We start from the raw sequence: 71,908 nt of genomic DNA on the forward strand, positions 1-71,908 counted from the left end.
TCGGCCCGCCGAGAATCGCCGCCCCCGCCCAAATGCCGCCCCCACAGCCCCAGCCGACGACCCGCCACAATGGCCAAACCTTCGGCAAAACTGGCGCACCGTCGCCGCGCCAGCCCGGCCAGCGCGGCCGCCGCCACAGCCACACAAGCGGAGGCGTGCGGCGATGACGGCCGTGCAAACGCACCTCCGCCGCCCCATCGCCCTCCCACCGTTTCCCGATCGGCCCGCGGCCGTCGGGCCACCTCGCCCGCCAACATTCGCGCCCGTTTCTCACAAAATTGCCCGCCGCAAAACAAAAACGAGCGCCGCCTGCGCAACATGGGCACCGGCCAACCGAGGGAGGCGCCGCCGCCCCTCGCCGCTTTAAGCGAGGGTGGCTAACCGCCATCCGCAACTACAGACGCACCGAATCTGCCTTCAAAAGCACACACCGACAGCCGACCTCTAACATTTAGACTCCGCAAGCCACCCAACGGTGTGTGGCGGAGGGCACTTCACGTGCCACTGTCATTTACCTCCCTTTGCTGTCCCAGTCGCGTATGGTTCGCGGGACGAACTGACAGTCTGCAAAAAAAAAACGCCTCCGTGCGCGCTCGAATCTCTCTAACCACATCCATTCGTGATCTCCTCGGGAGGTATACGCAATATATTCGATACCCCATCCAGAAACGCAATATCTCGAAACCTGGCGAGCAAGCTACACCGCGATGCAGAGCGCCTCTATTGCAGAGTCTGCCGCTTGGGTTTGTTAAACATCTCCGTAACGCTATCACGGTTACCAAATGACCCTGCGACGAAACGTTGGATCGTCTCCGTCGCCTCCGTCAACGCGACCTGGTACGGATCCCACACTGATGGGCAACACTCACGTATAGGTCGAACGAACGGGTGTTTTGTAAGCCACCTCCTCCTTTGTTGATGGACTACATTTGCTACGCATTCTCCCAATGAATCGCAACCTGGTACCCGCCTCACCAACAATTACTTTTTTGTTTTGTTTTTTATGATGATCATCCCACTCCCAATCACTCCGCACGCATACTCCCAGATATTTTACAGACGTAACTGCTACCAGTGTTTGTCCCGCTATCATCATATAATCAATCATACAATAAAGGGTCCTTCTTTCTATATTATTCGCAATACATTACATTTGTCTATGTTAAGGGACAGTTGCCACTCCCTGCACCACGTGCCTATCCGCTGCAGATCGCCCTTCATTTTTCGCTGCAACTTCTCTGTATACTACAGCATCATCCGCGAAAAGACGCATGCAACGTCCGACACTATCTACTAGGTCATTTCTATACATTGTGTGTGAAGAGCAATGGGTCCCATAACACTCCCCTGTGGCACGCCAGAGGTTACTTTAACGTCTGTAGACGTCACTCCATTGATAACAACATGCTGTGTTCTGTTTGCTACAATCTCTTCAGTCCAGCCACACAGTTGGTCCGACATTCTGCAGACTCTTACTTTGTTTATCAGGCGACAGTGCGGAACTGTATCGAACGCCCTCCTCCCGGATGTCAACCAAAATGGCATCCACCTGGGAGCCTGTATCTAATATTTTCTGGGTCCCATGAACAAATAAAGCGAGTTGGGTCTCACACGATCGCTGTTTCCGGAATCCATGTTGATTCCTACATAGTAGACACTGGGTTTCCAAACAACGACATGCTACTCGAGCATAAAACATGTTCTCAAATTCTACAACCGATCGACGTCACAGATATAGGGCCTATAGTTTTGCGCATCTGCTCGACGACCCTTCTTCAAGCCCGGGACTACCTGTGCTCTTTTCCAATCATTTGGAACCCTCCGTTCCTCTAGAGACTTGCGGTACACGGCTGTTAGGAGGTTCTGTCGCGTACTCTGTGTCGAATCGAATTCGTATCCCGTCAGGTCCAGTGGACTTTCCTCTGTTGCTTTTCTATTCCTCCTTGGACACTTATTTCGATGTCGGCCATTTTTTCGTTTGTGCGAGAAGGAACTGCAGTGCGGTCGTCCTCCGTGAAACAGCTTTGGAAACAGGTGTTTAGTATTTCACAGCTTTACGCGTGTCATCCTCTGTTTCAATGCCATCATCATCCCGGAGTGTCTGGATATGCCGTTTCGAGCCGCTTACTACTGATTCAACGTACGACCACAACGTCCTAGGATTTGATTTCCTGTCACGTCGGTACATGGAATTTTACTTTCGCATTCACCGGACGCTTCACGCATAGCCCTCCTTACGCTAACTTTGGACATCGTTTAGCGTCTGTTTGTCTGAGAGGTTTTGGCTGCGTTTCAACTTTGAGTGAAGCTCTCTTTGCTTTCGCTATACTTTCCTAAACTTTGGTTGTTGTACCGCGGTGGGTTTTTCCCATCCCTCACAGTTTTACTCGGCACGTACCTGTCTAAGACGCATGTTACGATTGCCTTGCACTTTCTCCATAAACACTCAACATTGTCAGTGTCGGAGCAGACATTAGCGTTTTCATCTGTCTGGTAGTCTCAAATCTGCCTTCTATTACTCTTGCTAAACAGATAAACCTTCCTCCCTTTTTTTTTTTTTTTTTTTTTTTTGTATATTCCTATTAACGTCCATATTCAGCGATGCTGCAACGGCCTCTTGATCACTGGGTCCCTGTTCTGCACATACAGAGTCGACAAGTTCGGGGTCTGTTTGTCATCGGTAGGTCCACAGATGTTATCTCCACGAGTCGGTTCTCACTCTGTTTAATTGCTCGCGGTAATTTTCGTTCGGATAGTGCACTCAGTATAATGTCACTCGATGCTCTGTCCCTACCACCCGTCCTGAACATTTGGCACATTGAAATCTCCACCTAAGACTGTAACACGCTGAGGAAAGGAAAATGTATGTCCACATTTTCTCTCACTTGTTCGGCCACTAATGCTGCTGAGTCGCGAGGTCGGTAAAAGGAGCCAATTATTAACCTAGCTCGGCTGTTGAGTGTACCCTCCACCCACAATAGTTCACAGGAACCGTCCACCACTTCTACTTCACTACACAGGATAAACTACTACTAACAGCGACGAACCACTCCACCACCGGTTGCATGCACGCTATCCTTTCTAAAGCACCGTCTGTACCTATAACGATTGCAGCTTCGGTGCTTTCTATCAGCGCTTGACGTTCCGGTACTTTACCAACGCAGAGCTTCGACAGTTGACAGTTGCAATACCGATTGCCGCTTGGTCCCCGCATGTCCTGACCTTGCCCCCGCGCCCGTTCAGGCTGTTGCCCTTTCCGTACTTGCCCAAGGGCCATCCAACCTAAACAGAACCGCCCAGCCCACGCCACACAACCCCTGCTACCCGTATAGCCGCTTGTTGCGTATAGTGGACTCCACCTAAGACTATAACATGCCTTAGACATTCGCGGTGTACACCACCCTAAGGTGAGGTGAGGTTAGGTTAGGTGGACGTGGGTTAGGTTAAGGGTTAAAGTTAGGTTAAGCGTCAAAGTTAGGTTAAGCGTTCGGACGTGAGGCGTCAGCTGGCCGCACCTACCTTACGGCCGGACATCTTAGGTTAGAGGTTAGGTTAGGTTAGGTTAGGTTAAGGCGCCGAGAGGTCCGCGGTCAGGTTACGTTCACCTTCGGGCGCCACACGTAGGTTTCAAAGGTGTGTCGGTCGGTCGGTCGGTCGGTCGTCGGCAAGCCGCAAAAACTACAGACGACGTCGACCAAACCGCCGCAAGACCGAGCAGGAGGCAGATATATATATATATACACACACACACACACACACACACACACACACACACACACACACACACAAAATTAAACACCACCCACCGGCCAAAGGGCACCAAAAACCACAAACCCGAGCACCACGTCGACCAGAGGCAACCCGCCGCTCACGCGACATGGCTGGCAACTAAGGGGCAAACGGCAACGGCGCTTTCCGCACCGGGCCGGATGCACGTACGACAACACCGCTACCCGTACGCAGGCCTCCCATTGCACACAGCCGCTCTGTGTTTGAACATCATCAATGGCGCGCCCGCGGCTCGTCGCGGTCGCAGCCATAACGCCGCCACTTTTGCACCAACACATTCACGCACCGCAAAACAGCTCGCCGACACAGCACAGCCGACAAACAAAAACAACCCGCGACACGGGGGCGGCAACGACAACGACAACAGCAAACAACTCGCACCAAGCGTCCAACAGGTAACAAACGGACAAGCACAGCCTCTGCTAACGGCCACGACGCCAGCGGCACACTGCTCCTTTCCCGCCACACTCGATTCACAACGCACGCACGCGACCCCGTCAACGACACGACACGGCACGACACACGACGGGCTCCCTTCCCCGCAAACCTACACCTTTCCGCCACTACGCACAGCTCCACCCGACGCGCCCGTCGCAACGACACTACTGCACGCACTATCCACCCGCCTCCTCCTCTCTCCCCCCCCCCCTCTTCCCGTACACAACACAACACAGCCAAAAACAACACTCACGACCCAAACATAATAACGACATGGCACGTGCATCGGCGCACACCCCAACCAGTCACCGTCGACAACCACACGCAAGGCACGAAACCGGCGTCCTTCCACGTTGCCATCAAAGCTGCACAAACAACCACAGGAGGAACCACCAACAACGGCCGGCCCGCCCGCCCCAATATTCTCCCACCCTCACCTCACGCCGCAACCACCAAACGCACATTCCCGCTCGCTACCACACACCTCTCGGCAGCCGCTTCGCAAAAACATGACATGACATGACATGACATGACGTGACGTGACGTGACATCATCACATCACGGGCTACGCACGCACACCGACCCACTTTCCTGCCCTTCGCCCTCTTCTTTCCGACGCCTGCCTTCGGCCGAGCACACGTACGTGGCACAACGCCCAACACAGGTCACACACAGTCGACAGGCGCACGCCCAGGCACGCAACGACGCAGCGCCAGCAAAGGCGCCCGCAACACACACCTCCTCTCTCTTCTCGCCGCCGACCGCCAGCCAGCCAGCCAGCCAGCCAGCCACTCGCAATGTGCACTGCCAACCAGCCACACGTCCACCGCGCCGCCTCCGACCACCCGCCAGGGGGCGCTCACGTCCGCGACAACAGCGCGGCCCGCCGCCGGGCGGGCCCAGCCGAACCCAGCCCAGCCGGCGCGCGCTGCTCTGCACTCGGCGCGCCACACATCCTGCTGCAGACCGGGCTCGTCTCTCTGTACGCGTCTGCCCGCATCTCGTCTTCCTGCGCATCAACACAACAAACCCCCGTCACAACGCCACATCACGCACTGCCTAGTCTACCGCCTAAATGCACTCACCAGCCATCCGCTTCGTCTTCGTCTTCGTCTTGTTTACTCGTTGTTGTTGCAGCGGCGCACACAGCCCCGGCCGGCCGCATCCGAGGGTGGCCCGCCGCCAGCGTCTCCTCCTTGGGCACAGGTGCGGTGCCGTGCCGTGCCGTGCCGTGCCGTGCCGTGCCGTGCCGTGGCGTGGCCGCCCATCCATCCAACCTCACGCATTTGCTGGCCGCCTCTGCTGCAGAAGAAGACAAAAAACGAAACGTACAAACATACACGCACCCACAGCGTGGCCACACACGGACGGGACCGACAGGCTCCAAGGCGACCAAAGGATAAAAACAAAATAAAAAACAAAAAGACGCAAGCAAGCAACAAGCAGGCTGTCGCCTCGCGCCTCTGTCCTTCCGCCCCCGCCCTTCTCTCCCACCACATGCCCACAAACACCACCGCCTCCCCCTACCCGCACCTCCACATTCGCCCCCTCCATTTGTTCCTTTCTCGTTCTTCCTTTCTGTGTGTCTGCGTGCGTGCGCGGGCGGCGCCTCTCAACATCCGCCGGCCGTCCGTCCCGTTTTCGCCGTACCACACACGCCACCGCCTCGCCTCCTCCCCGTCCACCACCGCCGCCCCTGTCCGCCCCGCACAACACCATACACCGCTGCTTGTCCTGGCCGTTGCCACCAAAGGCGCCAGCCGCAAACCGCGCCAACGCCGCAGCGCGCGTGCGTCCTTCCTTCTTGCGCTTCCTTCTCCGTGCCGACGCGGCCTCTATTCCCGCACCCATTCGGCCGACGACACAGCCGTTGGGCTCCGCACTGCGCGTACCGGCGTTACGCACGCACACCCACCCCCCCCTCGCGAACGCACGACTCGTTGTCTTTGTTGTTTCTCCTCTTTCTTAACGTCTTTGTTTGTTGTTTGTTTTTTTTTTTTTCGTTTTTCCCCACCGCCACATGTGACACAATGCCTCCCTCCACCTTTCGTTCGTGGTTGCTTGCTTTGTTTCTCTTTCTCATTGGTACAACGTCCGACGCGCTCCATTTCCACCACGCCACGGCCATCAGCCTCCTCAACGGGCAGGCGCAGTGTGCCATTCTCCGGCGCACAGGCACACCGCGCGGTACTGGCGCGGCTCGCTCTCCTCGCCCCCGCGCCACCACGCCACGCCACCGGTGCGCAGCAGCACATATGATGTCACGCAACACGACACGCGCGGTGCGCACACCCCGACCACGCGGCTCTAAAGAGGCATGGCACCGGCGACATGCGCCGCCCCAGCCACGCATCCGTCGTCTCACGTTGTTCACTGCCAGCCGCGTCTGAGGCTACAACCGCACCACCACAACAACGGTCCCCCCTCCCGGCAACACATTTGTTGCACAAACAAACACAACCGCCGAGCGCAGCGCGAACCACCCACACGCGCCCTCCGCGTCTCCTTTCTCCTTTCGCCCCCTCCCATCTCCCGAATATGCCAGCAGCGCAGCGTTACGCGTGCCCCTCACCCGTCCACACTACCGCGAAACGAACACGCCTTCCGGGCCACATGCAAGGGCGCCGTTCGCAACACGCAACGCACTCTCCACCTACCTTCTTTCTCTCGTCCCTTCTCTTTAAAATCAAAACAAACACACAAACCGACCACGGCTAACACACTTTTTCGCGACACCTTTGACTGCGTTATCTTGACCGTGACGGCAGCTATCGACCATCCATTCCCCACCACACACACACACACACACACACACACACACACACACACACATCATTCGCTACACCGCACACGAAACGGCAAGGGCAAGGCACTCTCTCATAGATTCTTCCTCCGAGCCATATCGGGCGAACGTTGCATCCGGGAAGGCAATGCAATTCAGCCGTCACCACGGCCGACACTTGCAGCCGCGCCGTAAACGCATTTCCGTGCGGCTGCAATGCACGGGAACGTTCCGTTGCTCTAGACAGCGCCTCTCCGTTTTTCCCCTGTTTCGTTTTCCGGTGATTGCTTCTCCTTCTTCTTTTTCTTCGTTTCGTTTCATTATTTTCGTTCCCCTCCTCCACCATTGTTTCCGTCCCCACAGTTTTTTTTGTTGTTTTTTTTTTGGCTCATTCCACACGTTCTGCCCAGACAAGACATGACATTCGACCGATCACAGTCAGCCTTTCGTCACCGTTCGCAGCGCCGACGGTGCCACAGTGAGACGGGTGTTCAGACCGACACGTTGCCATGATGCCGATAGACAGCTACTCAGAGCCGCCGGATCGGATCACATCACCGACAAACCGGCCATTTCACCGGGGGACACACAGACAACCGCGTGTACGCCCATAACAACAAACAACGACCGTCGTCGTCTACCGTCACTGAACCGAACACACGTGCACCTTGAATGACGACACCGGCGGGCGTGCGTGCGTGCGTGCGTGCGTGCGTGCGCACAACAATCAATCATTCAATCAACTGCAGAAACGGCTATCAAAATCAAGGGCCAAATAAATATGTACACCACCGTGCGTGTCGCCTACCCCACCCGCCCGTACAATTCTTGCGTCTTCTTAATGACTAGTAAAGACACGTCCATTTTAAAACGTCACCAACACACCTCCACGCCGTACAGCAAAGGGAATAGTAGACGGCAACACAACATTTCACCCTCGCCATCATGTATGTATGATGTGACAACAAACAAACCCGCAGACGGCCCTAACGGTGACATCCAACAATCGCGAGGGGTTTCAATTGCAGTCACGTGACTAACCGGGCAGACAGAGACAAAGAAAGAAGGAAAGGAATCAGCGACACAGACAACACCTCCTGTCTATGTGTCGACAACCAACCAACCAACCAACCAACCAACCACGCCAAGACTCGTGCACGCATAACCACATTCGAGACCACGGCACAACACCACCACCACCACCACCAGCTGCTTCGCAACCAACCAAACCGGGTAGCTATGCGCCGCCTCACACAAACAACAATTCCGCTCTTCCCGCAAAGGCAATTTGGTGGCCCTGAAAAGGGCCGTTTTGCCGCTCTCGCAACGGAGGGGAGCTCCCTACAGCCTTAACCCCCTCACTTGGAGCTCGTGTACTTGGTCACCGCCTTCGTGCCCTCGCTCACGGCGTGCTTGGCCAGCTCGCCAGGCAGCAAGAGCCGCACAGCCGTCTGGATCTCGCGGGACGTGATGGTCGAGCGCTTGTTGTAGTGCGCCAGGCGAGACGCCTCGGCCGCAATGCGCTCGAAAATGTCGTTCACGAAGCTGTTCATGATGCTCATCGCCTTCGACGAGATGCCCGTGTCGGGGTGCACCTGCTTCAGCACCTTGTAGATGTAGATGGCATAGCTCTCCTTCCTCTTGCGCTTCTTCTTCTTGTCGCCCTTCGAAATGTTCTTCTGCGCCTTGCCAGCCTTCTTGGCGGCCTTCCCGCTAGTCTTGGGCGGCATCTCGAACGTACAGCAAGCAGCAAGCGCTCCGCTCTAGTCAGCGTCTCCCCACACAGTGGCACCCGCCGTTGTTGCTCATGTCTGGGCATCTGCCCATGTAGTTTCAAAGGTCCTGTGGCTTTTGCCTTAATGCCTTCTGTCTCAACTTGGGTTTCCTAGTGCATGGCTTTGTTGGGTTTTAACATGTTTTATAGAGTTGTTGTTTTCTTTGTGTAGTGTTTTAGTGTGTCTTAGTACCTAAAGTGTCTGGTTAGTGTATTCTTGGGATGCTTGTAGTTAACATGTAGTGGGTCAGCTCCCAAGCTAGTGATGGTCTCGTATGGTGAGTGTTCTGCTTTAGAGTAGAAAGATTGTGTTCTTTGTTGGATGACTGTGGTGATTGTGGGTGTGTTTGTGTCTATGTGTATGAGTGTATTTGGTACGAACCAGGGAGCGTCTGTGATTATCCTGAGGGCCTTGTTTTGTACTATTTGTACTTTCCTTAGGTGAGTGTCTGCGGCCATGCCCCAGACCTCACAGCCATAAAGAATTGCAGGAAGGACCACCATCTTCCAGATTTTTAGCTTAACTTCGGTGGTCAGTCCATTGCCCTTGAGCAATGGGTATAACTGGTACAGCCTGGCCGAACCCCGATTACATGCGTCGGCTATGTGTGCATTCCATAACAGCTTGCTGTCAATTTTTAATCCAAGGTACTTTACTGTGTCACACCAGGGGAGGTCCCTTCCATCAATGGAGAGTTGACGGTTGGGCGGCCTTCTCCTGGTTGTGAACATAATTGCATTGCACTTGCTTGGATTAAGTCTGATCTTCCAGAAATTGCACCATTGCGTGATCTGGTCGAGGTGCCTCTGTATGTTCAGGACGATGTAATTGGGGTTCGGGTGGCTAGCGTAAATAGCTGTGTCGTCTGCAAAGAGGGCTAGATGGGTGCTGTCCCGCTTCGGTATGTCGTTTGTGTATACACTATACAGGATAGGCCCCAGAACTGAACCTTGGGGCACTCCTGCTTCGATTGTCTTAATACTACTCTTAAATCTATCCATATTAACAAAGAATTTCCTATTGCTTAAGAACGAATGGAGGATCTTCAGCAAATGCTGGGGACAGTCATACTGGTGGAGCTTGTAGATCAGGCCGTCGTGCCAGACGCGGTCAAAGGCCTTTTCAATGTCTAAGAAGACTGCCCCCGTGCTGTGCCTGTTTGCCCTAGCCTTGCAGATCTGCTCCACCACACGGGTGGCCTGGGAGATGGTGCTGTGTCCGGCACGAAAACCAAACTGCTCAGGGATGGTAATGTTCCTTTCGGTGAGGAAGTTTTGGAGTGGTTTTAGGATTAGTTGTTCCAGGACTTTGCCTAGTATGCATAGGAGGGATATGGGTCTGTAGTTCTGGGGAAAGAGGGGATTTTTATCAGGTTTGGGAAGTGTGATGACTTTGGCTATCTTCCATGCCGATGGGAAGTGGTTGTGTTTCAGGCAGGCATTAGGGATGTTGGTTAGGAAAAGGAAGGCTGAGTTGGGGAGGTGTTTAAGCTGTAGTGGCTTTATGCCGTCGGGGCCTGGGGATTTGGAGTTACCGATCCCGTTTATGGTTGAGCAGACTGTTTGGCAGGACACAGGCTCAAATACGGTGTCAGGGCGTCTTCTCAGGATTCCTGGGACTGTACGAATGACTGTCTCTTCGTGCTCGTCGGCGTCTTCGTCGTCGATAATGTTTTCGCGAAACTGTAGCTCTAGCGAGTTGGCCATAGCTTCTGCTTTCTCAGGAGGATCGTAGACAAGTCCATTTTCGCCGTGGAGTGGTTTGATGGATTTTGTCGTCTCCTTGCGCGACTTAACGATTCGCCAAAATTTCTGTGGGTTGTCTTGTGTTTCCTGAAGTGTCTGCTCCCAGCGTGCACTTCTGTACTCTTGCAGGTGGACCCTCACTTCCTGAACTAAGCTGCTCGCTATGCGCCTGTCGATGGGGTCTCTGTAGGCCTGCCATCGTTTTCTGAAGCGGCGTTTAGTGCGTAGCAGCTCTTGTATTTCCTCTGGCAGGTCTTGGCGCCTGTTCAGGTGTCTAGTCCTAGTGGTTGTTTGCCTGCTGCAGACTTTTAGAATGTCAGTAAAGTGCTCCACGGCATTTTCTATGTCCCTTCGGTTGTTGAGCCTAGGGGGTTCTGTGGTGTGAAGGTCAACGAGCGTCCTGTATTCGTTCCAGTCAGTTTCGTACGTGTAGTAGGCCTTGTCTGCTCCTTTGTGCCTGGCACCGGCTAGCTCTAGGCCTACGGGGTTGTGGTCAGAGTCGAGTTCGTTGAGCACTATTGGGTTGAGTGCCCAGTGGAAGTTCTTGATCACAAATATATCCAAGATGTCCGGACGGACAGTTTCGTTTGTGTGGAAATGGGTCGGTTCGTCAGGGGCGACGATGCTGACCTCATTATGGTTTAGGATGTAGTTGTGCAGTGCCCTACCACAGGAGTTGCTGACCCTGCAACCCCAGGCTCGGTTTTTGGCATTCAAGTCTCCACCAAGTATGACTTTGGGGCCTAAGTTTAAAAGTAAATCTATGTCGTTAGTGGGGATGTTCCTACCAGGGGGGTTATAAACTGCAACTAATATTACAAGGCCTTGTTCTGTTTTGATTTCAATTGCACTTGCCTCGACTCTCTCGAGTTGGGGCAAGTCGACTAACCTATGGGCTAACCTATTTTTAACTAGTACTAGTGTGCCTCCTCCAGGGCGGTTTACTCTATCATTCCTATATATACTGAAATTTCTTATAGCTAAGGTCTGTTCAGGGCGCAGGTGCGTCTCTGATATGAGCGCTATATCGACACCATTGTCATCGAGAAAGTGCTCCAGCGTTTGCTTCTGATTCGAAATGCCGTTGGCATTCCAGTTTATTATGAAGAGTGATCTTCTTTGATTACGGTCCATCAAAGAAAGACAAGATAGATGATGCTATTATTAACAGCTTTGACAGCTTGTCTGGGACTGCTTGAACTTGCTCCACCGTTGATTTGATGGTGCTGATTACTTTGGGTATGTTGAAGGACCCCAGCACGCTGGCTAGCCCTTGCAGTTGGGTCAGTGTGTCGTCAGCTGCAGCTGAGTTGCCTGGCGGGAGGCTCCAGGCCGACTGCGCGCGGCCAGCGGCCGGCAGTGTGTGCCTCGCCGCAGCGGCGAGGGAGTGGGGGGCGGCGGCTGAGGTGGAGGGAGCAGCAGCAGGCTGCCTTGCGGCAGTCGCCGCCTGGCCTTGTAGCTGAGCGCGTCCGCGCGAGTTTAATATGGGGAAGTTCTTGGGATTGATAGCAGGGGCCGGATTTGATTTCCCAGCTTCCGCTTTTGGTCTGTTCTGCATGGATTGCGTGACAGCGATCCACGTGGGGCATTTCTTGTAGCTAGCAGGGTGTTTACCCTCGCAGTGAACACATGTTGGGTCTGCTTCCCTAGGCTTTTTGCACAGGGAGGTAAGGTGTGGGCCTGCGCACTTGACGCAGCGCGGATCCAACCTGCAGTTTCGGCTGCCATGGTGAAACCTCTGGCACCGGTAGCATTGTTGTGGCCCTTCCTTCCTCCTGTACGACTCTATTAGGCATGTCGTGTAGAGAAGCCTGTTTACTTTATAGATGTCACCTGCGTTTTGTCCCTTGACAATGGTGGCGATATAGTTGGGCTTTTTTACAAGTGTTGGAACACCGTTTACGTCTTTCCATTCCTTCATTTGAATGACGGTCTGGACGTTGAAGTTTAGGTCTTTGAGCGCGTCGTGAATTTGGACCGGCTCAATAAAGCTCGGGAGTTTCTTAATTACTACTTTCTGGAGCTTTGACGGCTCCAGGTCGTAGGTATGGTATTGAATACCTCGAATGGCTAAGTTGGTTAGGACATGCTGGTAGTCCTCAGCATTCTCTAGTTGATATTTTACCGTGTCGCCCCTATAGGTGCACTGGATTTTGCTCTTTAGCCCAGGCTCTACTTCTTTCACAAAGTCGATGTAATCCTTTGTGCGGTAACTTATTATAGGGGGGATGCGAGTCTTTTTGCCCTGAGGTTTAGACGTCCCTGGACGGGGAGCGTCAGAAGCGTCTTGTGGAAGTGCCTCAAACCTGTTAGCTGTGGGGACAGTCACCACATCCATTTCCTCCGCGTCATCGGGTGGGAGAGGAGCAGCAATTGCTGCAGCCTCGTCCTGCATGGCCTGTCTCTTGCTACTACTTGCAGACGTGGACCCTGGTTCGCCTGCTTCCTCTTGTTGTTTGTGTTTGCGTGTCTGTCTGTGATGTGGCATGGTTAGGCTGTGGTAGCCCTTATAAGGGCCGCCACAGCGGTCTGGTGTAGTTAACTGCCCAGAGGCAGTAAGCTGAGACTTCTGGCACAAGGAAAAAACCACCAGGCACCACGCAATGACTGCCAGTTGCACCTTCGTTAGCACCGCAGGGTGTCCAGTGCAGAGCTGGCCCTAAGATACACGACCGCGGGTTACCGGGCAGCGCCACGGGCCCTGGATCGGGAAAATCCCTATTCTCGGAGGATGCAGGGAGGATGCCCCGCCGCGTGATGTCGTGGCAGTGGGATAAACACGACAATTTTGCTGGCTACATACTCAGTGAGCAGTGGCAGCCTCGAAGACTATCCCACGTCGAAACAAAGACGGCAGCAAGCACACGAGCGTCCAAGCAAGTCGGCGTCTCAGCACGGAATGGCACCCGCCGCTACCGCAACACCGCACCTTTACCAGCTCGCCCTGTTGCGGCCGCCGACCAATGGGGCGCGCGCGCAACCGGCCGCCGCACCCGAGCCCATAAAGGGACCCCCACCCTAGTCCCGCCGAAAGAATGGAAACTTACTAGGAACAAAAACACGAGGAGGCTGCTCAACAGACTACAACGAGAGCTGAAAGTTGCACTCACTGAGTATCGCAACCAGCAATGGTCAGAACGACTATCAACTCTCAAACTAGATGACCACAGCTTGTGGCAAGCCACGAAGCAGTTCACGAGAAGACGCGCAAAAATGCCCCCTCTGCATGGTGAACGTGGACTGCAATTCAGCACCGAAGACAAAGCAAATGCACTAGCAGACGTGTTCGAAAAACAATTTACGCCAGCAGAGGTACAGGACAGAGAACACGTCGCAATCGTCCGCAGACAACTGGCCACCTTTTTAGAGGCAGACGACGACGATGAATACACGCCGCTCTTCAGTTCTGAAGACGTGGCGAGTGTCATCAAATCGCTGCCAACAAGAAAGGCACCAGGCCACGACCAGCTCACCAACGAACTATTAAAACATATCCCGCCCATGGCAATAACACACTTAGCAGATATCCTAAACGAAATTACGCGATCGCTAAAATTCCCGACACAGTGGAAACACGCTGAAGTAGTCTCGATCGCAAAACCTGGAAAAGACCCGGTGTTCCCGCAACACTACAGACCAATTAGTCTACTGCCTACCCTCAGTAAACTATACGAGCGTCTCCTCCTAGTACCGATACAGGATCACATCAGAAGAGAGCAAATCCTGCCCAAATTCCAGTTTGGGTTCCGCCCACAACATTCGGCCCCCCAACAAATAATGAGGGTAGTAGAAGCAGCCACAGAAAGCTTCAACCGCAAAGGCTATTGCGGGATCGTCTTACTAGACGTGGCAAAAGCCTTTGATTCAGTCTGGCACACCGGGCTTCTCCATAAAATGTACACCCAGGGCTTCCCCGGAAAGATTGTGAAACTTATAAAAAGCTATCTCTCCGGTAGGACATTCTCTGTAAAGGTAGAAACATCACTGTCAAGCAGGAGAAGAATACATGCAGGGGTACCACAGGGTTCGGTTCTTGGTCCAACCCTGTACAGTCTCTACACTGCGGATATACCAACCACCCAACACGAACAAACAGCACAGTATGCTGACGACACCGCATTCTTCTCCTGCTCAACAAACAGGAACCTGGTCACGAGACGTCTCCAAACCGCCCTAAATAAGACAGACGAATGGGCCAAACAATGGCGAATCTCACTAAACTCTGAGAAGACCCAAGCCATGCTAATGACTAGACGTCTCGGTAAACTTCGCCCCCCAGAATACCCTACCAAATGCTGCACCTGCAGGGCCAAAACCTCCCATGGAGAAACACTGCGAGGTACCTCGGTGTGACACTAGACAAGCGCCTGACTTGGAAGTGCCACATCGAGGAGGTTCGCAAAAAGGCCCTAGGCAGGATGCAGATCCTCTATCCAATACTAAACAGTACAAGTTCCCTTGACCCAAGCACAGGAGTAGCCGTCTATCGAAGTCTAATTAGACCGATACTGGAGTATGCGTGCCCCGTATGGGGTTACGCTGCTAGATCGACGGTAGAACGGCTACAAAAGATTCAGAACAGAGCGCTCAGAAGAGCGCTACACACACCGCCGCGATTCCCGACGGAAGACCTCCACATAGCGGCAGACATCGAAAAATTAAACACGAGATTCCGAACCCTGGCGGAGCAGTTCTACGCCAACGCGGAAAGATCGCCAAACGATCTCATAAACTCACTTGGTCGGTACAACAACGTACCAGACCGGTATAAAAGACCAAAAGCAATACTCCTCGCATAACTAAAAGAGAGAAAAAAAAATAAATATTAAAAAAAAAATGACCGTTACTAAGAAAGTGACAGAAAAGAATTCACAAGCACTCTAAAGAAAAGAACAAACAAAAAGACAAGCACATCCAACAAACCCCCCAGAAAATTGTAGGAAATGTCCGAATGGGACAAAAACCTTCTCAGAACACAACCTCTGAAGACAGAGGAAGAAATTAGAGTGAGCAGCAGCAGCAGTCCCGCCGCCACGCACTCCGCTGCTCGACTCGCTGCGGCTCGCACCGTTACGTTACGTGTTTCAACTAGCCAAACGCCATGTCCGGACGCGGAAAGGGAGGCAAAGTCAAGGGCAAGTCAAAGTCCCGCTCAAGCAGGGCTGGGCTCCAGTTCCCGGTCGGCAGAATCCACCGCCTCCTGCGCAAGGGAAACTACGCCGAGCGCGTCGGCGCCGGGGCGCCCGTCTACCTCGCCGCCGTCATGGAGTACCTCGCGGCTGAGGTGCTCGAGCTGGCCGGAAACGCGGCCCGCGACAACAAGAAGACGCGCATCATCCCGCGCCACCTGCAGCTCGCCATCCGCAACGACGAGGAGCTCAACAAGCTCTTGTCGGGCGTCACCATCGCACAGGGTGGTGTCCTGCCCAACATCCAGGCCGTCCTGCTGCCAAAGAAGACCGAGAAGAAGGCCTAAACAGAGAGCGCGGCGCTGCGCTTGCGTGCTCCCTGCACGCAAGCGCGCCTTTGCCTTGCCGGCTCGGCTCACAACAATCGGCCCTTTTCAGGGCCACCACACAAACCTACGTCCAAAGCAAAGTTTCCGTCGTCCGTGCTCGCCGCACTTTAACACAACACGTCCACATACACACATTGCACAGCCAGCGCCGGCGCACGTCCGCCATCTTGTCCACAGCCCGTGTGGCCGAACTCGCACACATTTTGTGGTTTCTCTCCTTTTTGTCTTTTCTTTTTTTTTCGTTTCTGCACCCCTCCGCGCACGCACAGAGTCGCGTTCCAAACGACAACGACATCAATACACCGATAATGTGATGATCATTGTTAGCATTATAATGTTTTAATTAAAGGGGCGCGCGTGGCACACACAGCGCGTAAACGGTCCGACGACGACACGCCGGCCGCCGCGCGCTCCAAACACACAGGCACAGACAAAACCAAACAGCTGATCCGATCGATCGATCCGGCCCGCCCGCCTATGCCCACGCCACAAAAAAACAAACAACAAACCACGCACACACTGGACTCAGCCGCGCCCATCGCGTCAAACTCAAAAACTAACGCACACAACAACAACAACAACAACAACAACAACAAACAACACGCACAGGCAACACAGACTCTTTCGCACTTTTCAATCTCCGAACAGTGTGGTGGCCCTGAAAAGGGCCGTTTTCGTCTCTCCCACCAAGCACGGGCACGGCACGGCCGCGGGAAGGCCACAACGCAGCACAGCACACCGGCTGGCCGCCTGCCTGCCTGCCTAACCGCCGAAACCGTACAGGGTGCGCCCCTGCCTCTTCAGGGCGTACACCACGTCCATGGCCGTCACAGTCTTGCGCTTGGCGTGCTCAGTGTACGTCACCGCGTCGCGGATCACGTTCTCCAGGAACACCTTCAGCACTCCGCGGGTCTCCTCGTAGATCAGACCAGAGATGCGCTTCACGCCGCCCCTGCGAGCCAGGCGGCGGATGGCGGGCTTCGTGATGCCCTGGATGTTGTCGCGCAACACCTTGCGGTGCCGCTTGGCGCCACCCTTGCCCAGCCCCTTTCCTCCCTTGCCGCGGCCTGTCATTCTTCTTCCTTCCTCCTCCTCAAGCAAGCAAGCAAGCGAAAAAACACAAGCGCCAGCTCCTCACCCGGCGCTAGCGAGTCGGCTACGGTGCGAGCTCTTCGCTTCGCTTGAAAATCACGGACCTCCTCAGTCCGGAGATGGTGGAGGCTAAGCAGCAGTGCTGCTGTTCCTCCTTGATTCCTCTGTTGTTGTTGTTGTATTTGTGGCCTCTCGTTGGAATCGGCCTCGGCTACCCCGCTGAGTTTAGACTAGCGAAGTAGTCATGCATTGGTATGTCTTCTGGGGCAGGCTGACGCCTGCCGGAGCGCCACTCCTCCTTCACCCACTTCTCTGTGACCCGGGTGATGTGTTCCCAGTCCGAAGGGGTGAAGATGGGGCGGCTGTTGAGCAATTTCAGCTCCTTCCTGGTTACGGCCTCATGCAAGATGCAACGCATGTGTTTGAGGTCACACGGTTGGTGAGGCGGTGGTGGCTTCGCGGGCGCCGGCGTGAAGGGGTATGGGTTGTCCCCGTGAGGGTACGACCCGTCCTTCAGCGACGCCACGATCTTCTTGAGGAAAGGCTGCACGCTCCGCTCGTCTGGGAGCGGGAGGGGCAGCTCTTCGTCTGTTACCGCTTCTTCGGGTTGCGAAGAAGTGGTCTTCGTCCTGTGGGGTGGAGTGACTGGACGGGAGAACTGGTATGTCCCGTTATGAAGAGACGCGAACAGCTGCAGCACAGGGTCCAAGCTGTAGTCCGTACTGAGCGGCCGGCCTTCTGTCTCCGCCGCGGCAGCTGGGGGTGTCTCCGTGTGCGTCTCCTCGTCGTGAGCCCGCGGCTCGACCTCCCCGTCAGGAGGGAGAGCAGGCTGCACCACTTCGATCTCCATAGGTGCCTCCGCGCCGCCCGTCACATCAACTGGCGGCTCGGGTGGCACCGTCTGGGTGGAGGCGTCGACCCCCGTTGGCCGACTCGCAGTGGGGTTTGGCGTCTTCCTGAGGACCCGCAGCTCCACACGCAGCTGTTGCAGCTGGCGGTGAACAGCCACGAGTTCCTCCCTCATGGCGGCCCTCTCGGCCGCAAGGGCCGTGTGGAAGGCGGCCAGTGCGTCGTCGGTGGTGGCTTCACGACGGCACGGTGCGCCACCCCCGCGGGAACGGGGGGGCGGGACGTCCGTCTCGACGCCAGGCACCTCTGCTGGGCGTGGGGCGGCCATCTTGTGTCTGTAGCCCCGCACGTAGGCGCAGCTGCGCGAGTTTGCGGCGTGGGCACCGCCGCAATTCACGCACTTGGCAGCCGCGTCGCGAGGCTTGGTGCAGTCGCGTGTGTCGTGTGCCTCGGCACACTTCAAACACGCTGGAGTGCCCCTGCACACTTTGGCGATGTGCCCCATCTTCTGGCACTTGAAGCATTGCTGCTCAGTGCGCTGCTTCTTCTTGTGGCGGCGACTGCGACCGCGGTCCTTCCCGATCGCATCGACCAGGAGTTCGATCGCGGCCGCAATCTTGCTGCCCTTTCTGCGTCCAGCCATGTTCGCCTGCGTGTGGAGGTGCGCGCGCGCCGTCTTCTTCTGCTGCCACGTGTACAGCGTGCCCGTGCGCTCCGTCCGCAGTCTCGGTGGAGGATGGTGGGGTGCGAGCTCTCTGCCGCCGCCCCCCTATATAGACTCTGGCCCGCCCTCCCCCCACCACGCGCACCGAGGGCATATAAGCGCGGCGCGGGGCCTTCTTTTAAAAAAAAAAAAAAAAAAAAAAAAAAAAAAAAAAAAAAATGGCCAGTCAATTGGGCCTTTCGTTTTCCCACCTCTCTCACTATCGCTCTGACTATTCTTTCATCTTTCAAAAAAAAAAAAAAAAAAAAAAAAAAAAAAAAAAAAAAAAAAATGCACAACAAGCCATGCAGCACTACAACGCCAAGAACTTTTTCGCCAACCCGTCATGCCAGAAGGTGAAGCGCCTCGTGCGCTAGTACTTCGTTCCCAGTCGAGGATATCTTCCTCCTTATATTGTGCCGCTGCTGCTGCCGCGCGGGCCCGTTGTCAAGGCAGCACCGGACGCTTCGTGTACCGCACGCACCTCCACGCCGCTCTTCCGCTAACCGCTATGGCCCGCACAAAGCAAACGGCCCGCAAGTCCACCGGCGGAAAGGCGCCGCGCAAACAGCTCGCCACCAAGGCGGCGAGGAAGAGCGCGCCCGCCACCGGCGGCGTCAAGAAGCCCCACCGCTACAGGCCGGGCACCGTCGCCCTGCGGGAAATCAGGCGCTACCAGAAGAGCACAGAGCTGCTCATCCGCAAGCTGCCGTTCCAGCGCCTAGTGCGCGAGATCGCCCAGGACTTCAAGACCGACCTGCGCTTCCAGAGCTCCGCAGTCATGGCCCTGCAGGAGGCCAGCGAGGCCTACCTCGTCGGCCTCTTCGAAGACACCAACCTGTGCGCAATCCACGCCAAGCGCGTCACCATCATGCCCAAGGACATCCAGCTCGCGCGCCGCATCCGCGGCGAGCGCGCCTAGAAACCGCGCCGCGCACGCGCGCCCGCCCAACAAAAACGGCCCTTTTCAGGGCCACTAACATCTCTCCGTCGCGAGCAAAACTTTTGTCGGTCTTGCCGCCCCGCAAAACAACAACAACCAATTCCCCTCCCGTCCACAGCCGCTCTCGCCAACAATCGACGTCGTCCCATCCCTTCACAATACACACACAACAGCCGGACGACGTCACCACACACCACGGGTGGCTGGCCGCCGCCGTCGTCTCCGAGGCGCGCGCACGCTACGCTACACTACACTACAACGTCAACGCCACCGCGCCTTCCCAATTCCCGCCGGCCACTTCCACGTCTCACGTCCCCCCGCCGCTTTCAAAGAGAGAGAGACAAACACACACACAAAAGACACGACATCCGCAAAGCAAGCAAACACACACACAAACAAACAAGAGTCTCCAGAAACATACGCGAGCAACCAAACGTCGGCCGCCGCAAAAAAACAACAACAAACAAAAAAAAAGACCAACAAACGGCCACAACCGCTCCGCTACCGCGCGCCGCCGCCTACCGCCACCGGCACCACAATCCAACCACCACGGCACGCAAACAGTACCCACAAGGGTCACACACAAAACCAACCACACCGGCGCATGCACGACAATCAACGCCTTCCCGACGTCCTTTGATGGCCCTGAGAAGGGCCGTTTTGGGCCGCGCGACAGCCGCAGCCGTGCCATCGCGCGCCACTAAGACGACGCGGGGGAGGGGGGTGGGGAACGACGGCGTCAAGCGCCAACCCCTTTCCCTTGCCTTTCTTTAACTTTACTACTTTACTTCTTCTTCTTGGGCGACGCCTTCGCCTTAGACGGCGTCGTCGCCTTCTTCGGGCGCGGCGCCTTCGGCTTCTTCGTCGGAACCTTGGCGGCCTTCTTCGCCTTCGACGGCGACTTGGCCTTGGCCGGCTTGGCCGCAGCCGCCTTCTTCGCACCCGCGGGAGCCGCCGACGCCTTCTTGGCGGCGCCCGCCTTCCGACCGGTCGCCGCCTTCACGCCACCAGCCTTCTTTGCGCCGGCCGCGCGGCCGCCCTTCTTCTCCTTGCTGGCCGGAGCGGCGCGCTTCTTCTTCGCACCGCCGGCACGAGCCTTGCCGCCCTCGGCCGCCCCGCCGCCGGCGCCGGCAAGCTTGAAAGAGCCGGACGCGCCCTTCCCCTTCGTCTGCACCAGCTCGCCAGCCACGACGGCCGACTTGAGGTACTTCTTGATAAAGGGCGCCAGCTTCTCCGCGTCCAGCTTGTAGTGCGCGGCAATGTACTTCTTGATCGCCTGCAGCGACGAGCCGCCGCGCTCCTTCAGACTCTTGATGGCGGCCGTCACCATCTCAGAGGTGCGCGGGTGCGCAGGCTTGGCGCGCGGCTTCTTCGCAGACGCCGCAGACTTGGCCTTCTTCGTCGTGCCGGTGGCGGCGGGTGCCGCAGCAGTCTCGTTCGTAGCCGCCTGATCTGCCATTATTTCGACGGACGACGCGCGTACACACAACAACAGAACAGCGAGAGAGCGGCAAGGCGGCAAGCACGGCAGAGAATAGCCGCCGCGCCTACCGTGTGACTCGCGTGCAATTTCCTGCACGGTTTATAGCAGGTTAAGCAGGTTAACTGCTGTTCCTGCGTGTTGAATTCTTCTGATCGATGTGGTCCTCAATTTATGTTGGTCCTCTCTTTTCACAATGCTGGTCGTCCTCACTGGGTGCTGGAATTATTCCAGCAACCGGTCCGGCCATCTGGTCGCTGGACGCCAGTGGAGTTGGTTTCCCAATCCACTGACCAGCGGGTTCCTGGCCGTCCTCGCCGACTCGTAGAAGTTCCGTGCGAGCGCGCGGAAGCGGCGCTTCAGCATCGGAACTCCCGCGATGTCGTGCAGCATACGGGTGTCGTAGTCCCTCGGCAGGTGGAGCGCCAGCCGAAGGGCTTTGTTCTGCACCCGTTGCAGCGTCTGGACGTGAGTGTCGGCGGCGTTTCCCCACACCACGGCCGCGTACTCTAGCACTGGCCTGATTAGTGCTAGGTAGAGCGTGAGGCCGCAGTGGGGGGGGCAGTGTCGTCGTGGGGTTGAGGAGGGGGTACAGCGAGCGCATCCGTCCAAGCGCCCGGCCCCTCAGCTCCCTGATGTGTGGACCCCAGGTCAGGCGTCGGTCCATGGTGACGCCGAGGTACTTCCCAGTACGCGACCACGGGATGGGGCCTCCCATGATCCGCACTTGCGGCAGCGCGTCGGGTATCCGGCGGCGAGTAAACACCACCGCCTGGCTCTTCCCGGCGTTGAACTTGAGCCGCCATTTGGTGGCCCAGGCTCCAATCTCGGTGCAGGCGAGCTGCAGGCGGCGGCGCATCAGCTGCGCGCTCATGCTGCGCGTGTACAGCGCGGTGTCATCGGCGTAGAGCGCCAGATGGACCCTCGGCGTCGTCTTCGGGACGTCAGCGGTGAAGAGAGAGTACAGCAGGGGGCCAAGGACGGACCCCTGCGGCACTCCAGCACGTATGTGGCGCGCCGTGGACACGCCACCGTCTGCACGCACATGGAAAGTGCGCCCTCGCAGGTAGGACTGGAGGAGGCGGACGTACGACACGGGTACCCCCTGTACCAGCAGCTTATACAGGAGGCCGTCGTGCCACACGCTGTCAAAGGCCTTGGAGACGTCGAGGAGTACCGCCCCAAGGTACTCGCGACGCTCCAGGGCCCCCATCGCCTGCTCCACCAGTCGCAGCAGTTGGTGCTGTGTTGAGTGCCCACTTCGAAAGCCAAACTGCTCGTCAGGAAGCAGGCCTTCTTCTCTGACGTGGCGCTGTAGCCGTTTGGCGAGGATCCTCTCGAAGGTCTTCGAGAGGGAGGGCAGCAGGCTTATTGGTCGGTAGTTCTGCGCCAGCCTGGGGTCCTTGCCAGCCTTCGGAATGGCGACCACCTCAGCGTGTTTCCACGCATCGGGGTAGGCGCCTGTGCGGAGGTTGGCGTTAAAGATCGATGTGACAATACGCACTGCTTCCGGCGGCAGCTTCTTCAGCAGTGCGTTGTCGATCTTGTCGCAACCCCCCGCCTTCCTGGGCTGTAGGAAGTCTAGGTGGTGTTGCACTTCCTCTGCGGTGGTTGGCTCGATGACGTCGTCCGCCTCCTGATGGGTCAGGTATAGCGGAAGACGCTCTTGCACCTCCCGGATGGTCTCTTCGTCGACAACATCGTCCACGGTGGAGAAGTTCTCGGCGAAGGTGTCTGCGAGTACGCTGGCCTTCATGTCCGGCTCTGCGGCGACGTCACGGCCAACTTGAAGCGGCGGGATGCGCTGCCCCTTGCGCAGGAAGCTCCTGGTCATGGCCCAGGCACTTCCGTCATCGATCCTGAGCGTGGCTATTTTGCCAGCCCAGTCCCGATTACGGTGGTGGCCGACGGCCGCCGAAATCTCCCGGCGCAAGCGGTTTAGCAGCCGCTTGGTGGCGGGGTTTCTCGTGATCTGCCACTCACGAAAAACCCGGTTCTTCTGTCGGATCAGCTCCAAGATGTCCGGCGGAAGCTGTTTGGAGTTGTCCTTCGGCTTCCGCGGTCCTCGCGGCGCTGCTGCATCTGCCGCCGCAAGTGTGTAGTGGGTGAATGCTGCTAGTGCTGCATCCACCCCCTCCTCATCAGGATCCGGTGTGGCTGCGACCGTCTCCGCCAGGTGCTGCTGGAAGTGCGCCCAGTCGGTGTTGAGGCGGGCGCGGCGGTGCTCAGGAGGCGCCGTACCGTCTGTGTCCAGGTCGAAGATCACTGGCAAGTGATCGGACGACAGGGCACAGCGAGTGCTCGCGATCGCGTTGTGTGCTGCCCCTTTCACAATCGCGATGTCGAGCACGTCGGGACGGCCGCGCGTCGGGTAGTGCGTCGGGTCGAAGGGACCCAGCACCACGGCGTCATGGTTGTTAACGACCCGCAGAAGCCGTCTGCCGCTGATGGTGGTGACCCTGGAGTTCCACTCCGGGTGTTTTGCATTGAGATCGCCGCCGATGAACAGGTTCCCGCGCATCGACAGCAGCGTCTCAATGTCCCCGGAGTGGAGGTGTCCTGACGGCTTCCGGTAGGCCGCCACGAATGTTACGTGGCCCACAGAGGTGTTGACCACGACGCCGGTCGTCTCCAGGGTTGGCGTCACCGGGAGCTGCACCTGGTGGTGGCGCAACGACGTCTTGACGTACACCGCCGTTCCGCCGCCATGGGTGACCCGGTCGGTGCGGTAGCAGCGGAAGTTTGCCGCCCGCACGTCCACGCCCGGCTTCAGCAAAGTTTCTGTGACGAGACAGACGTCCACATGTTCGTCTCGCAGAAACTGGCGGAATTCTCCCGCTTGGGAGCGTATGCTGTTTGCATTCCACACGCAAACGGTTAGACCCTGGATGTGTCTATCCATGTTTGGGTGTGGGAACAGCTGGTGTGGTGGTGGCCTGGGCGGCCGACTGCACTGCAGACGCAATCATCTGCGGAAGTTGTTGCAGGAGCAGCTTGAAGTCCTCCCTCAAGGCCCTGACTTCGTCCGCGACGCTCACAGCGGACGTAAAGTCAGTGCGGGGAGAGGATGCTGGCTCCTGCGCTCGAACAGCTGCTGGCTCGCGGGCAGGGCGCTCCCTCCGCCGTCCGCGCCGGCGGCCGACCCTGGCTGGCGTTGGGTGCTCTCTCGGCGGTCCGCGCCCGCGCACGGCTACCGCCGCTGGCGCAGGCTCCGGTTGACTGCCACGCCCCTGGACGTCTGCGGGGGCGACAGGACGCTGCTCTACCGATTTGGCGGGTGCCTTGTCGGTGGCAGCAGATGCATAACTCCTTCCGGTTTGCACCCGCGCGGAACGCGCCGGCTGACCTCTTCTTGAAGCGGCGCGCCGGAAGGCAGTGCAGCCGCGGTAACACGCCACATGCTTTTCGCCGCAATGGCAGCATGTGGGCGCGTCGGTCCGCGGGATTTTGCACTCTCGGCTGGGATGCTCCCCCGCGCATTTGACGCAGCGGGGAGGCATCTGGCAGTACTTCGCCACATGGTCCAGGCCTTGGCAATTGAAGCACTGCGCTGAGCCGCGTCTTCTGCGCAACTTCTCCACGGTGACGCCGACATCAGCCACGTGGGTCACCTGGAATATTTTGCGGTTCTCGACGGTGTCGTCGAGAACCGCCAAAAATAGCGGCATGTCGGAGAAATCCCTGGGTGACTTCATACGCGCCGTGGCGCGTATCGGGAAGCCCAGGTCTTCGAGCAGCTCCCGCAAGTATCCCGGGTCCATGCTGAACGGGAGCTTGCGGAACACGACTTTCAGCGTCTTCACCGGCTCCGAGGAGTAGGTGTAGCTGTGAAGCCCTTCTCTCTCTGCGAGGTCCATGACCCCGCGGTAATCTTCTGCCGTCTTCGTGATGACGCGGTTCAGGTCACGCCCCGCGACTCTGAACGTCACATTCCCTTTCACGACAGCTTTCACCTTCTCCCTGAATTCGCGGAAGTCGCCAGTCCACTTGATGACCACGGGAGGTGGTGGGGGCGACTTCTGCTGTTGCTGCTGCTGGCTGTCCATGGGCTCGCTGGCATCATTGGAGAGGCCAGCGAACCGGTTGCCGGTGTGCACCGCCGACTGTTGCGCAAGCACCATAGCCCTGGCTGTGTGCTTGCGGGAGGGCTGCATGAAGCCCTCGTCGTCCACGGTCGGGGGAAGGGTCCTGGATCCCTTCCGCGACGCCTTCCGCTGGGTGCGGAGCGTGGGCGCGCTACTAGTCGTGCTAGTGGCGGTCCTTTTGCTGTTTGTTTCCGCGCTCGCGTCAGCTGGCCGCTTACGCGAGTGCTGCACCACATTCGAGGTAGGAGATGGTTTGGCGCCTGGGATGAGGCCCATCAGGAAGGCGAGCTGCCTTTCCGCTTCCGGCGTGTGGGCTGGGTCCCCGGAAGGCGCTGTCTCCGCCGAAGGTGTAGCCTCAGGTGTCAAGGCCGTCGACTGTGGCTCGCGTGAGGCCGTGTGTACGGCCTGCGGGCCACCAACGTCGAGCGCGCGGGCAAAGGCGTGCAGGGGCAAGCCCCCATCCGCCGAAAGTGCGCGCCTGCCTCTCTGGGTAACACCCGTGCGTCTGGACCGGTCGGTCGTAGGTGGGCGGCGGTTTGTGACAGCTGTCGGGGCAAGCCCCGCCGTGCCACCGACCGCCGCGCCACTCGCTGCCTCAGCCGTAGCTGAAGTCGCATAACGACCGCCCTGGTTCGTGCCGCAATCCATCTCGACGTCCTGGGGCGTCTGCTGGGTTGTTGCCGTTGGGGGGCCGGATGAGGCCGCCGACAGAGCAAGCTCTGCCGAACAGCGATCCGCCACACCCTCCGCTTCCTCACTGCGGTCCGCTCGGCACGACATCACGGCTCAGCCGCCGCGCCGCCAGGCCCAGCCAGTGTCGCGGGCGGGCGCGGACGGCCGAGAGGGCGGCCGCCACTCTGCGCGCCGCCGCGCCGCGCCTCCCGCGCTTGCTACCATTCGAGTGCGAGATGTCGCAGCAGACGGACGTGCGCGGAGCGAAGGGTGTGGCGGATCGCCGTCCGGCGGGTCTTGCCCCGTCGGCGGCCCCATCCGGCCCCCCATCTATGACGACCAGAGCTATGGCAGAGAGGAACACGATTATGACGGACCCGGCTTCGACTATGGACCTCGATTTGGCCGACTTCTCCGATACTTCCATCGACGACGACGTCGTCCTGAGGCAGACACCGTCGACGGCGGCTTCTCGGAAGAAGAGGGGCACTGATAGTGGTTCGCGCGCTGCCGATGTGCCGGATGATGGCTTCCGCAGACCGCCGAAGAAGCGTCAAGCGCGGGCGGCGCAAGCTCAGCCGCAGGCGACGGATATTCCGGTGCACAACCGATTCGAAGACATCCCTGAAGACGCTGACGATGCGGCTCCGCCCACTCTCCAGCACCAGGCGCAGCAGCAGCAGCCGCTACCGCAACAGCAGACGCGCATTCCGCCGATCGTGCTGCAGCTTCCCTCGTCCTACAAGGAATTTTACGAGTGGTTGCAGCAGCACCTGAAGCAGCCTTTCACCGCGCGCCAGACGGGCGGCGACAAGCTGAAGCTTTCTGTCACCACCCTCGACGACTACTCCACCGTTATGGACTTCCTTGGTTCGCAAGGCATCCCGAATTATACTTTTCCGGTCGTTCGGCCGCCGACCTTGAAGGTGATTCTTCGGGGGATTCTTGAGTCTCTCCCTAACGACTGGGTCAAAGAAGAACTGGAAGACCTCGGCTTTGCCGCCACGATCGTGGATTACCACAAAATACCGGGCACTAACCGTCGGTCGGGCCTCAGAATCGTCATCCTTCCTGATACGCCTGACCATCGGAAGATTTTTAACGTCACCCGCCTTTGCGGACTTGTCATGTCTGCCGAAACGCTCCGCAAGTCACGTGGGGTAACGCAATGCTACCGGTGCCAGGGCTTCAACCATGTTGCCCGTGGTTGTACGATGCCTTTTGTTTGCGTCAAGTGCGGCGGCGCCCATGATAGCCGGCAATGCCAAGTACCTCGGGAACAACCTGCGAAGTGCGGCCTGTGTGGCGGACAACACCCCGCCAACTTCAGGTCGTGTCCTAAGCACAAGGAGGCCAGCCGCCGGCAACGAGGGCTTCCCCCGCTCACCGCCAGGGATCGCCGCCGTAGGACCGCTGTCGTCAGCAGCACTCCTGCCAGCTTCCGCCACGCGGGGGCCCAGCAGCAGGGACGGGACTCACTCTCGCAGTCTCGCCCTCCTAACGCCTGGCAACGTCCACTTGCTGCACCGTACGTCATCCGCAGAGACGCCCCTGCGTCCTCTGCTGCTCCGACGGACGTTCCCGAAGGCCCCGCCGCCTTTCCGCCGTTGCGCCGCCGCCGTCCCGTCGACCTCACTCCGCAGGACAGCCAGCAGCCGGGTGTCGACTCCCACGACCTCTTCACCCTCCTGCAAACCATGATGACGGCGGTCACCGAGATGAGCCGCGCCATCCAGGCGTTGCCCGCCACACTTGCTGCCACCGTAGAATCTACGATCCGAAGCGTTCTTCACACCACCAGTGACGCTCCCCAGCATCATGGATAGGGTGCGACGCATCGAGGAACTCCGTATTTCCACATACAACGCAGACGGACTTTTCCGCGATCTCCTGGAAGTCAAGCACTTCCTTGCAGCCCACAACATTGACATCTTCCTCGTGACGGAGACGCACCTGAAGGCGGGTCTACGGGCCAACATCTCAAACTACAAGTGCTATCGCTACGACCGCCCCACCCGCGGTGGCGGCACCGCGATCTACATCAAGCGGAACATTCGCCACTATGTCGTACCCACGCCACCGTTACGACAGATGGAGGCGACAGCTGTGGCCGTGGTGACCTCGGCGGGGGTGGTCACCTTCGTCTCCGTCTACCGTCCTCCACGCTACCTGCTGGACTTGGACGACGCCTATGCGCTGCTCCGTCTCCCGGGGAAGCTCTTTTTAGCCGGCGACTTCAACGCAAAACATGCGGCGTGGAATTCTCTGCACACCACCCACAGCGGCCGCCAATTTCATCAGGTCATCGACAGGGTTGGTGCTTACGCTTGCGGGCCGGAGGAGCCAACCTGCTACCCATCCCGCGGCACGCCGGACGTCCTGGACTTCGCCGTCACAAAAGGCCTGCATCAATTCCTGACGGCTGACGTCGTCCATGAGTTGAACTCAAACCATCTGCCGGTCCTCTTCAATCTCGCTGTTGATCCCGCCGTCGCCTCGCCTCGCCTTCACCTTCGGCGCACTGATTGGACTGCCTACCGCGCGGACGTCCTCGCTCGTGTGCGGCCGCGTCTTGATGCCGACATCCACGACGTCGATGCTGACGTCGCTGCCTTCGCTGATGCCGTCCACTCCGCCCTGCTGCGATCCACACCGCCGTCCCGGGGCACGCTTCCCCGGCGCCCGGGACTCCCGGCCGACATTCTGGATCTCATCCGCGTGCGGAATCGCCTCAGCAAGGAATGGCGCCTCACCCGCGACCCCCTTCTGAAGCGGCGTGTCAACCTCCTCCGCCGTGACATCAAAGCCGCCATCAGCGCTCACAAGAACGAGCAGTGGGCTCAGAAGCTGGCGTCGTTCACTCCGGATCCCCACGCGTGGGACGCGGTTCGCTTCTTCACCAAGCGGAAGCACGCTCTGCCTCCTCTGGACTCGCCGACTGGTGTCGCCTATACCCCTGTGGCTAAGGCAAACGCCCTTGCTGATGTGTTTCAGGCGAACTTCGTCCCTCTCGACGATCCTGTGGACGCCCAGTTCGTTCATGATGTGGACCGTGGCCTCGAGGCCTACCTCTCCGCCGACCACCGTGACGACGACCATCTGCCAGTCTTCACGACCGATGAGGTGACCTCCTGCATCCGGGCGATGGCCGCTACCAAGGCTCCTGGTGCCGACGACGTTCCTGGGAAGGCGCTCAAGGAACTGCCTCCTGCTGCTTTTGCCTATCTGGCCCGCCTGTTTACTGCCATACTAGTGACTTGTACCTATCCGGCTGCCTGGAAGCACGCTGTTGTTGTCGCCATACCCAAGCCGGGTAAGGACCGGAAGAATCCTAACAACTACCGGCCCATCAGCTTGCTTCCGCAACTAAGCAAGCTTTTCGAGCGGCTTCTCCTTCACCGGCTCAAGATCATCATGGACCGTCGTCGCCTGTTGCCTCCGGAGCAGTTTGGTTTCCGGGGTGGCCACTCCTCTACGCAGCAGCTCGTCCGCGTTGTTGAAGCGATTACCACGGCCTTCAACAATCAGGAATATTGTGGCGCCATTTTCCTAGACGTCACCAAGGCTTTTGACAGCGTGTGGCACTCCGGGCTGCTGTGGAAGCTCCATATGCACGGATTTCCGCGGTCCTTCATCTGCCTTCTGGATAGCTATCTGCGGGGCCGCACCTTTGTGGTCCGCATTGACGACTCGACATCGACGCTCCGACCCATTGCCGCCGGCGTCCCGCAGGGCTCGGTCCTCGGTCCGACCCTGTACTCTCTGTATACGGCCGATCTTCCTACCTCTCCCCGGGTGGAGCGCGCGATGTACGCCGATGACACAGCGATCTTCACCCGCAGCCGGTGGCCTCAAGCCATGTATCGACGTCTCCAGGACGCGTGCGCCGCCCTTGAAGCGTGGGCGACTCTTTGGCGTGTCCGGTTCAACGCTCAGAAGAGCCAAGCCGTGGTCTTCACGCGCAAGAGGACCCCGCCACACGATCAACAACTCCAGTTATTCGGCGAGGTCATCCCCTGGACGCCGACAGCCACCTACCTCGGCGTTGTGATGGACCGCCAACTCATCTGGCAGCAGCAGGTGCTAGAAGTTCGCCGGAAGGTTGAGCAGCGGCTGGGGGCGCTTTATCCCCTGCTGAACGAGCACTCCGCGCTCTCCGTCAATAATGGGCTCCTCATCTACCGGATGTTTGTGCGTCCTGTGATGGACTATGCCTGTGCTGCTTGGGGAAATGCGGCGCACCGACACCTCCATCGCCTACAACAGCAGCAGAATAAGGCTCTTCGCCGGATTTTCCACGTGCATCCCCAGTTTCCGGCGCGATATCTTCACGAAGCTGCCCATGAACAGGAAGTCCTCGCTCGCTTTCAAGCCATCGCCCAGAAGATGTATGCCACGGCTGCTGCTTCGGATAATCCCCTTCTCAGGAACCTTGGGGCGCCTGTAGATGACCGCGACCTCTATCAGAGGCCCGTTGCGCTGCTCCGTCGCTAGCGACAGCAGTTGCAACTTTCAGAAACTTCAGTTCCCCATGATAGTCTGTTTCCACCACCACATCCTTAGATGACAATAAAGAAAATCCTGATGTTTCTCTTTTCCGTTCCTCAGACGGTGTAGTAAATGCCTTCGGGTAAATGCTACATTACTCCCACTTGATGAAGTTAGATGATAGTGGACTGGAGCGCTTGCTACCGCCCAACGTCCGACAGCCTGTGCGGACCAGCCCCAAACCTGCGCCGCAACCACCCGCGCCATTCAAACCACCGAGGATGGGGCTACACACGGCCACACCACAGTCGCCAACCAGTCGCCACGGCAGCGCCGCAAACCACGGCCAAACTGCAGCTACCGCGCGCCACAGCCTGGCTCGGCCCGCCGAGAATCGCCGCCCCCGCCCAAATGCCGCCCCCACAGCCCCAGCCGACGACCCGCCACAATGGCCAAACCTTCGGCAAAACTGGCGCACCGTCGCCGCGCCAGCCCGGCCAGCGCGGCCGCCGCCACAGCCACACAAGCGGAGGCGTGCGGCGATGACGGCCGTGCAAACGCACCTCCGCCGCCCCATCGCCCTCCCACCGTTTCCCGATCGGCCCGCGGCCGTCGGGCCACCTCGCCCGCCAACATTCGCGCCCGTTTCTCACAAAATTGCCCGCCGCAAAACAAAAACGAGCGCCGCCTGCGCAACATGGGCACCGGCCAACCGAGGGAGGCGCCGCCGCCCCTCGCCGCTTTAAGCGAGGGTGGCTAACCGCCATCCGCAACTACAGACGCACCGAATCTGCCTTCAAAAGCACACACCGACAGCCGACCTCTAACATTTAGACTCCGCAAGCCACCCAACGGTGTGTGGCGGAGGGCACTTCACGTGCCACTGTCATTTACCTCCCTTTGCTGTCCCAGTCGCGTATGGTTCGCGGGACGAACTGACAGTCTGCAAAAAAAAAACGCCTCCGTGCGCGCTCGAATCTCTCTAACCACATCCATTCGTGATCTCCTCGGGAGGTATACGCAATATATTCGATACCCCATCCAGAAACGCAATATCTCGAAACCTGGCGAGCAAGCTACACCGCGATGCAGAGCGCCTCTATTGCAGAGTCTGCCGCTTGGGTTTGTTAAACATCTCCGTAACGCTATCACGGTTACCAAATGACCCTGCGACGAAACGTTGGATCGTCTCCGTCGCCTCCGTCAACGCGACCTGGTACGGATCCCACACTGATGGGCAACACTCACGTATAGGTCGAACGAACGGGTGTTTTGTAAGCCACCTCCTCCTTTGTTGATGGACTACATTTGCTACGCATTCTCCCAATGAATCGCAACCTGGTACCCGCCTCACCAACAATTACTTTTTTGTTTTGTTTTTTATGATGATCATCCCACTCCCAATCACTCCGCACGCATACTCCCAGATATTTTACAGACGTAACTGCTACCAGTGTTTGTCCCGCTATCATCATATAATCAATCATACAATAAAGGGTCCTTCTTTCTATATTATTCGCAATACATTACATTTGTCTATGTTAAGGGACAGTTGCCACTCCCTGCACCACGTGCCTATCCGCTGCAGATCGCCCTGCATTTTTCGCTGCAACTTCTCTGTATACTACAGCATCATCCGCGAAAAGACGCATGCAACGTCCGACACTATCTACTAGGTCATTTCTATACATTGTGTGTGAAGAGCAATGGGTCCCATAACACTCCCCTGTGGCACGCCAGAGGTTACTTTAACGTCTGTAGACGTCTCTCCATTGATAACAACATGCTGTGTTCTGTTTGCTACAATCTCTTCAGTCCAGCCACACAGTTGGTCCGACATTCTGCAGACTCTTACTTTGTTTATCAGGCGACAGTGCGGAACTGTATCGAACGCCCTCCTCCCGGATGTCAACCAAAATGGCATCCACCTGGGAGCCTGTATCTAATATTTTCTGGGTCCCATGAACAAATAAAGCGAGTTGGGTCTCACACGATCGCTGTTTCCGGAATCCATGTTGATTCCTACATAGTAGACACTGGGTTTCCAAACAACGACATGCTACTCGAGCATAAAACATGTTCTCAAATTCTACAACCGATCGACGTCACAGATATAGGGCCTATAGTTTTGCGCATCTGCTCGACGACCCTTCTTCAAGCCCGGGACTACCTGTGCTCTTTTCCAATCATTTGGAACCCTCCGTTCCTCTAGAGACTTGCGGTACACGGCTGTTAGGAGGTTCTGTCGCGTACTCTGTGTCGAATCGAATTCGTATCCCGTCAGGTCCAGTGGACTTTCCTCTGTTGCTTTTCTATTCCTCCTTGGACACTTATTTCGATGTCGGCCATTTTTTCGTTTGTGCGAGAAGGAACTGCAGTGCGGTCGTCCTCCGTGAAACAGCTTTGGAAACAGGTGTTTAGTATTTCACAGCTTTACGCGTGTCATCCTCTGTTTCAATGCCATCATCATCCCGGAGTGTCTGGATGTGCCGTTTCGAGCCGCTTACTACTGATTCAACGTACGACCACAACGTCCTAGGATTTGATTTCCTGTCACGTCGGTACATGGAATTTTACTTTCGCATTCACCGGACGCTTCACGCATAGCCCTCCTTACGCTAACTTTGGACATCGTTTAGCGTCTGTTTGTCTGAGAGGTTTTGGCTGCGTTTCAACTTTGAGTGAAGCTCTCTTTGCTTTCGCTATACTTTCCTAAACTGTGGTTGTTGTACCGCGGTGGGTTTTTCCCATCCCTCACAGTTTTACTCGGCACGTACCTGTCTAAGACGCATGTTACGATTGCCTTGCACTTTCTCCATAAACACTCAACATTGTCAGTGTCGGAGCAGACATTAGCGTTTTCATCTGTCTGGTAGTCTCAAATCTGCCTTCTATTACTCTTGCTAAACAGATAAACCTTCCTCCCTTTTTTTTTTTTTTTTTTTTTTTTGTATATTCCTATTAACGTCCATATTCAGCGATGCTGCAACGGCCTCTTGATCACTGGGTCCCTGTTCTGCACATACAGAGTCGACAAGTTCGGGGTCTGTTTGTCATCGGTAGGTCCACAGATGTTATCTCCACGAGTCGGTTCTCACTCTGTTTAATTGCTCGCGGTAATTTTCGTTCGGATAGTGCACTCAGTATAATGTCACTCGATGCTCTGTCCCTACCACCCGTCCTGAACATCTGGCACATTGAAATCTCCACCTAAGACTGTAACACGCTGAGGAAAGGAAAATGTATGTCCACATTTTCTCTCACTTGTTCGGCCACTAATGCTGCTGAGTCGCGAGGTCGGTAAAAGGAGCCAATTATTAACCTAGCTCGGCTGTTGAGTGTACCCTCCACCCACAATAGTTCACAGGAACCGTCCACCACTTCTACTTCACTACACAGGATAAACTACTACTAACAGCGACGAACCACTCCACCACCGGTTGCATGCACGCTATCCTTTCTAAAGCACCGTCTGTACCTATAACGATTGCAGCTTCGGTGCTTTCTATCAGCGCTTGACGTTCCGGTACTTTACCAACGCAGAGCTTCGACAGTTGACAGTTGCAATACCGATTGCCGCTTGGTCCCCGCATGTCCTGACCTTGCCCCCGCGCCCGTTGAGGCTGTTGCCCTTTCCGTACTTGCCCAAGGGCCATCCAACCTAAACAGAACCGCCCAGCCCACGCCACACAACCCCTGCTACCCGTATAGCCGCTTGTTGCGTATAGTGGACTCCACCTAAGACTATAACATGCCTTAGACATTCGCGGTGTACACCACCCTAAGGTGAGGTGAGGTTAGGTTAGGTGGACGTGGGTTAGGTTAAGGGTTAAAGTTAGGTTAAGCGTCAAAGTTAGGTTAAGCGTTCGGACGTGAGGCGTCAGCTGGCCGCACCTACCTTACGGCCGGACATCTTAGGTTAGAGGTTAGGTTAGGTTAAGGCGCCGAGAGGTCCGCGGTCAGGTTACGTTCACCTTCGGGCGCCACACGTAGGTTTCAAAGGTGTGTCGGTCGGTCGGTCGGTCGGTCGTCGGCAAGCCGCAAAAACTACAGACGACGTCGACCAAACCGCCGCAAGACCGAGCAGGAGGCAGATATATACACACACACACACACACACACACACACACACACACACACACACACACACAAAATTAAACACCACCCACCGGCCAAAGGGCACCAAAAACCACAAACCCGAGCACCACGTCGACCAGAGGCAACCCGCCGCTCACGCGACATGGCTGGCAACTAAGGGGCAAACGGCAACGGCGCTTTCCGCACCGGGCCGGATGCACGTACGACAACACCGCTACCCGTACGCAGGCCTCCCATTGCACACAGCCGCTCTGTGTTTGAACATCATCAATGGCGCGCCCGCGGCTCGTCGCGGTCGCAGCCATAACGCCGCCACTTTTGCACCAACACATTCACGCACCGCAAAACAGCTCGCCGACACAGCACAGCCGACAAACAAAAACAACCCGCGACACGGGGGCGGCAACGACAACGACAACAGCAAACAACTCGCACCAAGCGTCCAACAGGTAACAAACGGACAAGCACAGCCTCTGCTAACGGCCACGACGCCAGCGGCACACTGCTCCTTTCCCGCCACACTCGATTCACAACGCACGCACGCGACCCCGTCAACGACACGACACGGCACGACACACGACGGGCTCCCTTCCCCGCAAACCTACACCTTTCCGCCACTACGCACAGCTCCACCCGACGCGCCCGTCGCAACGACACTACTGCACGCACTATCCACCCGCCTCCTCCTCTCTCCCCCCCCCCCCTCTTCCCGTACACAACACAACACAGCCAAAAACAACACTCACGACCCAAACATAATAACGACATGGCACGTGCATCGGCGCACACCCCAACCAGTCACCGTCGACAACCACACGCAAGGCACGAAACCGGCGTCCTTCCACGTTGCCATCAAAGCTGCACAAACAACCACAGGAGGAACCACCAACAACGGCCGGCCCGCCCGCCCCAATATTCTCCCACCCTCACCTCACGCCGCAACCACCAAACGCACATTCCCGCTCGCTACCACACACCTCTCGGCAGCCGCTTCGCAAAAACATGACATGACATGACATGACATGACGTGACGTGACGTGACATCATCACATCACGGGCTACGCACGCACACCGACCCACTTTCCTGCCCTTCGCCCTCTTCTTTCCGACGCCTGCCTTCGGCCGAGCACACGTACGTGGCACAACGCCCAACACAGGTCACACACAGTCGACAGGCGCACGCCCAGGCACGCAACGACGCAGCGCCAGCAAAGGCGCCCGCAACACACACCTCCTCTCTCTTCTCGCCGCCGACCGCCAGCCAGCCAGCCAGCCAGCCAGCCAGCCAGCCACTCGCAATGTGCACTGCCAACCAGCCACACGTCCACCGCGCCGCCTCCGACCACCCGCCAGGGGGCGCTCACGTCCGCGACAACAGCGCGGCCCGCCGCCGGGCGGGCCCAGCCGAACCCAGCCCAGCCGGCGCGCGCTGCTCTGCACTCGGCGCGCCACACATCCTGCTGCAGACCGGGCTCGTCTCTCTGTACGCGTCTGCCCGCATCTCGTCTTCCTGCGCATCAACACAACAAACCCCCGTCACAACGCCACATCACGCACTGCCTACTCTACCGCCTAAATGCACTCACCAGCCATCCGCTTCGTCTTCGTCTTCGTCTTGTTTACTCGTTGTTGTTGCAGCGGCGCACACAGCCCCGGCCGGCCGCATCCGAGGGTGGCCCGCCGCCAGCGTCTCCTCCTTGGGCACAGGTGCGGTGCCGTGCCGTGCCGTGCCGTGCCGTGCCGTGGCCGCCCATCCATCCAACCTCACGCATTTGCTGGCCGCCTCTGCTGCAGAAGAAGACAAAAAACGAAACGTACAAACATACACGCACCCACAGCGTGGCCACACACGGACGGGACCGACAGGCTCCAAGGCGACCAAAGGATAAAAACAAAATAAAAAACAAAAAGACGCAAGCAAGCAACAAGCAGGCTGTCGCCTCGCGCCTCTGTCCTTCCGCCCCCGCCCTTCTCTCCCACCACATGCCCACAAACACCACCGCCTCCCCCTACCCGCACCTCCACATTCGCCCCCTCCATTTGTTCCTTTCTCGTTCTTCCTTTCTGTGTGTCTGCGTGCGTGCGCGGGCGGCGCCTCTCAACATCCGCCGGCCGTCCGTCCCGTTTTCGCCGTACCACACACGCCACCGCCTCGCCTCCTCCCCGTCCACCACCGCCGCCCCTGTCCGCCCCGCACAACACCATACACCGCTGCTTGTCCTGGCCGTTGCCACCAAAGGCGCCAGCCGCAAACCGCGCCAACGCCGCAGCGCGCGTGCGTCCTTCCTTCTTGCGCTTCCTTCTCCGTGCCGACGCGGCCTCTATTCCCGCACCCATTCGGCCGACGACACAGCCGTTGGGCTCCGCACTGCGCGTACCGGCGTTACGCACGCACACCCACCCCCCCTCGCGAACGCACGACTCGTTGTCTTTGTTGTTTCTCCTCTTTCTTAACGTCTTTGTTTGTTGTTTGTTTGTTTTTTTTTTTCGTTTTTCCCCACCGCCACATGTGACACAATGCCTCCCTCCACCTTTCGTTCGTGGTTGCTTGCTTTGTTTCTCTTTCTCATTGGTACAACGTCCGACGCGCTCCATTTCCACCACGCCACGGCCATCAGCCTCCTCAACGGGCAGGCGCAGTGTGCCATTCTCCGGCGCACAGGCACACCGCGCGGTACTGGCGCGGCTCGCTCTCCTCGCCCCCGCGCCACCACGCCACGCCACCGGTGCGCAGCAGCACATATGATGTCACGCAACACGACACGCGCGGTGCGCACACCCCGACCACGCGGCTCTAAAGAGGCATGGCACCGGCGACATGCGCCGCCCCAGCCACGCATCCGTCGTCTCACGTTGTTCACTGCCAGCCGCGTCTGAGGCTACAACCGCACCACCACAACAACGGTCCCCCCTCCCGGCAACACATTTGTTGCACAAACAAACACAACCGCCGAGCGCAGCGCGAACCACCCACACGCGCCCTCCGCGTCTCCTTTCTCCTTTCGCCCCCTCCCATCTCCCGAATATGCCAGCAGCGCAGCGTTACGCGTGCCCCTCACCCGTCCACACTACCGCGAAACGAACACGCCTTCCGGGCCACATGCAAGGGCGCCGTTCGCAACACGCAACGCACTCTCCACCTACCTTCTTTCTCTCGTCCCTTCTCTTTAAAATCAAAACAAACACACAAACCGACCACGGCTAACACACTTTTTCGCGACACCTTTGACTGCGTTATCTTGACCGTGACGGCAGCTATCGACCATCCATTCCCCACCACACACACACACACACACACACACACACACACACACACACACACACACACACACATCATTCGCTACACCGCACACGAAACGGCAAGGGCAAGGCACTCTCTCATAGATTCTTCCTCCGAGCCATATCGGGCGAACGTTGCATCCGGGAAGGCAATGCAATTCAGCCGTCACCACGGCCGACACTTGCAGCCGCGCCGTAAACGCATTTCCGTGCGGCTGCAATGCACGGGAACGTTCCGTTGCTCTAGACAGCGCCTCTCCGTTTTTCCCCTGTTTCGTTTTCCGGTGATTGCTTCTCCTTCTTCTTTTTCTTCGTTTCGTTTCATTATTTTCGTTCCCCTCCTCCACCATTGTTTCCGTCCCCACAGTTTTTTTTTTTTTGTTGTTTTTTTTGGCTCATTCCACACGTTCTGCCCAGACAAGACATGACATTCGACCGATCACAGTCAGCCTTTCGTCACCGTTCGCAGCGCCGACGGTGCCACAGTGAGACGGGTGTTCAGACCGACACGTTGCCATGATGCCGATAGACAGCTACTCAGAGCCGCCGGATCGGATCACATCACCGACAAACCGGCCATTTCACCGGGGGACACACAGACAACCGCGTGTACGCCCATAACAACAAACAACGACCGTCGTCGTCTACCGTCACTGAACCGAACACACGTGCACCTTGAATGACGACACCGGCGGGCGTGCGTGCGTGCGTGCGTGCGTGCGTGCGCACAACAATCAATCATTCAATCAACTGCAGAAACGGCTATCAAAATCAAGGGCCAAATAAATATGTACACCACCGTGCGTGTCGCCTACCCCACCCGCCCGTACAATTCTTGCGTCTTCTTAATGACTAGTAAAGACACGTCCATTTTAAAACGTCACCAACACACCTCCACGCCGTACAGCAAAGGGAATAGTAGACGGCAACACAACATTTCACCCTCGCCATCATGTATGTATGATGTGACAACAAACAAACCCGCAGACGGCCCTAACGGTGACATCCAACAATCGCGAGGGGTTTCAATTGCAGTCACGTGACTAACCGGGCAGACAGAGACAAAGAAAGAAGGAAAGGAATCAGCGACACAGACAACACCTCCTGTCTATGTGTCGACAAACAACCAACCAACCAACCAACCAACCACGCCAAGACTCGTGCACGCATAACCACATTCGAGACCACGGCACAACACCACCACCACCACCACCAGCTGCTTCGCAACCAACCAAACCGGGTAGCTATGCGCCGCCTCACACAAACAACAATTCCGCTCTTCCCGCAAAGGCAATTTGGTGGCCCTGAAAAGGGCCGTTTTGCCGCTCTCGCAACGGAGGGGAGCTCCCTACAGCCTTAACCCCCTCACTTGGAGCTCGTGTACTTGGTCACCGCCTTCGTGCCCTCGCTCACGGCGTGCTTGGCCAGCTCGCCAGGCAGCAAGAGCCGCACAGCCGTCTGGATCTCGCGGGACGTGATGGTCGAGCGCTTGTTGTAGTGCGCCAGGCGAGACGCCTCGGCCGCAATGCGCTCGAAAATGTCGTTCACGAAGCTGTTCATGATGCTCATCGCCTTCGACGAGATGCCCGTGTCGGGGTGCACCTGCTTCAGCACCTTGTAGATGTAGATGGCATAGCTCTCCTTCCTCTTGCGCTTCTTCTTCTTGTCGCCCTTCGAAATGTTCTTCTGCGCCTTGCCAGCCTTCTTGGCGGCCTTCCCGCTAGTCTTGGGCGGCATCTCGAACGTACAGCAAGCAGCAAGCGCTCCGCTCTAGTCAGCGTCTCCCCACACAGTGGCACCCGCCGCTACCGCAACACCGCACCTTTACCAGCTCGCCCTGTTGCGGCCGCCGACCAATGGGGCGCGCGCGCAACCGGCCGCCGCACCCGAGCCCATAAAGGGACCCCCACCCAAACTATACACACAAGGCTTCCCCGGGACGATAGTAAAGTTACTCAAAAGCTATCTCTCGAATAGGACATTTTCCGTCAGGGTTGACAACTCCCTATCGACAAAAAGACGCATACGTGCAGGGGTGCCCCAGGGATCGGTGCTAGGGCCTGTCCTGTACAGCCTGTACACGGCAGACACACCCACCTCACCCCTGGTGCACACTGCTCAATATGCAGATGATACTGCATTTTTCACCCGCAACCCAAACAGGGATCTGGTCACAAGACGCCTCCAAAGAGTTCTCAACGCCACAGAGGAATGGTCTAAAAGGTGGCGCATCACAATCAACAGCGGCAAAACTCAGGCTATGATGATTACGCGCCGATTAGGACCGCGAGGACCTCGCAGGCGACCACCCCTAAATCTAAGATTAAACGGACAAGAACTGCCCTGGCGCAACACAGCAAAGTATCTAGGGGTGACCCTAGATAAGAGGCTGACATGGCATGCGCATATCGAAGACCTGCGCCGCCGAGCCAGCGCTCGCTTGAGCGTACTATACCCGATCCTTAATAACGGTAGTGCGCTAACAGCAGACCTAGGAGTACGCGTCTACTGCACCCTCATACGCCCCATAATGGAATACGCGTGCCCAATATGGGGCTATGCGGCCAAGACGCACGTACTCAAACTCCAAAAGGTTCAAAATAGGGCCCTCAAACGAGCCTTACACCTCCCCTCCCGATTCCCCACTGACGACCTACACACAGCTGCGGGCGTAATTCGACTACAACAACGTTTTGTTGACTTGGCTAAAGCGTTCTACGAAACATCTAGCAGGTCAACAAACCCCCTCATCAAGTCACTGGGCCAATACGACCCCACCATCAAGCGTCACAGAACACCCAGGTCAATACTCTTTGACTGAACACACACTCGCCCACCATCACATCACCCTCTCTCTCCCCCATCAACTCACCAACATCATCACACAAAAATCGCCATTGATCAGGCAGTACAAGTTAAAGAAGCAAATACGCACATAACCACTCAAGACATACCGCTTAAGTAAAGCCACAACACAAAAATCACACATTCCCAATTCGAAGTAAATGTCCAAGGACAAAAACTTCACCTCTAGTCACCCTGAAGGTCAGGGTACAAAAGGTGCGAGCGCGTTAGTCCCGCCGCCACGCACTCCGCTGCTCGACTCGCTGCGGCTCGCACCGTTACGTTACGTGTTTGAACTAGCCAAACGCCATGTCCGGACGCGGAAAGGGAGGCAAAGTCAAGGGCAAGTCATTCCCGCTCACGCCGCGGAGAGTTGCGCATAAGCTGATTGTCGCTGTTGCCACTCGAGATGCCTGGACGCGGAAGTGGACGCAAAGCTGCTGCCTTGGCGGAGTTGCTGCTCACGTTAGCAGGAACATCCGGCAAGAAGAAGCGGAAGACTGTATTGCAGTGCTTTCGCTGCCAAAAGCTTGGCCACGTGGCTAAGCATTGCAGCGGAGCAGTCGCGTGCTTGAAGTGTGCGCAAGCACACGACACACGTGACTGCAAGAAGCAGAAGGACGTCCCCTGCACCTGCGCCAACTGCGGTGGCGCACACGCGGCCAACGCCCGTTCCTGCGCCTACAGAAGAAACTGGCGCGGACCGGAGAAGAAGACGCAGAAGCAAGTGACCACAACACACGAAGAGGTGGTCACTTGCACAGAAGACGTCGTCTCCAGGCGCCTTAACGACGCCGTACAAGACGCCATGTCCGCCTTCAAATCCGCCATGGCGGAAGAGAGGGCGATCATGCGGGCGGAACTGGGCCAGGCTCGGCGTCAGATTGCTGAGCTGACGCAGGAGCTTCGCTCAGCCAAAGCAGCTTCCGCCACAGCAGTCGACACCGCCACCCAGACGACTCCTCCACGAGAGAAGAAGTTCGCGACGGTGGCCACGCAGACCGACGTGCCTGCCGAAGGGGAGGCAACACAGCACAAGGAGGACACCGGAGCAGCAGCGCAAGAAGGGGAGTGGGAAGAAGTCCCATTCCTCCCGCTTCCAGACATGTACAGCGCAAGCGCTGTTACGCAGAAGATCGCTGCATCGCTTCGCGATGGCACGTACCCCCACCACGACAACCCTTACCCTTTCCTTCCACCTAACCGTCCTAAACCTCCACCCCCACACCAACCAATAGGGTATCCAGAAGGCCTTGTCGGCCTTTCTAGGGAGGATTACAACCTGATTAATTCCTACCCTATCTTTACCGAGTGGCAAATGCGCTACATTATCTTCGCTCTGGCCAGCGGAGAATACGAAGAAGCAGGGCACACTGTACCCAGCACCCCAACCGAGGGAGAGCCCTCAGCAACAGCCAAGAAGAAGAAAAACCGTCATACCGACAAGTACAGAAGATAGGTCATCGGCACTCCTTGCCAGTCAAGAAAAACCTACAAGTACAGTACGAAGATTCGAAGAGATTCCCAGGGGAGTAAAGGCCAACAGGCCACAAACTTCCACCCGAACCTCCTCACAGTGAGGAAGTCATCAAAGGAGCAGCAGCAGCGCAGTCCCGCCGCCATTTAGACAGCCAACAACAAGAGTGTACGCATCGCGTACATACTCAGCAACAGTAGGCGATCCCAACAAACCACCCGACCCAAACCAGGTTCCTGGAAACGGAGAACTGCCTAGGGAAGCCCCTCAGCGCCCCCCAAAGCCCAGTCTGCATCAATCAACCGAGGACGCAACTATTCAGGGACTCGCCTCGTCGATCAAAATGCTGCAAGAACAGATGACCCACTTGGTCAACGTTCTTGCCAGCATCACGCGCCTTCCAGCCGAACTCGCTTCGGCAGCCGAGCAGTCGCAGATCACAGCGACTACCACAGGAAACCCCATTCCCCACCATGGATAGACGACCTAATATACAAGGTCTCAAAATCTGCGTCTTCAACGCAGACGGTCTATTCAACCAAGCCCTCGAATTTAGAGAATTCATAAAAGAGGAAAACATTGACGTATGCCTAGTAGCCGAAACACACCTTCAACCAGGGGTAAGGGCATCTGTACCAAATTACAATTGTTACAGACGCGATCGGCCCACTGCAGGAGGCGGGGTCGCAGTATACGTCAAACGAGGCATAGAACACCACCGGGTGTACCCACCAGCAACCCAACAGATAGAAACGGTCGCAATACAAATAGCCACCGTAACAGGACCCCTCACAGTCGTTGCAGCCTACCGCCCCCCTTCCCCAACGCTTGAAGAGGACGACATAGCTGCATTAAGCCAAATAAGAGGCAAGCTCCTAATAGGAGGAGACCTCAACGCCAAACACGCAGACTGGCACTCAAGAGTAAGTAATAGAGCTGGTCGACAACTGCAACGACTCGCGCGCACGCATCAGTTCCAAGTGTGGGGCCCAGAGGAACCCACCCACTTCACGAAAAACGGGAGCAGGGCGGACGTCCTCGACATTGCCCTCACAAAACACATCATGGGTTTTGTGTCCGCAAGTTCCATGAACAGAATGTCGTCGGACCACAACCCTGTCATTCTCGAGGTCGATATGGGAGAATGGCTCTCTATCCCACAGCTAAGAACCTCACACAAACACACAAATTGGGAACAGTTCCGCGCCAATATAGCTACAGAACTGACCCAAGCCCCGCCTCCAACAGCAGACACTGTCGAGCAAACGCTGGAAGACCTCACGAAAGTGATCCTGCAAGCAGCTGAGGAAGCCACGCCTGCGCCAGCGGGACTCCCCCGCCCCAGGCAACTTCCCCAGCTCCTGCTTGCACAAATAAGGCACAAAAACAGGATCGCCAAAGAGTGGAAACTCACAGGCAACAGAAACACAAGGAGGCTGCTCAACAGACTACAAAGAGAGTTGAAAGTTGCGCTCACTGAGCACCGCAACCAGCAATGGTCCGAAAGACTATCAACTCTCAACTTAGAAGACCACAGTCTATGGCAAGCCACAAAACAGTTCACGAAAAGACGCGCAAAAATGCCGCCTCTGCACGGCGAACGTGGACTGCAGTTCAGCGCCGTAGACAAAGCAAACGCGTTAGCCGACGTGTTCGAGAAACAATTCACGCCAGCAGAGGCACAGGACAGGGAACACGTCGAAACAGTTCGCAGACAACTGGCCACCTTTTTAGCAGCAGAAGACGAAGATGAATACACGCCACTCTTCAGCCCAGAAGACGTGGCAGGAGCCATCAAGTCACTGCCAACAAAAAAGGCACCAGGCCACGACCAGCTCACCAACGAACTCCTAAAACATATCCCGCCACTGGCAATAACCCACTTAGCTGATATCTTCAATGAAATTACGCGATCACTAAAATTCCCGACCCAGTGGAAACACGCAGAAGTAGTCGCGATCGCAAAACCAGGGAAAGACCCGGTGTTCCCGCAGCACTACAGACCAATTAGTCTCCTGCCCACCCTCAGCAAACTGTACGAGCGCCTCCTCTTAACGCCGATTCAAGATCACATCAGAAGAGAGCAAATTATGCCAAAATTTCAATTCGGTTTCCAGCAACAACACTCAGCCCCCCAACAAATAATGAGGGTAGTTGAAGCAGCTACAGAAAGCTTCAACCGAAAGGGCTACTGCGGGATTGTCTTATTAGACGTTGCCAAGGCTTTTGATTCAGTCTGGCACACCGGAATCTTACACAAAATGTACACACAAGGCTTCCCAGGGACGATAGTAAAACTTATACAGAGCTATCTAACCAGTAGGACATTCTCCGTTAAGATCGACAGATCACAGTCGAGCAGGAGAAGGATACGCGCTGGAGTGCCCCAAGGGTCTGTACTGGGTCCTACCCTGTACAACCTCTACACAGCCGACATCCCTGTCACGCAGCACGTACAAACAGCGCAATATGCAGACGACACCGCATTCTTCTCCTGCTCCACGAACAGGAACCTGGCAACAAGACGACTACAAACAGCACTAAATAGGACTGACTCATGGGCCAAGAAATGGCGCATCTCATTGAATACTGAAAAGACCCAGGCACTAATGATAACAAGACGCCTCGGAAAACGCCGCCCCCTAAGAAGACCCATCCAACTGCTGCAGCTACAAGGGCAAAATCTCCCCTGGAGAAACACGGCGAGATACCTCGGTGTGACACTGGACAAGCGCCTAACTTGGAAGTGCCACATCGAGGAACTCCGCAAGAAAGCCCTTGGCAGGATGCAAGTCCTCTACCCTGTATTAAATGAACGCAGTTCACTAGACCCCAGCACTGGAGTAGCGGTCTATAGAAGCCTTATTAGGCCGATACTGGAATACGCATGCCCCGTATGGGGATATGCAGCCAGATCGACAATAGGCCGCCTACAAAAAATACAAAACAGAGCCCTCCGGAGGGCCCTTCACGTACCTCCACGATTCCCCACAGCAGATCTACATGCCGCTGCGGATATCGAATCGCTACAAACACGGTTCCGACGCCTGACAGAACAGTTTTATGCCACAGCCGGTACCGCACAAAACCAGCTCATCAATACACTAGGTCAATATGACCAAAGAAATGACAAATACAAGAGACCAAGATCAATACTCTCCTGAGTAAAGAAACAGAATCACACAACTCTCACCAAAACAGAAAAAAACAAAAGAACAGCATATACCAACACACCAAGTCAAAGCGAAGGAAATGTCCCCAAGGGACAACAACCTTCTACGCAACACTTCCAACAGGAGGAAGAAATTAGAGAGAAGTGAGAGTCCCGCCGCCACGCACTCCGCTGCTCGACTCGCTGCGGCTCGCACCGTTACGTTACGTGTTTCAACTAGCCAAACGCCATGTCCGGACGCGGAAAGGGAGGCAAAGTCAAGGGCAAGTCAAAGTCCCGCTCAAGCAGGGCTGGGCTCCAGTTCCCGGTCGGCAGAATCCACCGCCTCCTGCGCAAGGGAAACTACGCCGAGCGCGTCGGCGCCGGGGCGCCCGTCTACCTCGCCGCCGTCATGGAGTACCTCGCGGCTGAGGTGCTCGAGCTGGCCGGAAACGCGGCCCGCGACAACAAGAAGACGCGCATCATCCCGCGCCACCTGCAGCTCGCCATCCGCAACGACGAGGAGCTCAACAAGCTCTTGTCGGGCGTCACCATCGCACAGGGTGGTGTCCTGCCCAACATCCAGGCCGTCCTGCTGCCAAAGAAGACCGAGAAGAAGGCCTAAACAGAGAGCGCGGCGCTGCGCTTGCGTGCTCCCTGCACGCAAGCGCGCCTTTGCCTTGCCGGCTCGGCTCACAACAATCGGCCCTTTTCAGGGCCACCACACAAACCTACGTCCAAAGCAAAGTTTCCGTCGTCCGTGCTCGCCGCACTTTAACACAACACGTCCACATACACACATTGCACAGCCAGCGCCGGCGCACGTCCGCCATCTTGTCCACAGCCCGTGTGGCCGAACGCGCACACATTTTGTGGTTTCTCTCCTTTTTGTCTTTTCTTTTTTTTTCGTTTCTGCACCCCTCCGCGCACGCACAGAGTCGCGTTCCAAACGACAACGACATCAATACACCGATAATGTGATGATCATTGTTAGCATTATAATGTTTTAATTAAAGGGGCGCGCGTGGCACACACAGCGCGTAAACGGTCCGACGACGACACGCCGGCCGCCGCGCGCTCCAAACACACAGGCACAGACAAAACCAAACAGCTGATCCGATCGATCGATCCGGCCCGCCCGCCTATGCCCACGCCACAAAAAAACAAACAACAAACCACGCACACACTGGACTCAGCCGCGCCCATCGCGTCAAACTCAAAAACTAACGCACGCACACCACAACAACAACAACAACAACAACAAACAACACGCACAGGCAACACAGACTCTTTCGCACTTTTCAATCTCCGAACAGTGTGGTGGCCCTGAAAAGGGCCGTTTTCGTCTCTCCCACCAAGCACGGGCACGGCACGGCCGCGGGAAGGCCACAACGCAGCACAGCACACCGGCTGGCCGCCTGCCTGCCTGCCTAACCGCCGAAACCGTACAGGGTGCGCCCCTGCCTCTTCAGGGCGTACACCACGTCCATGGCCGTCACAGTCTTGCGCTTGGCGTGCTCAGTGTACGTCACCGCGTCGCGGATCACGTTCTCCAGGAACACCTTCAGCACTCCGCGGGTCTCCTCGTAGATCAGACCAGAGATGCGCTTCACGCCGCCCCTGCGAGCCAGGCGGCGGATGGCGGGCTTCGTGATGCCCTGGATGTTGTCGCGCAACACCTTGCGGTGCCGCTTGGCGCCACCCTTGCCCAGCCCCTTTCCTCCCTTGCCGCGGCCTGTCATTCTTCTTCCTTCCTCCTCCTCAAGCAAGCAAGCAAGCGAAAAAACACAAGCGCCAGCTCCTCACCCGGCGCTAGCGAGTCGGCTACGGTGCGAGCTCTCTGGTGCACCTCTTGTCGAAACTCCTTTGTGGGTTTCTGCATTTCACGAAGTTTCAGCACGTAGTGTGCTCTTCCTTCCATGTTTTTCTTCTTTTTTGCGAGATCTTTAGTTTCCTAGTTTTCGGTTGTCCATGTTTTGGTGCTTTAGAATTTTGAGATTGGTTGCTTCTTCGTCAGCGTGCCTGACGAAGATGGTGTGGCCAGCGCAGGTGCGCTCTCCACTCTTCTCGGCTGCCGAGTAGTCTTACTTTCGCGTTCTGCGAAGTCTCGGCGGTGGTGTAAAATTTTACAGCCTGTTCTTCGATTCTTCTTCGGAGTCTTTGGACGTCCGCTATTTGGTGGAGTTCCTCACTTGGGAAGTCCATCGGCAGATGGAGTGCCCATTTCAGTGCTCTGTTCTGCACTGCCTGGATCCGTTTCATGTTGGTCGGCGCCGTGTTTCCCCAGACGACCGCGGCGTATTCCAGCACTGGTCGTATGATGGATTTGTAGAGGACCACTCCTAGGTGGTCTGGCAATGAAGAGCTCGGATTTAGGATGGGGTACAGCATGTTCATGCGCCCCATTGCCTTCTTCCTCGTCTCTTCAATATGTGGGCGCCACGTTAGTCGTTTGTCTATTGTGACGCCCAGATATTTGGCCGTTGCGCTCCAGGGGACCGGTCTTCCTCGTAGTGTTATCTCCCGGAGGTCAGCCGGCACGTTCCGGTGGGCAATGACGATTGCCTGTGATTTGGCGGCGTTGTACGCCAGCCGCCACTTTGCCGCCCAGTCTTCCAAGTTGTTGGCTGCGGATTGCAGTCGCCTTTGAAGGAGTTGCGGCTGCATGCTGCGGCAGTACGCTGCCGTATCGTCCGCGTACAGGGCGAGTTGCACCCGATCTGTACGTGGAAGGTCGGCAGTGTACAGCGAGTATAGCACTGGACCCAGGACCGAACCTTGCGGGACTCCGGCGAGTATTCGGCGTTCTGTGGAGGTTCCACAGTCTGCCCGTACGTGAAACGTGCGACCCGCGAGGTAACTCTGCAGGAGTTTCACGTGTGGCCCAGGAATCCCCAATGTAAATAGTTTATAAAGGAGACCTTTGTGCCACACTGAATCAAATGCACGAGACACGTCGAGCAGAAGCGCGCCGAAGTACTCGCGTCGGTCCAGGGCACAGAAGGCTTCCTCTGTCAGCCGCAGTAGTTGCTGGGTGGTGGAGTGTCCCTTCCGGAATCCAAACTGCTCGTCGGGCAGGATGCCTTCCGCGTCGATGTGATTTCCGAGGCGCCGCAGGTACAACCTCTCGAAGATCTTCGAGAGTGCTGGCAGCAGGCTGATCGGGCGGTAGTTGTTCGCCCGCCTGTGATCCTTCCCTGGCTTGGGTAGGGCCACGATCTCGGCGTGCTTCCAGCACTCTGGAAATACGCCTGTGCGGATGATGGAGTTGAAGATCCCCGTGAGGTGCCTGACTGCGATGGGAGGCAGTTGCTTGAGGAGCTGATTTGTGACGAGGTCGGGGCCTCCTGCCTTCCTGCCGTTGAGATAGCGTAGCTGGATCTCGACTTCCGCTTCCTCGATCGGCTCGATGACGGTGTCGTTGTCCTCGGCCGCTAAGAAGACCGGAAGTCGCTCCTCAACCAGTGCCACGTGTGCCAGGTCGACGGGGTCTTCCACCGGAGTGAAGTTTTCAGCGAACGCGTCCGCGAGGGCGTTGGCCTTTGCGTCCGGTTCGCTGACGAAGACGTTCCCGACTTGCAGTGGCGGTATTTTGGCGGTGCGGCGGATGAATCCCTTCACCGTGTGCCAGGCTGTTCCGTCCTCTGTTTTCAAAGAGGCGACTTTCTGCGCCCACTCTTCAATTCTGTGGGCGTCGGCGGCTGCTTTAATTTCCCGCTGCAACCTGTTTAGTTGCCGCTTCGTTGCGGGATTCCGTGTTAGCTGCCATTCGCGGCGAAGTCTATTCTTCTCCGTGATGGCAGCTTTGAGGTGTTGCGGGAATTCCCGGGTGCGTGGCTTCTCGTTTTCTGATCTTCCGTTTGGAGTGGCTGCCGCCACAGCTTCTGCGACTCCTCGGGTGAGGTGCCGCAGCGCCGCTTCCGCACCGTGTTCCGTTGGGTTCGGCGCGTCTCCGATTTTGGCCGCCATTTCTGTTTGGTACGTGTCCCAGGTGATGCCCCTGAGGTCGAGGCCACGTTTGGTCGTTTGGACGATGTCCGCATTCAGTTCAAAGACCACGGGGGCGTGGTCGGACGCCATCGCGGCCCTCGTTGTGGCGGAGATGAAGTGTCTCACCCCGCGGACGATGGCCACGTCTATGACGTCCGGTTGCGCGCCTCTTCGTGTCGGGAAGATGGTCGGCTGGTGTGGTCCTATCACCGCCGCTCCGAGCTGCTCGGCCACCCGTTGTAGACGGCGGCCGCTTGTGTTTGTGGACCTGGAGTTCCAGGTGATGTTCTTGGCGTTAACATCGCCTCCGAGGAATGTGTTTCCAGGGAGGGAAATCAACGCCGCGAACTCATCTGGCTGCAGTGGTCCCCTTGGAGGACGGTATATTGCCACAAAGTTTATCTGCCCCTGGTCCGTTTGTACGGCTACTCCCGTGGCCTCTATTGTAGCGAGTTGTGGCAGATGAACTCTGTGGTGGCGCATCGTCCTCCTTACGTACACCGCCGTGCCGCCACCCGCGGTGGGCCTGTCGTCCCGGTAGCAGTGGTAGTTGGCCACTCCCACTTTCACGCCGGGCTTCAAGTGTGTTTCCGCGACGAGACAGATGTCCAGGTTCTCGTCGCAGATGAAGTTCCTGAATTCAGCGTCCTGGCGACGCAAGCCGTTGGCGTTAAAGACGCCGATTTTTACACCACGGTCGTTTCTATCCATGATGTTTTGTGGAGATGGCCAAGGTAATTGTCTGTGTAATCTTCTCCACAGACGCCGCGTATTTGTTTGGAAGGTCCTCGATCACGTGGAGGACCCTGTCTATGAGGCCTGCCAACAGTTGCAGCATTTGGGTGGCCTTGTCTTCCTCCTGTGGTTGTTTTGGAGGATGGGGCGCGTCGATGTGCCGCTGTTGGTAGTGGCTTCCGCGCTGGCGCATTTCCGGGAAGTCAGCGGGGCTGTCTATTCTCGGAGGGCGCCGCCCAGAGGCTGCGTCTTCGTTATTTGTGCGTGCTCGTTGCGCGCGCCCGGTAGCAGTAGAGGCTGCCGTCATATCAGCTGTTCGCTGCCGTGCCCACGCGTTAGCACGGGGTGCCGGCTGTGGCCGTGCGGTGCTGCCACCTGTGAGCGGTGCGCGTCTCTGGGCGTCACTTGCCGCTGGCTGTGTCCGTGAGGTGCTGCCACCACGCGGCGAGTTGCGGGATTCCGTCGTGGTAGCGGCCTCCGGGATTGTGTTGTAGGTAGCCGCGGAGGCTGCCTTACCGGCTGCTGGCTGCAGCGTCTGCATGCTGCTGCCCTTTGGTGGCGACGAGCTGTACTCGGCGGCTGACTTTCCCGGTTGCGTCCGGGAGGTGCTGCCCTCTCGCGGCGAGTTTTGAGACTCGCGCGTAGGGGAGGTGGCTGGGACTGCACTGCCGGTCGCTTCGCGAGCTGCCTTACCGACTGTTGGCGGCTGCCTCTGCGTGCTCGGCCGGGAGGTGCTGGCCCCTGGCGGCGCTAGGTTGTATCCGGCGCGTCGACCTCCACGTGTCCGGCGGCGTCGTCGTCTTTGTGGCTGACCGGATGCCGGCCAGTTCTGCGAGTCGCGGAATGCGGCTTTCCCGTTACTGGCCGTGTTCCCTCCGCGCAGCTGCCGTCCTTGGGCGCGCTCGAGGAAGGCTATGTGCCGTTCACAGCCTCTGTACGTGGCCATGTGGTTTTCACCACACAAGGCGCACTTCGGTGTGAAGTCCTTGTGTGGTATACCTTTGATCGGACAATCGCGAGATGCGTGTTCACCTGCGCATCTCACGCATCTCTCGTCCATGCCACAGTGTTTCTGGACGTGGCCGAGTTGCTGACACCTGAAGCACTGTGCATATGGTTGTTTAGTGCGCAGGTTTTCAGGTGTCACACTGCAGTTTGCGATTAAACGGAGTTGGAACAGCTGCCTGTTGCGCTCTGTGTTGGGAGCGTACACACAGAAGAGCGGCGAGTCTTTTCTCGTTCGTGGATTTTTCATCTTAGACACGCCGCTCACAGCATAGCCCATGTCCTCCAGCTCCTCTTTAATGTGGCTTGGTTCCGTTTTGTACGAGAACCCTCGGTACACTACTCGCAGTGGTTTCTCTCTCGTTGCTGAGTACGTGTAGAATTTGATGCCCTTGTCTGTTACTTCTTTATTCAGCGTCATGTAGTCCGTGGTGCTGTTTGTCTGGACTTTGAACAGCTCTCCAGACACTCGTATTATGAAGTTGTTCTTCCCTAGCACCTTCTGCAGCAGTTGTTGCAGCTCGCGGAATGTGCCAGGGTAGTCCAGGACGAGCGGTGGCGGTTTAGAGCGGCGTGGCGGCGCGGGCGTCATTTGCACGTCGTCTTCGCTGTCTTCGTCGCTCAGAGCGTTATATTGGTTTTCCACAGCTATCGGGGTGGAGGACGAGATGTTGGCGCGCTTTGCCGGTTTCTTCACTTGTTGGAAGCCGTCTGCGTCTGCCTGCTGTTGCGCTCCCTCTCCATTGCTGCGCCTACGACCTTTGGCTGCCGCCTTGGGCCGTGCGGGAGGGCCTGTTGCCTTCCGGAACTTCCGTGCATTAGCTGGCACGGGAGCGTCACCGTCAGAATGTCTTCTCTTATTATGAATCTGAATGGTTTGATGTTCCATTGCAGTGACATGGACGGCGTTTTCCTGGTTTGGGGCGCTGTTGGCGTGCGCCGCCAATAATGTGTTGGACTTCGGCAGGAGGTCCAACAGGGAGTTCAGCGCTGCTTCCGCCACTCCTGCTTCCTGGGTTGCAGGCGTTATTGATGCAGGTGCGGTGCTGGCTGTGGTTTCGGGAGTCTCGTTCTCGTCATCGAGGACATAGTAGCTCCCTTCAGTGTCCATGCATGCCTCCCTCATTTCCTTGCGAATGCGCTGGAGATCCGCTGCATCGAGGGAGTGGGAGGGGGCACACACTGTTTCAGCAATCGGCTCAGCGGAGGTGTTGCTGCCGACTCTGGCTGCGTTCAAGGACGCGGCCTTGTGAGCTGATGCATTGCCTTCGGGGGCAGCGCTACACGATGGAGGAGGAGTACTATCGGAAGGCCGCGAGTGCTCTCCCGACGTACTCGACTCGACTCCCGGCGCGTGCAGGGACGCGGCCCTGTCCGCTGTAGACATATTAGCGAGCGGTGGCGCGGAGCGCTCGGCGCGTGCGTCCGTCTCACGCGGCATCGCTAACTCGAGTGTACGGTGCGAGCTCTCTGCCGCCGCCCCCCTATATAGACTCTGGCCCGCCCTCCCCCCACCACGCGCACCGAGGGCATATAAGCGCGGCGCGGGGCCGCGCGGGCCCATTCTGAGTTAGGATGCCGCGAGAGACAGACGTGCGTTCTGATGCGACGGGTGTGGCGGATCGCCGACCGGCGGAGCTTGCTCCGTCGGCGGCCCCATCCGGCCCCCCACCTACAACGACCCCGCACTCGACAACGGTGACGATTGGGCCTACGAAGAGGACGAAGACAGCCGCAGCCGGCGGCGTTATTGCGCTGCCACCGACCGCCACCATCTGCGCCTCCACCATCACCACCACAACCATCACCACCACGACCATCACATCCACAGTCATCTGCCCCTCCCCTGCCACTCCCGGTCGCAGTTTCATTGATGCAGCCATCAATGAAACTGCACCTAGGGCGATTAGGGAAATCTGCGCATCAGGGCCCCCTTCACGTGGGACAAGCCCGCGTGCGCCGCGTTCTAGATCCCGCTCCCCCCTACCCCCCTCCACCAGACCGCCACTCGACATGCCGGACATCCAGGACGCTGTATGCGTCCCTCAACCACTTCCGGCACCCGACGAAGACCTTGCGTCCTTACTGATGTCTGACGCAGACATACAGGAGGGCCTGCAGGAACACCTGATCCCCCTCTGTGAAGCCGCCGAGGAGGGGGGCCAGCCGATTGACCCTGTACAGCTTCAGGCCCTCCGCTACCCGAACATGACTGCCGCGGCCGACGACGGCGGTGGCGGGAGCGTGATGGAGTTCGACGACGACCATCGGCGCCCGGTCGCTGAGCGTCGGAAGCGGCAGTTAGTCGCATCCTCCGATTCGGAGGCGACACAGCCTGCTGAACGCGGGCAGTCAAAAAAGAAAAAGGCCATACTAGACGCGGAAGGGTTTCAAGTACCGCGCAAGCCGGCACCTCGCCGACAATCCGCAGAGCCAGCCTCAGATGTGCCCATCCAAAATCAATTTGCAGCACTTGATGGCGCTGCAGACCCTCCTCCACCCCCTCCTCCCCCCCCCAAAGTCACACCCCCTCCCCCACCGCCCATTGTGTTTGATTACAGTCGGCCCATGAAGGAACTTGTCGATATTCTAGACACCATCACCACCTCCCCCTACCTCATCAAACCAAATCAGAATGACCAGTATCGACTTACTCTCCAGTCCCCAGAGGATCTGGTCCAGGTACTTCACACACTCCGCTCTCTCAACATTCCATACTTCTCCTACCCCTCCAAGTCCCGCCGCCTAAGGGTCGTCGTCAGAGGGCTTCCTATGAAGTACTCTGGCGATGACCTGAAGTCGGCCCTAAATTCATTTGGCATCACCACCTCAGTCATCTCCAGGATCATCTCCCCCCGCACCCGCCGCCCCACCCCACTCTTCTTCGTTTCCGCTCCAGACACGCCGGAGAACCGCCTCCTCCCCACCCTCACCCTCCTCGACCACGTCAAAGTGACGATGGAGAAACCCCGCTCCAGGAGGATGACCCTGGTATGCTTTCGCTGCCAAGGCTTGGCGCACTTCGCGAGTGACTGCACCCGCGAAGTGCGATGCGTGAAGTGTGCCGGTGGTCATGCCTCCAGGGAGTGCTCCAAACCCCGAGACGCCCCCCCCCACTTGCGCCCGCTGTGGCGGGAATCATACGGGCAGCTACATGGGCTGCCCAAAAATCCAGTCATTTCGGGCATTCCAGAACCACAAACGATTTTCAGGGCCCTCGGCGGCGACCCGTCCGGGCACTAGCTATGCTGCTGCCCTGGGCGGGTCGGCGTCGCGGACGTACCCCATCCACGCGTCTCGCTCCCATCCTGCCCCTTCGGGCTCCTACCCACCCCCCCTCCTCTCCATCCCTACCACTCCTCCCCCCGCAACACTCCCTCTCCACCACTCCCAGCAGGCGTCATGCACTGCCCCCCTCTCCCCACAGCGGGCGTCATGCTCCGCTGTTCCACACCCCTCACGGCATCAGGCGTTAAGCTCTGCTGCCCCCACACCCATCCCCATACAATCTCAGCACTTCCCTCTCCCCATCCCCTCCCCCATCCCCACCCCATTTGGTGACCTCATCAACAATGTTGTTGAGGCCTTCACCTCAACTATCTCCTCCGCTTTCAGCTCGTTCCTTCAAACCATCCCCCTCCAACTCGCCTCTGCCCTCTCCCAATCCCTGCCCCCCACCATCACCCCCGTTCCAACCAGTCATGGCTGTTAGACATCACGGATTGACAGCCATGATCTGGAATGCCAACGGTCTCCATCCACAGCAGGGCGAGTTTCGTCAGTTTCTCCTTGATGAGAGGGTTGACATTTGCCTTGTCGCTGAGACGCACCTCAAACCCGGTGTTTTTGTCCGTGTAGCAAACTATTCCTGCTACAGGACAGACAGGCCCACCGCCCACGGTGGCACGGCGGTGTACGTACGAAATTCCCTCCGCCACCACCCCATTCCCCTCCCCCCACTCAACACTGTGGAAGCCACTGGCGTTGTTGTTCACACGGTGAGGGGTCCCATCACGTTCGTGGCTCTCTATAGACCACCACGAGGCCTACTTGAAACACCGGACTATGGGACATTGCTGTCGCTTGGCAACGATGTCTTCGTTGGCGGCGACTTCAATGCCAAACACACTGCCTGGAACAGCAGATTAACAAACACATCTGGTCGTCGACTCCTCCAGGTCGCTGAGCGGCATCATGCCCGCACCATCGGCCCGCACGACCCCACAATATACCCCTCTGGAGGACGTCCCCCTGATGTCCTAGACATCGCAGTGGTGAAAGGTCTACCCCACCTCATCACTGCAGCCACCCGCACTGCTCTAGCCTCTGACCACCGGCCGGTCATCTGTTCCATCGATCTCGTTGGAACCACGACCGCGCCGAGCGAAGGCCTGAACATCCGCGGTATTGACTGGCAGTCCTACCAGAGGCGGGTCGAAGCAGCCCTACCCACCATCCCTGCTGCCGATCAAACTGACGCAGATCGTACACTCATCCACCTCACCACCATTGCCCTAGATGCTGCAACAGCAGCGACCCCTCACCGTCCAGAACGGCCCCCAGACCATCTGCGTCCGCTCCCCCCCCACATCCTTGCTCTCATCTCAGAGAAAAACCGGACCACCCGAGAATGGCAGCTCACTCGGAATCCGGCCACCAAGCGCCTCATTAATCGACTACAGCGCCAAATCAAGGCTGCGGTGCAAGACCACCGCAATCAGGCATGGGAGACCAAAATCTCTGCCATTGACCTGAGTGACCCGTCTGCTTGGCGGCTCACAAAAAGCCTTCTGAGACGAGGGCAACGGATCCCCCCACTACAGGTCGGCAATGACTTTGTGTCCGAACCAGACGCCAAGGCTAATGCTCTGGCTGACGTCTTCGCGCACAACTTCACCCCGGTCAATGACCCCGTTGACCCCGACCATATCCGCCTGGTAACGGCGCGCCTCCCACGATTCCTTGCCGTCCAGGACCCCGAGGATGAAATCACCCCTATCAATGAAGAGGAGGTCGAATTGCAATTGCGGTACCTCAAATCCAAGAAAGCTGGTGGCCCTGATAAGCTGACAAATGCCCTCCTCAAGCAGCTACCCCCAGCTTCTATTCCCATCCTGACGACCACCTTCAACCACATCCTCCGAACCAGGCAATATCCCACTGTCTGGAAACATGCTGAAGTGGTCGCCATACCCAAGGCTGGGAAGGATCTTCGTTCCCCTGCCAGCTACCGCCCCATCAGCCTCTTGCCCGCCATCTCCAAGGTGTTCGAGAGACTGTACCTCAAACGACTGCTCATCCACATTGCCCGAGAACGAGTCCTCCCTGACGAGCAGTTTGGCTTCAGGCAGGGACATGCAACCACTCACCAACTCCTGCGCCTGGTAGAAGAGGCACTGGACGCCATAGAACGTAGGGAGTACTTCGGGGCCGTACTCCTCGACGTGTCCAGAGCGTTTGACTCGGTCTGGCACGAAGGGCTGCTCTACAAGTTATTTTCCCTCGGCTTCCCGGTGTCCCATGTACGGCTAATAGCCACATATCTGGAAGGTCGCACCTTCCATGTCAGGATCCCCGACGGGAAATCCACACGACGACGCATCAGGGCAGGAGTACCGCAAGGCAGTGTTCTTGGACCGCTACTCTACTCCCTTTTCACAGCTGATCTGCCCTCTGCGCCGAGAGTACATTTAGCTCTCTACGCAGATGATACTGCACTCTTCTCTCGTTCTCGGAGTGCGGCAGTTCTGCAACAGCGGCTCCAGGGGGCTACAGATTCCCTAACCGATTGGGCTAGGACTTGGCGTCTGGCATTTAATCCCTCCAAAACCCAAGCCCTTATCATCTGCCGACGCCACATTCCCATTCGGCTCCCTCAGGTGATGGTCCTTGGTACACCAGTCCCCTGGACTCGTACTGCTAAGTACCTGGGTGTTACCCTGGACCAGCGCCTCACCTGGCGCCCCCACATCGATGACGTGCGTCGTAAAGCAATGGGGCGGCTATGCCTGCTTTACCCTCTCATCAACCCAACCTCCTCACTCCCGTCCCACCTTGCTGTTCGATTGTACACCTCCCTTGTCCGCCCCATCCTTGAATACGCGGTGGTGGTGTGGGGCAATGCTGCCCCCACCCACCTCCGCCGACTCCAAACCGTCCAGAACCGGGCTCTCCGGCGTGCCCTCCACCTTCCTTTCGACTTCCCAACCCAAGAGCTCCACATCCTGGCCGAGGTGCCGCTCCTTCGTACCCGAATCCTCTCCGCAGCCAATTCCTTTTACCAAAAAACCCGTCACTCTCCCAATCCCTTAATCCTTTCCTTGGGCACCCGCGTCCATCGTCTAGCCACCACTCGATGGCCTGACCTTCTGTTTCGCCCCCCATGACCTGCACTCATCAGTCACCACACTTCAGGTAGACTACCATTCCTCATGTCATTGATTCATCTCCCCTAGTCATGTACCACCCCGTATAGACTGCCACCCTAATCAGCCCGACACCCTCCCCACCACTGGCCTAATCATGCCATGCTTTCCTCTTTCACCTCTTCCTGTCACTCTCACACTGCTTTCTCTTTCTTCTCACCCCACCTCAAGACTGTCTGCCGCCGCCATCACGAGATGCCACCAAAAGGAAGAGGCCAGGAAAATGGCCTTTCGTTTTCTATCAACTCACGCTATTCCTCCTCCTATCCTTTATTCTATCACTACTTTTACGTCATCATGATTCTCGGCCAGCCAATGGGCCTTTCGTCTTCCACCCTCTTCTACTATCCCTTTTACTGTCCTATCTTCTATTTAAAAAAAAAAAAAAAAAAAAAAAAAAAAATCGGCCAGTCAATGGGGCCATTCGTTTTCCAGATTCTTCCACTATCTCTCTAACTATCCTTTCACCTGTAAAAAAAAAAAAAAAAAAAAAGAAAATTGCACAAAAGTCAAGCACAAATTCCAACCGCCACGTCATTCAACATCAAGCTTCAAGTAAGAAGGAGAAGCGTCTTCGCTACGCTAGTACTTCGCAAACTGCAGAGGGTACATCCCTCAGTCTTGTGCCTCGGACCTCGGCCGCGCGGGCCCGTTGTCAAGGCAGCACCGGACGCTTCGTGTACCGCACGCACCTCCACGCCGCTCTTCCGCTAACCGCTATGGCCCGCACAAAGCAAACGGCCCGCAAGTCCACCGGCGGAAAGGCGCCGCGCAAACAGCTCGCCACCAAGGCGGCGAGGAAGAGCGCGCCCGCCACCGGCGGCGTCAAGAAGCCCCACCGCTACAGGCCGGGCACCGTCGCCCTGCGGGAAATCAGGCGCTACCAGAAGAGCACAGAGCTGCTCATCCGCAAGCTGCCGTTCCAGCGCCTAGTGCGCGAGATCGCCCAGGACTTCAAGACCGACCTGCGCTTCCAGAGCTCCGCAGTCATGGCCCTGCAGGAGGCCAGCGAGGCCTACCTCGTCGGCCTCTTCGAAGACACCAACCTGTGCGCAATCCACGCCAAGCGCGTCACCATCATGCCCAAGGACATCCAGCTCGCGCGCCGCATCCGCGGCGAGCGCGCCTAGAAACCGCGCCGCGCACGCGCGCCCGCCCAACAAAAACGGCCCTTTTCAGGGCCACTAACATCTCTCCGTCGCGAGCAAAACTTTTGTCGGTCTTGCCGCCCCGCAAAACAACAACAACCAATTCCCCTCCCGTCCACAGCCGCTCTCGCCAACAATCGACGTCGTCCCATCCCTTCACAATACACACACAACAGCCGGACGACGTCACCACACACCACGGGTGGCTGGCCGCCGCCGTCGTCTCCGAGGCGCGCGCACGCTACGCTACACTACACTACAACGTCAACGCCACCGCGCCTTCCCAATTCCCGCCGGCCACTTCCACGTCTCACGTCCCCCCGCCGCTTTCAAAGAGAGAGAGACAAACACACACACAAAAGACACGACATCCGCAAAGCAAGCAAACACACACACAAACAAACAAGAGTCTCCAGAAACATACGCGAGCAACCAAACGTCGGCCGCCGCAAAAAAACAACAACAAACAAAAAAAAAGACCAACAAACGGCCACAACCGCTCCGCTACCGCGCGCCGCCGCCTACCGCCACCGGCACCACAATCCAACCACCACGGCACGCAAACAGTACCCACAAGGGTCACACACAAAACCAACCACACCGGCGCATGCACGACAATCAACGCCTTCCCGACGTCCTTTGATGGCCCTGAGAAGGGCCGTTTTGGGCCGCGCGACAGCCGCAGCCGTGCCATCGCGCGCCACTAAGACGACGCGGGGGAGGGGGGTGGGGAACGACGGCGTCAAGCGCCAACCCCTTTCCCTTGCCTTTCTTTAACTTTACTACTTTACTTCTTCTTCTTGGGCGACGCCTTCGCCTTAGACGGCGTCGTCGCCTTCTTCGGGCGCGGCGCCTTCGGCTTCTTCGTCGGAACCTTGGCGGCCTTCTTCGCCTTCGACGGCGACTTGGCCTTGGCCGGCTTGGCCGCAGCCGCCTTCTTCGCACCCGCGGGAGCCGCCGACGCCGCAGACGCCTTCTTGGCGGCGCCCGCCTTCCGACCGGTCGCCGCCTTCACGCCACCAGCCTTCTTTGCGCCGGCCGCGCGGCCGCCCTTCTTCTCCTTGCTGGCCGGAGCGGCGCGCTTCTTCTTCGCACCGCCGGCACGAGCCTTGCCGCCCTCGGCCGCCCCGCCGCCGGCGCCGGCAAGCTTGAAAGAGCCGGACGCGCCCTTCCCCTTCGTCTGCACCAGCTCGCCAGCCACGACGGCCGACTTGAGGTACTTCTTGATAAAGGGCGCCAGCTTCTCCGCGTCCAGCTTGTAGTGCGCGGCAATGTACTTCTTGATCGCCTGCAGCGACGAGCCGCCGCGCTCCTTCAGACTCTTGATGGCGGCCGTCACCATCTCAGAGGTGCGCGGGTGCGCAGGCTTGGCGCGCGGCTTCTTCGCAGACGCCGCAGACTTGGCCTTCTTCGTCGTGCCGGTGGCGGCGGGTGCCGCAGCAGTCTCGTTCGTAGCCGCCTGATCTGCCATTATTTCGACGGACGACGCGCGTACACACAACAACAGAACAGCGAGAGAGCGGCAAGGCGGCAAGCACGGCAGAGAATAGCCGCCGCGCCTACCTACCTACCTACCATCTACCTTACGGGTCTGCCCTGACCCGTGCAGGAGCAGGCTAAGCAGTCTTCTGCTATTCCTGCGTAAACCTTACGCTTTGGAAGTGCTGTCTCTCGTAATGGATTGGCCTCTGGTTTTCTTGGATGTAGATGTCCTGTCTCAGTTGCGGAAGTTTTCATTCCCGCAACAGGTCAGGCCAACGAGTTGTTGGCCTGTGGTGTGTAGGGTGGCCCAGATCCCTGATGAGCCGGTTTTCGGACTGTTCGGTCCGCTCGTAGAACGCCCGCGCCGATTGCTTGAAGCGGTCGCGGAGGAGGGGGATTCCCGTCTGCTCGTGTAGCCGAGCGGTCGAATATAACCTCGGCAGGCGCAGAGCGAGCTTGAGCGCCCTGTTCTGCACCCTCTGCAGCTTGCTGATGTGTGTTTCGGCCGCGTTGCCCCACACCACAGCCGCGTACTCCAGCACTGGGCGTACCAGCGCCAGATACAGCGTGATGCCGTGGTGAGGTGGCAACGCAGACGAGGGATTGAGCAGAGGGTACAGGACGCGCAGGCGCCCTATTGCTCTGCCCCTGACGTCCTCGATGTGGGGCTTCCATGTCAGCTTGTGGTCCAATGTGACACCCAGGTAGCGGCCAGTCTTGCTCCATGGGACGGGGCTGCCCATGATGGTGACTGGCGGAAGATCAGGCGGCAGTGGTCGTCTCGTGAAGACCACCGCCTGGCTCTTCGCCGCGTTTTGCTTGAGGCGCCACTTGGTCGACCAGGCGCCAAGGGCCTCGCAACCTCTTTGGAGAAGACGGCGCATCTCGACCGCCTTCATGCTCCGCACGAACAGCGCAGTGTCGTCGGCATATAGCGCCAACTTCACCGGCGTCACGCGCGGAGCGTCGGCAGTGTATAGGGAGTACAATAGGGGCCCAAGGACGGACCCCTGCAGCACTCCAGCACGGATGTGTCGATGGGTGGATGTCCCATCGTCCAGTCTGACATGGATGGACCGCTCGGCTAGGTATGAGCGGAGGAGGACTCCGTGCGACGTCGGTACCCCGTGCACGAAGAGTTTGTACACGAGGCCGTCGTGCCACACGGAGTCGAATGCCCTGGAGACGTCCAGGAACACCGCCCCAAGGTATTCCCGAGTCTCCAGGGCGCGCATGGCTTCTTCCACCAGCCGCATCAGCTGGTGGACGGTGGAATGGCCCCTCCTAAAACCGAACTGCTCATCAGGGATGATGCCTTCTGCTGACACGTGGCGGAGCAGTCGTCTGGCGTACAGGCGCTCGAACACCTTCGAGAGCGCCGGCAGCAGGCTGATGGGCCTGTAGTTGGCGGCGTCCCGTGGGTCCTTGTTCGCCTTGGGGATTGCCACCACCTCTGCATGTTTCCATACAGTGGGGTAGACCCCAGAGCGAAGGACCTGATTGAAGATGCCTGCCAGGAACGGGTATGCACCCGCCGGCAGGCTCCTCAGCAGATGGTTGGTGACGCCGTCAGCACCGCCAGCCTTCTTGGTGTTGAGCGCTGTAATCTGCGCGGCCACCTCCTCGTCGGAGATGGGGTCGATTACGTCTGCGTCGTCCCTGGCTTCCAGGAACACAGGGAGCTGCTCTTCAACCCGGTGGAGGTGTTCTTCGTCTACGTTGTCATCCACCGGGGTGAATGACAGCTCGAAGTGGTCCGCCAGGGCGCCTGCTTTGCCGTCCGGGCTGCAGACGACGTCTTGTCCGACGAGCAGAGGCGGGACGCGCTGTCGTCTGCGTAAAAAGGACTTCACAGTCCGCCACGCGCTGCCGTCCTCAGGGTTGAGGGAGGCGACGATGTCCGTCCAGACTTGGTTCCTGTGCGCCTCAGCCGCCGCTTTGATGTCTCTCCGCATGCGGTTGAGGCGCCGTTTCGTCGCGGGTTGGCGGGTGAGCTGCCACTCCCGAAAGAGGCGGTTCTTCTCTCGTATTGCGTCCCGGATGTGGGGCGGCAGGTTACGGGAGAAGTCCCTGGTACCCTGTGGAGGGGGAGGGGAGGCCGCGTCGGCTGCTTGCAGCAGCTGGCGGGTGAGGAATTGAAGGGCGGCATCCGCCCCCACTGCCGCGGGGTCAGGTGCGTCCGCCAGAGACGCCAGGACATTGTCCTGGAATCGTTCGCCGTCCAGGCGCCGGTACGTCTGCCGACGTGGCGGGAGCGTGGCTCCAGCGATGTCGATCTCGTAGACCACCGGCAGGTGGTCGGACGACATCGCACACCGCGTGGTGGCGGTCGTGTGGTGCCCAATGCCTTTGATGACGGCGATGTCGAGCACGTCAGACCGCCCTCTGGCCGGGAAGATGGTGTGTTCCCGTGGGCCCAGGACCAGGGCGCCATTCCTCTGGGCAGCGCGAAGAAGTCGGCGGCCGCTGACGTTCGTGAGGCGGGAGTTCCATTCCGGGTGCTTCGCATTGAAGTCACCCGCAATGAAGGTCCTTCCCCCAAACGTCAGCAGCGTGTCGACGTCCGCCTCCTGGAGGTGTCCGCGTGGCCGCCTGTATGCGGCCACGAAGGTTATCTGCCCCGCAGCCGTGGTGACGTTCACCCCGGTGGCTTCCAGGGTGGCCATGGCTGGGAGCAGCACCTGGTGGTGCCGGAGTGAGGCGCGGACGTAGATGGCGGTTCCCCCGCCTGCCGTTGGCCTGTCGTTCCGGTAGCAAACATAGTTTGCTACCTTCACGTTAACTCCTGGCTTGAGGTGAGTTTCGCAGATCAGACACAGGTCGATGGACTCGTCCTGCATGAACTGACGAAACTCACCTTGTTGCGGGAACAGGCTGTTGGCATTGAAGCCACAGATGGTCAGGCCATGGATAAGGACGTTATCCATGGTGTGGCTTCGTGGGGACGGTAGCGGCCTGGAGGGCCCCCGTTACGGCGGTGACAAGCACCGGCAGTTGCTGCAGCAGGGCAGAGAGGGAGCTCATCAAGGCTCCCAGGTCTGCTGCTACAGCTCCTGGTGTTGCGGCTGGTGGTGCCGCAGTTGCGGCTTGCGGCGTGGCTGATGTGGGGGGACGGGATTGTCCTCCACCCTGATGTTGGTTCTCCTGGGTGCCGGCTGCCTGGTTGGACGCCGTGATGCCCGGGAAGTCCACCTGCCGCCCCCTGGGGGCGCCCGAAGGCTCCCCCTTGGTGGCAGAGGCGAAGCTGGTGCCTGGTTGCACCTTTCGTGCGGGTGCCGCACGTCCTTGCTGCTGTGGGCGGCGCTTGAAGGCGGCGCAGCCTCTGTAGCTCGCCACATGTGGCTCGCTACAGTTGCAGCACTTGGGCGCTTCCTCCCTCTTCTTAGTGCAGTCCCGACTCTGGTGGGAGTCGGCGCACTTCACGCAGCGGGCCGGCATCGTGCAGTAGCGCGCCACGTGGTCAAGGCCTTGGCAGGAGAAGCACTGGGCGCGCCTCCCCTTGGCCTTGAGTGGCTCCACTTCCACACCGATCCGGGCCACCATCTGTACCTGGAAAATCTTGCGGTTTTCAAAGTTGTCCGGAAGGACAACTAAGAACAGTGGCATCGGTCTCCTCGTCCTGGGAGACTTCATGAGCGTGACCGAGCTGGCCATGTAGCCCAGCCCGGCTAGTTCCCTCTTTAGGTGCTCAGTCTCCATATTTAGCGGAAGGCGGCGGAAAACCACCTTCAGCTGCTTCACTGGCTCAGCATTGTGGGTGAAGCAGTGAAGCTTCTCCACCTCTATGAGCCGCATGGCGGCTCGGTAGTCCTCCATCGTGCTGACCCAGACTCTGTACAGGTCCCGACCAGCACATTTTATCTTGGCGGAGGTCGTCACCGCCTCAAACTTCTCGAGGAAGGACTGGTACGTGTCCTTCCACGATACCGTGATCGGTGGCGGAGCGGGTGCCCGCCTCTTGGGTGCCTCAGCAGCATCCATGTCCTCCTGCTCGTCGGGTACGTCGACGAAGGCGTTCGCTGTCGGCAGCGGCTGCACAGTCTCAAGCCGTTTGGCCCGAGCAGTGTGCCGCCGCTTCGGGACAACGAAGCCGTCGTCGGTCTCCTGTTCTGCCTCAGAGGGGGCAGGAGCTTCCGGCATCTTCTTCTTCTGACTCCTCCTGAAAGAAGAATCAGAGTTTGCGGAGGACTCGTCCTCCTCCGCCGCTGCAGGCCTCTTTCTAGAGGGCTGCGTGGTATCCATGGCTACCGCCTCGATCAGGTCGCCGAGGTTAGCCTCTGGGATCATGCTGTCCCGCGGCAGGACGGTGACGTCTTCTGTCGTCACGCCTGGCGGTCCAGCGATCGGTTTCTCTGTGGTCTCTTGACTGGAAGAGACCGGAGTGGCAGTCAGCAGTACACCAGTTTCTTCTGTAACTGGGCCTGGTGGTGCAGCACTCAACGGGGCCGCCGCTGGCAGAACAGTGTCGTCTTCCCTCGACACGCCTGGCAGGGCTCCCGTCGGTACTCTCTCCTCTTCGAATTCCACGTGACCGATTGACATCAGATGACGTAGGAAATGGCGGTATGCTCGTTCATAGAAATCGTGTTTGGGATTTTTCCCGCCCTCCGATATTCCGGTCATAACGACGAACAGCTGCTCCGCCGTGAGCGGGCTAGTGCGCCTTGGCTGTGCCATTGCGACGTCAGTTGTCTGTTGCTGCGTCGTCGTACGTGGGGGGCCGGACGGGGCCGCCGACGGGGCTGGCTCGGTCGCCCGGGCCAGTCCCGCCGGGCAGCGGTCCGCCACACCCTGCGCCTGAGTAGCGTGGTCCTGCTCGCACGGCATGCTAACTCGGAATGCCGCCGCGCCGCCAGGCCCAGCCAGTGTCGCGGGCGGGCGCGGACGGCCGAGAGAGCGGCCGCCACTCTGCGCGCCGCCGCGCCGCGCCTCCCGCGCTTGCTACCGCCCAACGTCCGACAGCCTGTGCGGACCAGCCCCAAACCTGCGCCGCAACCACCCGCGCCATTCAAACCACCGAGGATGGGGCTACACACGGCCACACCACAGTCGCCAACCAGTCGCCACGGCAGCGCCGCAAACCACGGCCAAACTGCAGCTACCGCGCGCCACAGCCTGGCTCGGCCCGCCGAGAATCGCCGCCCCCGCCCAAATGCCGCCCCCACAGCCCCAGCCGACGACCCGCCACAATGGCCAAACCTTCGGCAAAACTGGCGCACCGTCGCCGCGCCAGCCCGGCCAGCGCGGCCGCCGCCACAGCCACACAAGCGGAGGCGTGCGGCGATGACGGCCGTGCAAACGCACCTCCGCCGCCCCATCGCCCTCCCACCGTTTCCCGATCGGCCCGCGGCCGTCGGGCCACCTCGCCCGCCAACATTCGCGCCCGTTTCTCACAAAATTGCCCGCCGCAAAACAAAAACGAGCGCCGCCTGCGCAACATGGGCACCGGCCAACCGAGGGAGGCGCCGCCGCCCCTCGCCGCTTTAAGCGAGGGTGGCTAACCGCCATCCGCAACTACAGACGCACCGAATCTGCCTTCAAAAGCACACACCGACAGCCGACCTCTAACATTTAGACTCCGCAAGCCACCCAACGGTGTGTGGCGGAGGGCACTTCACGTGCCACTGTCATTTACCTCCCTTTGCTGTCCCAGTCGCGTATGGTTCGCGGGACGAACTGACAGTCTGCAAAAAAAAAAAACGCCTCCGTGCGCGCTCGAATCTCTCTAACCACATCCATTCGTGATCTCCTCGGGAGGTATACGCAATATATTCGATACCCCATCCAGAAACGCAATATCTCGAAACCTGGCGAGCAAGCTACACCGCGATGCAGAGCGCCTCTATTGCAGAGTCTGCCGCTTGGGTTTGTTAAACATCTCCGTAACGCTATCACGGTTACCAAATGACCCTGCGACGAAACGTTGGATCGTCTCCGTCGCCTCCGTCAACGCGACCTGGTACGGATCCCACACTGATGGGCAACACTCACGTATAGGTCGAACGAACGGGTGTTTTGTAAGCCACCTCCTCCTTTGTTGATGGACTACATTTGCTACGCATTCTCCCAATGAATCGCAACCTGGTACCCGCCTCACCAACAATTACTTTTTTGTTTTGTTTTTTATGATGATCATCCCACTCCCAATCACTCCGCACGCATACTCCCAGATATTTTACAGACGTAACTGCTACCAGTGTTTGTCCCGCTATCATCATATAATCAATCATACAATAAAGGGTCCTTCTTTCTATATTATTCGCAATACATTACATTTGTCTATGTTAAGGGACAGTTGCCACTCCCTGCACCACGTGCCTATCCGCTGCAGATCGCCCTGCATTTTTCGCTGCAACTTCTCTGTATACTACAGCATCATCCGCGAAAAGACGCATGCAACGTCCGACACTATCTACTAGGTCATTTCTATACATTGTGTGTGAAGAGCAATGGGTCCCATAACACTCCCCTGTGGCACGCCAGAGGTTACTTTAACGTCTGTAGACGTCTCTCCATTGATAACAACATGCTGTGTTCTGTTTGCTACAATCTCTTCAGTCCAGCCACACAGTTGGTCCGACATTCTGCAGACTCTTACTTTGTTTATCAGGCGACAGTGCGGAACTGTATCGAACGCCCTCCTCCCGGATGTCAACCAAAATGGCATCCACCTGGGAGCCTGTATCTAATATTTTCTGGGTCCCATGAACAAATAAAGCGAGTTGGGTCTCACACGATCGCTGTTTCCGGAATCCATGTTGATTCCTACATAGTAGACACTGGGTTTCCAAACAACGACATGCTACTCGAGCATAAAACATGTTCTCAAATTCTACAACCGATCGACGTCACAGATATAGGGCCTATAGTTTTGCGCATCTGCTCGACGACCCTTCTTCAAGCCCGGGACTACCTGTGCTCTTTTCCAATCATTTGGAACCCTCCGTTCCTCTAGAGACTTGCGGTACACGGCTGTTAGGAGGTTCTGTCGCGTACTCTGTGTCGAATCGAATTCGTATCCCGTCAGGTCCAGTGGACTTTCCTCTGTTGCTTTTCTATTCCTCCTTGGACACTTATTTCGATGTCGGCCATTTTTTCGTTTGTGCGAGAAGGAACTGCAGTGCGGTCGTCCTCCGTGAAACAGCTTTGGAAACAGGTGTTTAGTATTTCACAGCTTTACGCGTGTCATCCTCTGTTTCAATGCCATCATCATCCCGGAGTGTCTGGATATGCCGTTTCGAGCCGCTTACTACTGATTCAACGTACGACCACAACGTCCTAGGATTTGATTTCCTGTCACGTCGGTACATGGAATTTTACTTTCGCATTCACCGGACGCTTCACGCATAGCCCTCCTTACGCTAACTTTGGACATCGTTTAGCGTCTGTTTGTCTGAGAGGTTTTGGCTGCGTTTCAACTTTGAGTGAAGCTCTCTTTGCTTTCGCTATACTTTCCTAAACTTTGGTTGTTGTACCGCGGTGGGTTTTTCCCATCCCTCACAGTTTTACTCGGCACGTACCTGTCTAAGACGCATGTTACGATTGCCTTGCACTTTCTCCATAAACACTCAACATTGTCAGTGTCGGAGCAGACATTAGCGTTTTCATCTGTCTGGTAGTCTCAAATCTGCCTTCTATTACTCTTGCTAAACAGATAAACCTTCCTCCCTTTTTTTTTTTTTTTTTTTTTTTTGTATATTCCTATTAACGTCCATATTCAGCGATGCTGCAACGGCCTCTTGATCACTGGGTCCCTGTTCTGCACATACAGAGTCGACAAGTTCGGGGTCTGTTTGTCATCGGTAGGTCCACAGATGTTATCTCCACGAGTCGGTTCTCACTCTGTTTAATTGCTCGCGGTAATTTTCGTTCGGATAGTGCACTCAGTATAATGTCACTCGATGCTCTGTCCCTACCACCCGTCCTGAACATCTGGCACATTGAAATCTCCACCTAAGACTGTAACACGCTGAGGAAAGGAAAATGTATGTCCACATTTTCTCTCACTTGTTCGGCCACTAATGCTGCTGAGTCGCGAGGTCGGTAAAAGGAGCCAATTATTAACCTAGCTCGGCTGTTGAGTGTACCCTCCACCCACAATAGTTCACAGGAACCGTCCACCACTTCTACTTCACTACACAGGATAAACTACTACTAACAGCGACGAACCACTCCACCACCGGTTGCATGCACGCTATCCTTTCTAAAGCACCGTCTGTACCTATAACGATTGCAGCTTCGGTGCTTTCTATCAGCGCTTGACGTTCCGGTACTTTACCAACGCAGAGCTTCGACAGTTGACAGTTGCAATACCGATTGCCGCTTGGTCCCCGCATGTCCTGACCTTGCCCCCGCGCCCGTTGAGGCTGTTGCCCTTTCCGTACTTGCCCAAGGGCCATCCAACCTAAACAGAACCGCCCAGCCCACGCCACACAACCCCTGCTACCCGTATAGCCGCTTGTTGCGTATAGTGGACTCCACCTAAGACTATAACATGCCTTAGACATTCGCGGTGTACACCACCCTAAGGTGAGGTGAGGTTAGGTTAGGTGGACGTGGGTTAGGTTAAGGGTTAAAGTTAGGTTAAGCGTCAAAGTTAGGTTAAGCGTTCGGACGTAAGGCGTCAGCTGGCCGCACCTACCTTACGGCCGGACATCTCAGGTTAGAGGTTAGGTTAGGTTAGGTTAGGTTAAGGCGCCGAGAGGTCCGCGGTCAGGTTACGTTCACCTTCGGGCGCCACACGTAGGTTTCAAAGGTGTGTCGGTCGGTCGGTCGGTCGGTCGTCGGCAAGCCGCAAAAACTACAGACGACGTCGACCAAACCGCCGCAAGACCGAGCAGGAGGCAGATATATATATACACACACACACACACACACACACACACACACACAAAATTAAACACCACCCACCGGCCAAAGGGCACCAAAAACCACAAACCCGAGCACCACGTCGACCAGAGGCAACCCGCCGCTCACGCGACATGGCTGGCAACTAAGGGGCAAACGGCAACGGCGCTTTCCGCACCGGGCCGGATGCACGTACGACAACACCGCTACCCGTACGCAGGCCTCCCATTGCACACAGCCGCTCTGTGTTTGAACATCATCAATGGCGCGCCCGCGGCTCGTCGCGGTCGCAGCCATAACGCCGCCACTTTTGCACCAACACATTCACGCACCGCAAAACAGCTCGCCGACACAGCACAGCCGACAAACAAAAACAACCCGCGACACGGGGGCGGCAACGACAACGACAACAGCAAACAACTCGCACCAAGCGTCCAACAGGTAACAAACGGACAAGCACAGCCTCTGCTAACGGCCACGACGCCAGCGGCACACTGCTCCTTTCCCGCCACACTCGATTCACAACGCACGCACGCGACCCCGTCAACGACACGACACGACACGACACGACACACGACGGGCTCCCTTCCCCGCAAACCTACACCTTTCCGCCACTACGCACAGCTCCACCCGACGCGCCCGTCGCAACGACACTACTGCACGCACTATCCACCCGCCTCCTCCTCTCTCCCCCCCCCCTCTTCCCGTACACAACACAACACAGCCAAAAACAACACTCACGACCCAAACATAATAACGACATGGCACGTGCATCGGCGCACACCCCAACCAGTCACCGTCGACAACCACACGCAAGGCACGAAACCGGCGTCCTTCCACGTTGCCATCAAAGCTGCACAAACAACCACAGGAGGAACCACCAACAACGGCCGGCCCGCCCGCCCCAATATTCTCCCACCCTCACCTCACGCCGCAACCACCAAACGCACATTCCCGCTCGCTACCACACACCTCTCGGCAGCCGCTTCGCAAAAACATGACATGACATGACATGACATGACGTGACGTGACGTGACATCATCACATCACGGGCTACGCACGCACACCGACCCACTTTCCTGCCCTTCGCCCTCTTCTTTCCGACGCCTGCCTTCGGCCGAGCACACGTACGTGGCACAACGCCCAACACAGGTCACACACAGTCGACAGGCGCACGCCCAGGCACGCAACGACGCAGCGCCAGCAAAGGCGCCCGCAACACACACCTCCTCTCTCTTCTCGCCGCCGACCGCCAGCCAGCCAGCCAGCCAGCCACTCGCAATGTGCACTGCCAACCAGCCACACGTCCACCGCGCCGCCTCCGACCACCCGCCAGGGGGCGCTCACGTCCGCGACAACAGCGCGGCCCGCCGCCGGGCGGGCCCAGCCGAACCCAGCCCAGCCGGCGCGCGCTGCTCTGCACTCGGCGCGCCACACATCCTGCTGCAGACCGGGCTCGTCTCTCTGTACGCGTCTGCCCGCATCTCGTCTTCCTGCGCATCAACACAACAAACCCCCGTCACAACGCCACATCACGCACTGCCTAGTCTACCGCCTAAATGCACTCACCAGCCATCCGCTTCGTCTTCGTCTTCGTCTTGTTTACTCGTTGTTGTTGCAGCGGCGCACACAGCCCCGGCCGGCCGCATCCGAGGGTGGCCCGCCGCCAGCGTCTCCTCCTTGGGCACAGGTGCGGTGCCGTGCCGTGCCGTGCCGTGCCGTGCCGTGCCGTGGCGTGGCGTGGCCGCCCATCCATCCAACCTCACGCATTTGCTGGCCGCCTCTGCTGCAGAAGAAGACAAAAAACGAAACGTACAAACATACACACACCCACAGCGTGGCCACACACGGACGGGACCGACAGGCTCCAAGGCGACCAAAGGATAAAAACAAAATAAAAAACAAAAAGACGCAAGCAAGCAACAAGCAGGCTGTCGCCTCGCGCCTCTGTCCTTCCGCCCCCGCCCTTCTCTCCCACCACATGCCCACAAACACCACCGCCTCCCCCTACCCGCACCTCCACATTCGCCCCCTCCATTTGTTCCTTTCTCGTTCTTCCTTTCTGTGTGTCTGCGTGCGTGCGCGGGCGGCGCCTCTCAACATCCGCCGGCCGTCCGTCCCGTTTTCGCCGTACCACACACGCCACCGCCTCGCCTCCTCCCCGTCCACCACCGCCGCCCCTGTCCGCCCCGCACAACACCATACACCGCTGCTTGTCCTGGCCGTTGCCACCAAAGGCGCCAGCCGCAAACCGCGCCAACGCCGCAGCGCGCGTGCGTCCTTCCTTCTTGCGCTTCCTTCTCCGTGCCGACGCGGCCTCTATTCCCGCACCCATTCGGCCGACGACACAGCCGTTGGGCTCCGCACTGCGCGTACCGGCGTTACGCACGCACACCCACCCCCCCCTCGCGAACGCACGACTCGTTGTCTTTGTTGTTTCTCCTCTTTCTTAACGTCTTTGTTTGTTGTTTGTTTGTTTTTTTTTTTCGTTTTTCCCCACCGCCACATGTGACACAATGCCTCCCTCCACCTTTCGTTCGTGGTTGCTTGCTTTGTTTCTCTTTCTCATTGGTACAACGTCCGACGCGCTCCATTTCCACCACGCCACGGCCATCAGCCTCCTCAACGGGCAGGCGCAGTGTGCCATTCTCCGGCGCACAGGCACACCGCGCGGTACTGGCGCGGCTCGCTCTCCTCGCCCCCGCGCCACCACGCCACGCCACCGGTGCGCAGCAGCACATATGATGTCACGCAACACGACACGCGCGGTGCGCACACCCCGACCACGCGGCTCTAAAGAGGCATGGCACCGGCGACATGCGCCGCCCCAGCCACGCATCCGTCGTCTCACGTTGTTCACTGCCAGCCGCGTCTGAGGCTACAACCGCACCACCACAACAACGGTCCCCCCTCCCGGCAACACATTTGTTGCACAAACAAACACAACCGCCGAGCGCAGCGCGAACCACCCACACGCGCCCTCCGCGTCTCCTTTCTCCTTTCGCCCCCTCCCATCTCCCGAATATGCCAGCAGCGCAGCGTTACGCGTGCCCCTCACCCGTCCACAC

The 71,908-nt window shown here is 57.8% G+C and overlaps 1 protein-coding gene across 1 annotated transcript; it reads left to right on the forward strand.

Annotated features, from left to right (window-relative positions):
- Nucleotides 1-26,107: 26,107 nt before the first annotated feature.
- On the forward strand, nt 26,108-36,346 carry LOC126204340 (uncharacterized). The gene is made up of 2 exons (XM_049938719.1): nt 26,108-26,590; nt 35,615-36,346. Exons 1-2 carry the CDS (start codon nt 26,108-26,110, stop codon nt 36,344-36,346), a joined length of 1,215 nt encoding a protein of 404 aa, XP_049794676.1.
- Nucleotides 36,347-71,908: the final 35,562 nt, after the last annotated feature.

The sequence above is a fragment of the Schistocerca nitens genome, chromosome 9 (assembly GCF_023898315.1).
Source record: "Schistocerca nitens isolate TAMUIC-IGC-003100 chromosome 9, iqSchNite1.1, whole genome shotgun sequence".
NCBI classification, from domain to species: Eukaryota; Metazoa; Arthropoda; class Insecta; order Orthoptera; family Acrididae; genus Schistocerca; species Schistocerca nitens.

Coding starts and splice junctions, on each gene's coding strand:
- LOC126204340 (XM_049938719.1), top strand. CDS start 26,108: ATGTCGCAGCAGACGGACGTGCGCGGAGCGAAGGGTGTGGCGGATCGC. Junction 26,591..35,614: donor AGACGCGCATTCCGCCGATC/GTGCTGCAGCTT, acceptor CGCCCAACACAG/GTCACACACAGTCGACAGGC.